The 72089-nt window shown below is 42.5% G+C and overlaps 1 protein-coding gene and 1 long non-coding RNA gene across 4 annotated transcripts in view; both read right to left on the minus strand.

The window, feature by feature from the left end:
- Nucleotides 1–15898: 15898 nt before the first annotated feature.
- LOC138744038 (uncharacterized) lies at nt 15899–39335 on the minus strand. Of its 2 annotated transcripts, XR_011345221.1 has the most exons (4): nt 39280–39335; nt 39084–39196; nt 22483–22600; nt 15899–19786 (listed from the first exon to the last, which is right to left on the minus strand). It is a non-coding gene; the product is annotated as an uncharacterized lncRNA (long non-coding RNA). The 2 variants fall into 2 exon arrangements; XR_011345220.1 differs by having other exon boundaries at nt 39084–39328.
- A 6663-nt stretch (nt 39336–45998) lies between these two features.
- emc8 (ER membrane protein complex subunit 8) overlaps nt 45999–72089 on the minus strand; it is a 30091-nt gene continuing 4000 nt past the window's right edge. Inside the window, exons 2-5 of one of the 2 annotated variants that reach the window (XM_069902135.1) lie at nt 69354–69430; nt 64424–64493; nt 63960–64054; nt 45999–47560 (exon numbers count right to left, since the gene is read on the minus strand). In XM_069902135.1, coding sequence (XP_069758236.1) covers nt 47503–47560; nt 63960–64054; nt 64424–64493; nt 69354–69430 — 300 coding nt within the window. In that variant the 3' untranslated portion in view covers nt 45999–47502. Of the gene's footprint in view, nt 47561–48695; nt 51382–63959; nt 64055–64423; nt 64494–69353; nt 69431–72089 lie in introns of those variants that run through there. The other variant, XM_069902136.1, reaches the window with a different exon arrangement.

Genomic DNA, 72089 nt, shown 5'->3' on the forward strand with positions numbered 1-72089 from the left:
AGGGGAGATCAGTGGAATGCTCATAAAACCAGTGGTGGGGGGAGGGGGTGCTGTTACCAACATCAACCCCTTTCCGATGTGGACCCCGAGAATGATGAATGACGCCAGACAGTTTGGGGACAGGACTGACAGCGGGCAATGGCCACGTCTGTATTGGGGGAGCAGCACCTCCCTTGGGGGTTGGGGGGAATGCCCCTCTTTGGCACCAACCCTGCCCTGATTGAGTTTGTGGTTGAGGAGTCTGATGGAGGAGGGGTAGCAGCTGTCCCTGAACCTGGTGGTGCGAGCCTTGTGGCACCTATACCTCGATGATCCTGGTGCAGCTTGTGTGGACACATTACCATGTCTCCAAGATATTCCAAACCTCCAAGGTATTACTTCATTTCTAGTCCTTTGAAGCAATGTGACCGAGTCTGCATCCAGTATAACGTATTCCATTGGTAATTATGAATTTCGGTAGATATGCACATTATAGAATGCCTATCCACAATAAACTCATCACATCAAATTATAAGAAATTTTCTTTCCATTGAAGGTTCTGAGGAAATGGAATTTACTATTCCATGGAACAGTTGAAAGAACAGTATGTGCATTTATCGGGAAACTGCATAAATATGTTGAGGAAAAGGAATTTGTAGATCTCGCTGATTGGATTAGATGAATTTCAGCTGTATCTTGATTAGGGTCCTTGTCTCTGAGACCAGCAATTTAATTTTAAAGATAAGAAACAATTTCTTGCGTAACAGGTCACTGCGATTCTGAGTGGCTACAGCAGTATGGGAGGGTTTTAAACTGAAGCCCAGATTCACTCTCAGAAATCTGCAAAGGCGAGCGGGTGATTATTCCCTGGATTAGATAGAACCAGGTGCCAAGCTGAGAACTAGGGGCACAACACCCCAACTATAATCATGGTCACACGTCATAGAGTCATGGAGCTATGCAACATGGAAACAACCCTTTCCACTCAGCTCGTCCATGTCAACCAAGTTGTTTACCTGAGCTAGACGCATTTGCTTTCATTTGGCCCATAGCCCTCTAAACCAAAGGTGGCCAAACTGTGGCTCATGAACCCAATGCAGCTCATGGAAATATATTAGATGGAGGAGATACCTACACTCCCGAAGCCGCCCTGGGGACCCTCCAAATCCCCACAGCCAGACCAGGGGGGTCTCGGGATGGTCACAGCGTGGGCTACGTGACAAGGAGAGGGATAAGGGAGTGGGCACTGGAGGAATGGCCCCTGCAGAGGAGCAGAGTGAGCAGTTCATACTGGAGTCGGGTTCTCCTCGCTCGGGCTGGGCCCCACTGCAGCAGAGCATGGGATATGCGGTAGGAGGTTCAGGCAAATTTGAGGGTCCTCTGCAGTGTGCAATCTCAGAGTGTTCAAGAAGTGGGCTAGGCCAGGAGAGCTCCAACGAGGCATAGCCTGCCCCAGAAGCAGGTATCTGTCCAGGTAGTCTGGCAAAGGGGAAGCAAGATGAGGGAGATGGGGAGGAGAGGCTGGAGGGAGTCTCCAATGAGGACCTCATCCAGGCACCAAGCCAGGACACAGCTGGAGCTGGCAGCAGCAGGGAAGATCCTGTCAGTGGCCACATGCAAGCACTGGCCCCACCAAACGGAGATCAGCACCAGGCAGAGCAGAGGTTAGACAGCTCCTTAACCCAGCCACTGCTCCCAGCAGCCGCACGCTCCATCCCACTGGCGACTGAGAAGAAGGAATCGGAGGGTTGGATGTGGGAGAGTTGTGGGCCCCCTAGCCTCGCCCTGCCGCAGAAGGCAGCTGCGCATTGGATTGCTTCCTGCGTCGTGAGCTCGGCCGTGAATGCTGCAATGGTGCAGGTATCTGCAGAGACCAGTGTCAGCAGCGTCCTTCGAAGAGAACACATCAGAAACGGGAGCAGGAGTCAACCATCCAGCCCATAGAGCTTGCTCCTGCATTCAGAGAGATCCCACTGATCTGGCCCTGCTCCCAGCTCCTCCTTTCTCCCATCACCCTCAATTCCCATCCATGGCAAATATCTACCTTACTGTATCTTAAATATATTGAAATGAGGCAGCCTCTATTGCTTCCTTGGGCAGAGATTTCCACAGAAAATCAGCCAGGATTTTGAAAATACTTGGTATGTGTAGGTGTACTTTTTGATTATTGAAACTAGTAGAAATTTTCAATTTAAAAACTATATACATGAATAAATATTATTACCTACATATATTTCTTTATTTTATATAAAATTTTGTAATAATATATGCATGCAAGAGTAAAAACATGTGTAATATTTTTTCATGTCTTGCAGCTCTCCAGCATCTGAAGTTTATGTTAAGCAAGTTTGGCCACCCCTGCTCTAAACCTTTCCTATCAATATACCTGTGTAAATGCCTCTTGAATATTGGAATTATATCCAACTCCAGCACTTCCTATAGCAGGTTGTTCCATGTAAATGCAACCCTCTACGTGAAATAGTTGCCTCTCAAGCTCCTTTTAAAAATTTTCAGCCTTGCTTTATTTAACCCTATGCCCCCCCCCCCCCCCCCAGTCTTAGATTCCCCAATCCTGGGGGAAAGACTGAGAAGTGAACAGCACTACACCCCCCAAGCCAGCAGTATGATGCAGTCGTGAGAGAGGGCTTTATCACCCTTGTCTACAGGCATGGGGGTGGGGGAGGGGAGAGAGAAGAGGTGAGAGATTGGCAAGCATCTCACTGCTTATTGTGGATTACGAATTGCTGTCCAAAGCCATCACCAGTATAGTCTTAGGACTGGTGATTCATCTGGACCACACCTGCACTTGTCAGAGGAACCTCTGACTGTCTTGTGTGTATGAGAAACGTGATCACCCATATGAAGAGCAGAAGTATTGTGGGCTTCTTTCTCGATCAGGTCTGGCCACCCGGAAAGTTTGGGGAATGTGTTTCAGAGGAACCGGGGCAAAAATTGGTTGGAGCCAATAGGTGATGTGAGGCAGAAGTTGGGAACATGGGGTACCACTCCCCTTGATGGTGGGAAAGAACATGGTCAGCAGGTAGAAAGTGCTCTCATTGTTGCTGGAGTGACCCCACACCCATCTGGGGTGATGTTCATAGGTACACGATGTACAAGCTTACAGAGAAAGAGTGTCCCCAACATAGCCCTCATCCCGATGACTACCTTTGTGTGTGGCTGTATCAACCCATGCAGAGATCCATGTGCACAGATTTCCATTATCTCTACAACAATGTGCATACATTAATAACCAATTTCTTGTGCTGTCCTGTCCTGTCCTGTGACACTCAATAGTTTGTACACCTCTGCCTTGAGGGTGATGCATCCTTCATATTAACATGCAAGGCGGATCTCACCTGCTTGTTTCCTTGCTGCAAGACCAGGTAAACTCAAGTCATCGAGCTTCCCAGAACAGAAATGCACCCTTTCACCCACTGTCTCTGTGCCAACCTTTTTGATCATTTATCTGTCACGTGGAAAGTTCAAACACTGATGTCCAGATGGATAGGGATGAAGTTGGTTGACATTTCAGAAATTGGCAAAGAGGAAATGGAAGAGGGCAGAGAGAAAAATAATTTCTTTTCTAGCCAGGGTTTAGTGACGGAGAATTTGACATCAGTTCCTGGGGAAAGGAGAATGGACATGTGAGGAAAAATAATTATTAAGCCATGGATATAGAGAGGAGGGAGGGGCTGGGATAGGGCACAAAGAGCATACACAGGATTAATGGGGAACATTATTTTAATTTTTAAATTGAAAAATTTTATTTACAGCATGGTAAAAGACGAATCCAGCCATTTCATCCCATGCCACCCAATGACCCCCAAATTAACCTGCAAACCCTTACGTTTTGAAAGGTGGGAAGAAACTGAAGCACCCTGGAAAAATCTATGCAGACACAGGGAGAAAATGTGTAAACTCCTTACAGACAGCGACAAATTTGAACCCAGATTGCTGGCGCTGTGATAACATTGTGCTAACCACTACACTAACCATGCTTCTGTCCCATAGAAAGGCTCGATTCTGGGATTTATACCTCGGGAAGTGTCAGAGCATGAAACACTGAGCAAGTTTGCATGAGAGTTTGACACTTTGGTGCAGGAAATACAATTGAATCATGGAAGATGAACAAAAGACACTACCTTACCTTTCATGCACAGCTATTTTTATTTATTTTTATATATTATTGTTGTAAGATGTGATAAATTTGAGGGGCACTGGACTCTCTGCTTTACGGTTGACAAAAGTTAAGAATTTCATGTCTGTTACATTCCAAATGTAGCATTACGTTTCAACAGTGGAACCTTGACCTTTATAACGTAAATGTTTGCACTGATACAAACTGTTTTTTTTTATACTGCCACAAAAATTTCGTGTCTTGCTCATGACAAATAATTTCTGAATTCATAGTAAAATGTGGATCATCATGGAGTTGACCAAAGAACCTTTAGATGTTAATGTCATTCTCCAGTTTTTTATTTCTTTTCTTTTTTATATATATTTTAATTGAGTTTAACATAATAAGTAGACATAATAAATGGCAATTACATAGTGGATCAATTGTACACAAGCAAATATGTAGCAAAGGGAAAAATGAATAAGTAATAAAATATGCACGTCTATATTAATAGTTGCTTGTAATAACTCCATCTAGTAATAAACTTAATGAATGCAACTATGTCAGACCCATTATTAGACTGTTATATTAAAATGATAAGGATAAATTATGGTGGATTAATAGCATGTATTTATAATAATTTACTGGACTTAAATTTGGTCCCAATGGCTGGGATCAAAATAGATTGGGAAAGAACCTTGAATATAATATTTTCAGATGAAAGATCAGTTCTCTACTCTCAGCTTGATTGACGATTCCTCACTTGGTGCAAGACATTGTAAGGTGGTGCACAGAACTCATATGTCTAAACTTAAATTATCCAGGTTTTTTTGCAGGCATTGATCCTTTTTTGTGAGAAATGTTAAAAATTTTGAAGCCTCTCTGATTCATATGTTCTGGAAATGCCCAAATTGAGAGAGATTCAGGAAAGAGATTTTTTTTTCAAACTCTATCAACAATTTTCAAGATTAATTTGGAACCCGGTCTGTTAATTGCTCAGTTTGTTTTTTCTCATGACTCAGATGAACCTCTATCAGCATCTCAAGAAAAAGTCAGATTTTACTACTTTGATTACCAGACAAGCTATTTCAATGAAAGAGAAAGAAGATTCATCCCTTACTCATTCTTTCTTCTTTGGCTTGGCTTCGCGGACGAAGATTTATGGAGGGGGTAAAAAGTCCACGTCAGCTGCAGGCTCGTTTGTGGCTGACCAGTCCGATGCGGGACAGGCAGACACGATTGCAGCGGTTGCAAGGGAAAATTGGTTGGTTGGGGTTGGGTGTTGGGTTTTTCCTCCTTTGCCTTTTGTCAGTGAGGTGGGCTCTGCGGTCTTCTTCAAAGGAGGCTGCTGCCCGCCAAACTGTGAGGCGCCAAGATGCACGGTTTGAGGCGTTATCAGCCCACTGGCGGTGGTCAATGTGGCAGGCACCAAGAGATTTCTTTAGGCAGTCCTTGTACCTTTTCTTTGGTGCACCTCTGTCACGGTGGCCAGTGGAGAGCTCGCCATATAATACGATCTTGGGAAGGCGATGGTCCTCCATTCTGGAGACGTGACCCATCCAGCGCAGCTGGATCTTCAGCAGCGTGGACTCGATGCTGTCGACCTCTGCCATCTCGAGTACCTCGACGTTAGGGGTGTGAGCGCTCCAATGGATGTTGAGGATGGAGCGGAGACAACGCTGGTGGAAGCGTTCTAGGAGCCGTAGGTGGTGCCGGTAGAGGACCCATGATTCGGAGCCGAACAGGAGTGTGGGTATGACAACGGCTCTGTATACGCTTATCTTTGTGAGGAAAGGGCTTTGGCAAATACTAGAGCGCATCGGATGTCCCCCAAAGTTCCTCAACATGATTATCCAACTGCACGAAAACCAACAAGGTCGGGTCAGATACAGCAATGAGCTCTCTGAACCCTTCTCCATTAACAATGGCGTGAAGCAAGGCTGTGTTCTCGCACCAACCCTCTTTTCAATCTTCTTCAGCATGATGCTGAACCAAGCCATGAAAGACCCCAACAATGAAGACGCTGTTTACATCCGGTACCGCACGGATGGCAGTCTCTTCAATCTGAGGCGCCTGCAAGCTCACACCAAGACACAAGAGAAACTTGTCCGTGAACTACTCTTTGCAGATGATGCCGCTTTAGTTGCCCATTCAGAGCCAGCTCTTCAGCGCTTGACGTCCTGCTTTGCGGAAACTGCCAAAATGTTTGGCCTGGAAGTCAGCCTGAAGAAAACTGAGGTCCTCCATCAGCCAGCTCCCCACCATGACTACCAGCCCCCCCACATCTCCATCGGGCACACAAAACTCAAAACGGTCAACCAGTTTACCTATCTCGGCTGCACCATTTCATCAGATGCAAGGATCGACAATGAGATAGACAACAGACTCGCCAAGGCAAATAGCGCCTTTGGAAGACTACACAAAAGAGTCTGGAAAAACAACCAACTGAAAAACCTCACAAAGATAAGCGTATCCCTTACTCATATACAGTGGTTATATGATGTAATGTCCTATTTAATTTTGGAGAAAATCAGATATAATATTAAAGATAAAAAGTTTACATTTATGAAATTATGGGGCCCATTCTGAGAATTTTTTTTTATAATCGGAAAAGTTCACTAAGTATTATACGTTCCAGTAATTCTTCGTCTGTTTTCTGGGGGTCTCCAGTAATTCCACATCATTATTGGTTTATTTTTCTTCCAAACAAAGAGGTAACTTTGATTAGAGGGAGGCGATTAGATTCGTTTAGTTCAGACCTTTATCCATTTTTTCATCTCTATTAGTTTGTCTTTAATAACTATCACTTTTCCCCACATGTTCATTCCCATCAAGATCAGATTTCACTCAGCTCACTACTAAATACAAAAAAATGAAATAAATAGTTAAGAGTCAATTATCTCAATAAATTCATCTGAATTTGTTCCGCTCCTCTCCTACCTGTCCAATTTCAACTGGCTGTATACCTGGAAAATTGACATTTCTGTCCATATATAATTTACATTATTTTGTTGAGCATGTTAATGAATTCATGAAACTCCATTTCCTCTTCAGCTGATCATTCTGGAGACAACCCCAGAGACAACAATTCATAGTGGGCTCTCAACCACACCCAAGTGCTGAACACTGTTCTGGAAACTGAAACACAAACAGATTATTCAAAAAATATTCTGCTGATCAGGGGATGATGTGAGGGGCAGCTAATTTCCCCCTCCCCCACACAGGGTGGTGTATATATGGAATGAGCTGCCAGAGGAGGTGGTAGAGGTGGGTATAGTTACCATTGTTTGGACATGTACATGGGTAGGAAAGGTTTAGAGGGATATGAACCAAATGCAAGCAAATTTAGTCAACATGGGGCAAGGAACGTTTTCCATACAGCACATTTTGCCTGGGGCGACCATAACAGATACCAGAAGACATTTGTTTAAGGTGAATGGAGGAAAGTTCAGGGAAAATATCAGAGGTTGTTTTTTTTTACACTTGAGTTAAGGGTGCCTGGAATGCGTTGCTGGGGGTAGTGGTGGAAGCTGGCACAATGGGGACATTTAAAAGGCTTTTAGATAGGCACATAGATGAAAAAAAAAATAGGGAGTTGTGGACTTTGTGAGAGGGAAAAGTTAGATTGTTATGGAGTAGGTTTAAATAGGTCAGCACAACATCATGGGCTGTGCTCTAATATTCCAAATTATGTAACTTCAAGATCAGGCAGCGTCTGTTAGAAAAGTAACAAACTATAATTTCACTACTTGATGACACTCTGGACTGAATAACCTGCACAGCAGAAGTTAGAAGTAGGAACAGGAGTTGGCCATCCGGCCCATCGAGCCTGTGCCACCATTTATAAGATCATGCTGATCTGATGATAGGCTCATCTCCACCTACCTGCATTTTCCCCATATCCCTCAATTCCCCTACTATGTAAAAATCTATCCATGTCTTAAATATATTTATTGTGGTCGCCTCCACTGCTTCAATGGGCAGAATATTCCATATATTCACCAATTTCCTGTAAAAGCAGTTCTTCCTCATCTCTGTCCTAAATCTTCCCTGTACCTGAATTTTGAGACTATGTCCCTATAATGCGCATCGAGGCCATTTTTAAGGCACTTAAGACACCTGGCTTTTCTTGCTGGGCACTGGGACCTGCTGTGCTTGTTCCTCCCGCAGAAATAACACTTTGGGGTTGCAACGGGCAGCATAGCGGCAGTAGTAGGGTAGAGGGTGGGCATTCTACTTACATCAGAGTGTGGGGTCCAGCCCCGAGAGTACATGTCCATACTTAAGACCGCAGCCTCCATCATCTCTGCGATCCAGATCACGTCCTCCAGGTTTTCTCCCCCGTGCTCTAGCAGGCGATGCCTCACCTCATTCGATTGAACTCTGGCCACATAGGCATCCCGAATCAGATCGTCTGTGGTCTCTGCAGCAGTTCTGTCTGTGCAGGCACAGTCCCTGCCCATTGCCCTTAGTGTCTGAATAAAAGCTTTACAGGACTCACCGGGCTGTTGCCTCCTTGTGACAAGTTTGTACTGAGCATAGACTCTGTTCACCGGTCGCTCGTAGAGCCCTTTCACCATTTTCATGGCTGCAGTGTAAGTGGTCGCGACCTGGACACTCTGGTAGACTCTTGGGGACACCATAGTCATCAATATTAGTAGTCGATGGTTGTCCTCTACCACGGCAGGATCAGAGAGCTGTAAGTATGTTTCAAAGCATCTCACCCAGTGCTTAAAGTCATTCGAGGCTGTAGCTGACTGTGGGTCGATGTCGAGGCGTCCCAGCCGTAGCATACGCTCCATCCCTTCAAAATTTTTAGTTAATTAAATTGTAATGCGTGTCGAAAGAACCAAAGACTTGTTGATCCAAACCAAGGCTTTTATTAACTAAAAGACTGGAGCATATCACAAGTAGGTCGACCAGTCCAGAATGACCTGGTCTGGCTAGGAGCAATCCTTGAAGACCTGCCAGTAGGTGTGGCTACACTCTCAGCCAATCACAGTCATCCTACATGACCATCTGTACATATGTACATATACACATGGGTGATAGAATCTGTACCATCACAGTCCCCTAGTTCTAGTCACACCTGTCGGTGGAAACAACTTACCCAATTCCATTTTATAATAATAATATACCTTTCTATAAGATCCCCCCTCCCCCCCATTCTCCTGAATTCTAGCGAGTCCAGACACAAATGACTCAATCCTCCTCGTAGGCCGACCCAGCTCATCTCTGGAATAAACCTGGACCAAGAAGACCAAAGTATTGCACATGCTGTAAAAATGAAACAAAAGTGCAAAAATGGCAGAGAGAAGAAATCATTTAATGTTAGAATGAATTGAGACGGGCAAATTAGTGTGTTGGTTTTTGTCCCAGCATTTTGTGTTTTTGTTTGTTTAAGCGCTTTGTTGCATGTCCTGACTGAAACACTTGTATTTTTATTTCCCAGTTTTGATGATGGTTCATCAACCTGAAACCTGTTTCTCTCAACAGGTCTGCCTGTTCTGCCAAGTGTATCAAGTGCCTTTAAGTTTTATTTCATTCACGCTCGAATTGCCTTCAACCATCCTTCTTTCAATTACCCAGATCATTGCACTTTAACTACACCCACATCTTTTAGAAATCAAAAAGCACCCTCTTCTTCAATGTCACACACCACGCATCTGAGTTTTCTGCACAGCGGACAAATTGCTGGAGCAGTGTTTCTCAACTTGTGTGTATAGGTGGTCCTTCATAACTGAAGGAATACTTAATGTGATCTGCAGGTGAATCTGAGCTGGAACATTACAGTCAAAACCAAGTGTGAGGCACAATTATTTGTGACAGATTGGCCTTCCTTAACTTAAAGTAAAAATAGCCCCTTAGGAAATATGATTAACAGGAGAAGTGAAAGATAGTACTGGAATAAAGGAAGTGAGTTATGTAAATGTCAAGGTGAGTTGTGCACCTGAGGGAAAACACAGAAAATGCTCATAATTCACATTTCAGATGTCAAGAATTTCATTTGCGATTTTCAAATATGGGAAAGTAGAATGGAGAATGAGAATTAAACAGGAAGAGACATAAAATCAGATTGCAACAGTTTCTGCTGAGATGTATAAAAGAACTATGCAAATGCTAAGTTGGTGAACTATAAGCTCACAAGTCCCTGGATCTGAACCCCTACTTTCTAAATGATGCCTTTGATTCCCTGTGTTTCAGAATGGTTCTCGTGGATTGGCAATCCTAACCCTCCATGAAGCAAGGAGAAAACAAATTGGGAAACTGTGGCCAGTGAAACATGAATGTCTGCAGGTGCTAAGATTTAGTAAAAACACATCAAAATGCTGGAGTAACTCAGCTGGTCTTTTCCATGTCCATAGGAGACAAAGACACGTGGCCGATATTTCAGGCCTTAGACTTCTTCAAGTAATAAGCAGTGTGATCCAGAATTCAGAAAATGCTGACTGGGGGAGGAAACCAGACCAACAAAAATTTCTAATTGGATATAATAAGGGACGAGTTCAGAATTTATCATATTTGTGTGAAAGGTAATAGGGAAAAAGGAGACAGAAACAGAACCTGGCCTTAGTAGTGGGGAACAGAGCAGCATCACAGAGTTGTTTACCACAAAAAACAGGCCCTTCAGCCTACTGTGCATGTGCTGGCTATTAAGTACTTATCTACATTAATATTTGGGAGTGATGACATGGCACCTGGAAATTAGCTTTATGATTAGTCTGTCAATAGTATTTTAATCTCTACCTTCTATCACCTGGACCCATCATTTCCACCTATCAGAGATGTTCTGTGGACTCTCTCCTGCTCTTCCAGTTTCATTTTCAAACCTGTTTATCACTAACTTTCCCCCATTCAGACCCTAAATGTCACCTCCCAGTGTTCTACCTGCAGGGATGCCAGGTTTTCAACGAGATGTTAAACTAAGACCGATCTGTTTGAGAACCATTGGCTCTATTGTGAAGAGCAGGAAGGCAGGAATAATTATTATCCCAGCCAGGATCCACCGCTTTCCCACTATAGGTGTTTCTCACCTATACAGAATATTTGAGCACCTGCACACTGTTGTTCATGGAATCGTACTGTGTATAGAATGTCAAATTGAGTTTCCTCCATTACAACAGTGACAGATTGTGGCCCATGGATTCACACCTGGTTAGGCATTTAGTCAGATTCAATCTTGAATCCATCGCAGAGGATTATGTGCTAGATTGAAGGACAGGACCTCCAGTGTTGTGATCTCAGGAGAATAATGCAGATTAACACATGGCTAAAGATGGTGCAGGAGGGAGGGCTTCAAGTTTCTGGATCATTGGGCTCTCTTCCAGGGAAGGTGGGACGTGTTCCAATGGTAAGGTGTGCATAGGCCATGCACTGTGCTCTTTGATTTCAGTAATGCACATTAGGGAACATGAACAAATAGTGCCTGCTGCCTTCTGTTTTTGTCAGACTGCTCATAAAAAGTGCACTGTGTGTTTTGTGATGTCAGGTATTTGAAATCAGCCACTGAGGTGAATACACAGTGAGTACTTGTGATGCCCCTGCAGACGATTGCTATGGAATATAGGGTTCTTGGATCTTAGTTTAAGTTTATTTGGCACATTATACCTAGTACAGTGAGAAGGCTTCTCCTGTGAACAGTCTGACGGTTTATCTCTAACATAGAGCAATGAAAAGAGCACAATTTACACAGTGCAGGCTCGTAAAGAGAAGGAATTTGTCCCAAGCAAAGGCATCGTAGCATTTGTTGTAGGATTCATTCAGGAGCCTGATGGACGTGGGGGAGAAATTTCTTCGAAGCCCATTAAAAATTCTGCTCACTCTTCATAAGATTAATGTGCCAGTGATTTTGTAGCTGATGACATGACATCCTCATGTTGTGAGAGATGAAGGTAAACCCAAACCAGAATGGGATAATGGGTTGTATTCATTGTTAGAAATGGCCAAAGTGCGTAAGCAATCTACCAAGTATTATTCATTCCCTGCAACATGAATAACTTGAAATCACACAGCAATTTTTCATCTATCATCCCTGGACCAGAATTAAAGCAAAATAAGTTAACTGAGGTGCATTAAAAATATGGTGGACTGGCGAGAAAATGCTCACATCAGTTATGCACGCCATTAAGTGCTCAGACTTTTGAATGTGGCTCTTGGGGTCAGTAGGATCAGACAAACTTTTATATTTACAGAGAAAAGCTGACTTACAAAACTTACAAAACCACAATAAATGTTGTGGTTGTGAAACTGGGAGATGTCAATCAATGACAACAGCGCCATCAATCGCAAGAGGATAACACTGCAATGTTTACATAGGAAGAGTGTATCATTAACTTCATTGCAGAAATTAATACTAGAAAACCCTGATGTATAAAGATACAAGACTTTAGCAAAATAGGCATAAATATTCTAGTCCATTGCTAATGCCAACCCCTGTTTGAGCAAATCCGCCACCTTAACATACTTATGATTTCTGCAGCATAGAGCAAGGGGTGGAGATATCTCAGATGGAGTTCACAGCATTCTCAGGAGGGAGAGTGGGCAGCCAGATGTCATGGTCCATATAGGGACCAATGACGTGGGAAGGAAAGGTGAGGAGGTCCTGAGAGGAGAGTTCAGGGAATTAAGTGCTAGATTGAAGGACAGGACCTCCAGGGTTGTTATCTCAGGATTGCTACCCATGCCATGTGCTAGTGAGGTTAGAAATAGGAGGATAATGGAGCTTAACATGTGGCTAAAGATGGTGCAGGAAGGAGGGCTTCAGGCTTCTGGATCATTGGGCTCTCTTCCCGGGAAGATGGGACCTGCTCCGACAGGACAGTTTGCATCTGATCTGGAGAGAGGACTAATATCCTTATGGAAAGGTTTTTTTTGTGCCGCTCTAATGGGTTTAAACCAAGAGGGCGAGAACTAGAGGGCCAGAGCAGATAGAGGAGGGAAATAGAGGATGTGAAAATTGCATGCACCATTAGATGTCAACGGGTTGTACATGGTGGAAATATTCCAAAGTGAATTTATTTCATTGCAAGGAGAATTGTAGGAAGGGCAGATGAGATAAAAGCATGGATTGGTACGTGGAATTATGACATTATGGCTATTAGTGAAACTTAGTTGCAGGAGGGGCAGGACTGGCAGCTCAGTGTTCTTGGCTTCCGTTGCTTTAGACGTGATAGAATGGGGGAGAGAGGATGAAAGGGGGAGGAGTGGCATTGCTCATCAGGGAAAATACCAATGATGTGCTGGCCTCAAAGAAAGAAGTATCGGATCACTTTTCTCGTGCTAAACATTAATTTACTTGAGACATACTAAAGTCGGGAAGAGCAGGCTAGAACTACAAGGAAATGAAAGAATTTTTATTTTACCGGGTTTCGTTTTAAGCTGTTTATATATAACGTTATGCAGACTTTAATTATTCTTCATGTTGTCTGCAAAAAGAAATACCTCAAGACAAACCAATCACATTGCAGTGTGAGCTCTGCAGGAGGTATGTGACTATTCAACTATGGGACACCAATATTAAAGATGATCAATCGTGCATTTTCATCACTGAAACCAAATAGAAAAAAAAAACTTCAGTTTCTGGAAATCAGAAATAGAACGAGATTTTTAAAAAAAGTTAAAAATACTTAGCGGGTCAGGTTTTAATGAAAAATTGTTGATATTTAAATTTGCTCCATTTATTCCTCTCCACTGAAACTGCCTGACCTGCTGAGAATTTCTTGAACCTTCTTTTTATATGCAGAGAAATACACCCTTCATGTTCCACATAAATTATTTGGTTCCCCGTTAAGATATTACAGGAAACTATTTTCTCCACTGTTGATACCAAAACAACGTTTCTGCTTGTGTTTGCAATTTTGTTATGGATAACAAAGGGCAGATATCTGTCCTTACGCCGTTACAGAATTATATTTTACCTAAGCTATAGGAAAAGCATTGTCTGTTGTACTTAACAGCAAAGCTCATAAATATGTGACATCAAATGAAATACCGGGGGAATTGGATGTAGAAAACAAATTATGCGTTTTTATATAAAGGTGCCATGCAAACTTGGCCCAACAAATGCCAAAGTTTAACTTCAAAACTATCTTAGTCACTTGTTCTGCAAATGCAACTGAGCATATGACTGACAATCAGTTCAGTTTTGCCTGTCAAGTACAGAGAATAGGAAAGAATTTCCACTCCATGCTCCACTTGGATTATTCCAAGAATTATACCAGGAAAACCTTTTTACCTGTACCACAAAACTCTTGCTGTACTTCCAGAAAACTAATGGCTGGAGCAGAATCCAAGGAAATGCTCATAGAATACTCACGAGACCTGAAAATCAGACATATTGAATGGTGCCATGGAGTCATAGGGTTATAGAATACAGAGGCAGATGCTTCAGTCCAATCCTCATTCCGACCAAGGTGCATATCTAAATCAATCCAAATTTCCTGCATTTATCACCGTTAAATCATAATACACAGGAACAGAAATAGGCTTCAAATTCCACAGATTTGCCACCCTCTGGCTGAAGAAATTCCTGCACATCCCCTTGAAGGGAACGCCAGCCTTGCATTTGCCTTCTTCACCACCGAGTCAACCTGCAAGTTTACCTTCAGGCTCTCCTGCCCGAGGACTCCCAGGTCCCTTTGCATCTGGGTATTTTCAACTTTCTCTCCATTTAAAATATAGTTTGCCTGTTTAAAAATTAAAATGTCTCTGGGACTGGCAGGCTTGAATTAGAAGCTGGATGCACTGGAAAGTTTCATCCTAGAATGTAAAAGACAGGGGTAACTTTATATAGGCATAAAATCACAAGGGGCATAGATAAAGTCATAGTCCTTTCTCAGGGTAGAGGCGTAGATTTAAGGTGGGAGGGGAAAGATTTCAAAGGGAGCCAAGAGACACCACCTTCACACAGGTGGGTCTGTGGGTATGTGGAACAGGCTGCCAGAGGAAGAGGTCAATTGCAACTTTCTAAAGACAGGTACATGGATAGGTTTCAAGGGATATGGGCCAAATATAGACAAATGGGACAAATTGCGCTGAAGGGCCATTTTCTGTGCTGGAGAACCCTATGGCTGGTGCTTGTAAGTGATTTGGGTCACTAGCCCAGTGAGTGATAGCAAAAGATGTTATTCGCACCATTTGTGGATGCTTTTCATTGCCCCTTTATGAATGTTCTTCATGAAGACTACAATTCCTAGTACTAATGCCCTTATGCATTCATTGTGAAGATATATGGTGAACTTAGCGAGAGGTTCAATCATTGAGACTATTACTTCTTGTGGATCTGGTTGATCTATAGACGCTGTCCAGCAGGAGTTATTTGCAAGAGTGGAAATGTGAAGCATCGCTGATTATTCCCACCCATTTTACCTCTCTGGAAGCCCATATTCCACACCCTCCCTGGTCAAAATGATACTGTCTTACAAGGGCCTTTATGGCCAACAATGCTTGTTGCCATTTCCATTGAGCCGATGGATGAGAAAAATCCTGTATTTAGTTACGTTTTGTTTCATTTGGTTTATCTGAATAGAGATGTATTCTGGAGCATCATTTTGGACAATTTCTCATTTCTCCATTCAGTCATCTTGGTTTGACATCCAACAAGGTGAGCACTTTTTTTATGCGGAACCAGTGTAATGGCTTTCTCCTGATTCTATGTGCTCTTATAAAGAGGGGGAATCAAGGAACCAGTGATCTATTGCAAGCTGATAGGCTGCAGTGACTGACCCTTCAAGTTAGGACAGCACCTGTTAAATCTATCTATAAACATGACCTAAAGTTAGGAAAAGGAATGCTTACAAGAAATTTTAAAAATGTAGTCATTTAATTATATAGTTTACAAATATAATTTTCAACATGGAACCCTTTTTAAAACATAAGCATTTATGGCGCTAGGGCATGAACTTGTTTTAATTAAAAAATGATCACATCCCTCTTGAAGATGGTGGCTCCATTGATTGCTCCATTGTGGGCCATCTACTCAAAGATGTCTTCCCAATAGGCTGACTCAAAATTGGAGTCTAAACCGGACATTCTCTCAACCAATGGTCTCTGCTCAAAGTTTATGGGCCCCCTTCCTTGTGAAGCAGTCATGTTTTTTTCTATAATTCTCTCCAACCGACCTCATAAAAACATTTTAAAAATTGTTATGTGAGGTGAAAAGAAAACAAGGCTTTTTCTTAAATGTCCTGTGACCCCAAGTGGGGGCTGTAAGGCCCCCGTTGAGAGTGGCTGGGATAAACTATTCACGATTGGGTCCACCCAAACTTCCAACAGAATTAATGGATAGTTTAACTTGGAAGCCGAGGAGTTTTGTTTCTTGGCCAGAGGTACTGCCCTCAGTTTTGATTATAGTAGTTTCTACTTCAAGGCTTGGGACCACAGCAATCAGTGCAGCTCACTGATCCACGAAGTACTACAGATCTCACCTGGTTACTAAAGGGACCAGTTTGTGAACTGATTTGATGTTAGCTTCTCCCAGCATCCCAGGAGTGTCCCGGCCGGAGCTGGCCAGTCCATTTGACTGCTGTTCAATAAGCAGCCCAGTTAATGTAGCAGTTCATCTAATGCTGCTACAGTGCCAGAGACCTGGGCTCGGAACCTGGCGCTGTTTGCATGTTCTTCCTGCGCCTGCGTGGGTTGCTGTAGGTTAATTTGGCGGACAAGGCTCAAGTGCCAGAAGAGCCTGTTACTTGGCTGAATGTTAAAAAATAAATATCAATGGAATACATGGAGAGAGAGTGCAACTACAGATTGTGAAGTACGACACTACTCTCTCACTGATGTGAAACCACATAAAAGCCGTGTTTTTAAAATACTGAAGTAATTCCAATTAGCCATTACTCTCTCCTGATGGAAAAACAGTTACATCGTCTGTCATTTTCTTAATTACCTAGAAATTGCTTCCAAAAGTGTGCACTCCAACAAAGAGCCAAACTACATTTATGGGGAATAAAGACTAGATAAGATACTCCTTGGCTGTGAATGGATGGCATCCATTTTATTCTCTGTGCCTCTGTGAATGATTGACCTGGAGTGCCATGAGCAATGTTCTCTTACCTCAACACTTACATTGCCCCTTGCCCACCCCGATAACCAATGGGTTTTGTTTTAACAGATGTCCGCAAGTTAATTTTGACCAGGTCAGAAAATACATAAGAATAACTTGATATGGTAATCACACCTCCAAAGTATTGCAACAAATGACATCAAAAGCACATCAGATGGATGATAAATTACTGAAATCAAAGCAAGGTAGAAAATGACTTCTGGCATTCATACGGACCTTTAAATTTAATAATCTTGCAGTAAGTGAATTGATTCATGTGTTGTGGTGTGCAAAAACTGGGTGATCATAACCCAGGGATGGCCTGTATTGCTGGAATTTACACATGGCTAGCATTATGCAATTTGACCAGATTAAGCACCAGCTCGGTCAGTGGTTTTCAAACTGCCCCCCTAAACTCACATTCCACTTTAAGTAATCCCTATGGCATAAATGCTCTGTGATTGGTAAGGGATTGCTTAAAGTGTTATGTGGGTGGAAAGAAAAAGGTTTGAAAACCAGTTTCAATTGTATCTAACGGACTCGTTATGTGCACGGTTTCAGAACTCCAAAGGAAATGGGCCAACAAGAATTTTTCTCAAGCAAAATATTTCAGTAAACATTGGGTCTAGAATAATTATTCTCAACCTTCCCTTCCCACTCACATACCACTGTAAGTAATCCCTTACTAATTAGATCACTTATGGCGTAGGGATTACTTGAAGTGCAATGTGAGTTTAGGGGGCAGCTTGAAAACCATCGAGTTAGGTGAATCCTTATCCTCTTCCAAAAGCTATTCTCTAGCGCGTCAAGTGGACACCTTCAGGTTATCGTCATCCTTTTCTGAGAGCATTGATATCAAATGTTATCTCCAAAAGGTCAGCGTTGGGGGTGGTCCTTCTCCACCACTGTGGCTCAGTGCCATTCAAGTTGATACAATGAGCATGAAGTTAAACAAGAAAATCTCCAGATGCTGTGGTCGAGTGCAATGCATTAAAGTGCTGTAAAACAAACTCAGCAGGTCACGCAGAGTCCATAGGAAGTAAAAGGCAGTAAATGTTTCGGGCCTGGACCCTTCGTTAGGAATCTGTAAAAATAGGTAGACACCTGAGTAAAAAGGTGGGGGAGGGGGGCTGAGGAAGGTTGAGGAGCACAGCCTAACAGGTGGAGGGTAGAGGGAAAGAAGCTGATGGGGGAAGAGGGCAGAGGGTAGCTCACTGATAGCAAAGAATAGGGTGGAGATTTGGAGGAAAGGAGACAGAGGGATGGGAAGAGAGAGACCGGGGAAATTTGAGAAGTTGATGTTGATGCTGTCTGGTTGGAGACACAGAATACAAGGCATTGTTCCTCCAATTTGCAGGTAAGGTACAATGAGCGATTAAAAGCTCTATATAAGGGTGAACATGAATGGATTTTTTTTTAATGTTTGCAGTCAGCATAGTTTTGAAATCCATCAGTAACACAAAAAAATGCAGTTTCCAATCATAAAAATATATGAAATATAAAAGCCAGGTTGGTAATGACATTCATTACAGTTCTGTCCTCCTATTTAAATAGTGCCACTAATTCGGGTTGAGTGAGAACAGATCTTTGTAAGTCAGCTGAAAAAATGTAGCGTCTCATTTGCCTAAAACAAATGAGATTGGATTTCAGTTACTGATGGATTGAAGAAGCAAGTTGGATTGGAAAGACTGTTTTCCGTTTGGCTTCTAACAGTTTTAAAGAAAACATCTTTGGAATCAGGCGCTTGTCGATTACACCTTTTGCCATCTGTTGCCTGTCAACGTGAATTAAAAACTTCCATCTGTCTGCCACTCCATTAAAAATTCCTTGAGGCATCAACAGTATGAAAATGAAATGGCACTCCATCTGGTCTTCCTTTGCAGTTCTGAGATAATCTTTGCCTGTTGAGAAGCTTTATTGCCTTGTAGAAATCATCTTTGGTCTTCTCACAAGTTCAAGGCAGCCACCGCTGCAGAATAATTTAGGGGCGAGCTGGAGGTTTGAATTCAACTGCTGCTCGACGCAGAGTTCTTCATTAGTTCATTGCTGTACTTCAGAAAGGGAAGCTGCTAAATACCAGTAACAACAATTTGCCCTTGTAGCTTGCAGATAATAACTTCTGAAGGTGGCTGAACACTTGGGCAGATGGACGATGGGAAGAAGAAAAGCTGAAGCCTGCCAGGAGGAGGGAGTGCAAGGCACAGATCAGACAGGCAGTCTGTGTTCCTTTGTACATGTTTAAATCCAGAATCAATTTTGCTGCTGTCATTGACATCATTTTCAAAAAGTTTAAAAAAATCCCCAAATCAATGGATAAGTCTGTGATTCATCTGTTATTCAAACACAAAGTGAAATGAGACAGATGGTGATGGTACAATCTGTTCTTAATGTATCTACAAACAAGAAGCATTTTCGATGCAATCTTGGTGCTTGGGCTTTGCAAAAATATATATCCCCTCCCTGTAGCTAACATCTGTTCGGGAGAGCGTCGTCTAGCAGAGAATCCCTGTCGGCCTGCCTCAAGGACCCGGCTGTGGAGAGAACGGTGGGTGTCGGAGGTGTAACTATGATATCAGGCACTTGGAGGCGACTCTCTGCTGGACTGTTGCCATCAGTACACTCGCCTTGTAAACACAGTCGGCAACCTGGAGAAGGAGAGAGGGGAAAAATGTGCATCTTCATTAATAACGCTCCTCTCTTAAAAGTACAAATGGACTGACAGCTGGACCAGAATGTGCCACATATTGTGTCCCAATCTTTTCCTGTCTGACAGGAAGAAGTTTGACGAACATCGGGAGTTTTTCCAACATAAACGAGTGCTGGTGAAATTTGTGAGCCGGATTCAGAGATCACCAGAAGGTAGGGAAAGGAGTTGCCTTGAGCATGGGGCAGGTGCTCCAATTCTCAAAGCTGCTGGCTGCCTAGTCCTGGGCTTGTTCCCTCCGTGACTGTCTGGGGTGGCCTCCCACCAATTGGCTGCAGCCCAGCGTAGAGTTGGGCTGGCTCAGTGCCGATGGTCAGCTGCACGCACACAACAGCTCTGAGAGCCGGCATGGCCCTGCCTCCAGGCTCACTGCCACCACCCCCTTCAGCTCAACAGCTCCACCTCATACCATTAATCAGGTAAATTGAATGAGACAATAATTGGCATCCACAAACATTTGTCAACACAGGAAATATGTAAAAAAAAGATTCGTGATACGAAAACCACGCCATACATTTAAAATAATTGAAACTTAAATAATAATCGACATCTTTCTCTCGGGAGCTAATCTCCCCCACTCATTGAAGGAGATCAGCTATGTTTAACCCAGCAGTGGCTTGGGTAAGAGATCTCGGAGTCTGTCAGGTGGGCAGCCCGAATCCAGCCATTCCCCAGACTCCAGCAGCAACAGAGAAGCACAACTGCTGGGCATTGGAAAATAAGAATGGGATCAAGGCAGCAGAGAGGAAGGACCTTGCCTCAGTCAAACATGAAGGAGATTCAGCTTGGGTGGAGCGGAGAAATACGGCGAGAGCAGAAAACATTGTGGGAGCTATCTGCAAATTGCCAAATTAGGAAACGATGGGACATGTGTAAGAAGGGAGACATATAATCGTGGCAGACCACATTAGGATGGGGAAAACCAATTTATTCATGAAAATGTGCAGCACAAAATCATGTGATTAGAATGAGCTTTCTAAACCTAAACCAACAAGAGAACAGACTGAGAAGAGATAAATTGATGATCTTAATTTTAGTGGCCTTAACAAAACCAGTGATGATAATATGAAATAGTTTTATGTTGTGCAAGTGAGCTAGCACAATCTAAATACAGGATCTTAATTCTTATTAATGCAAACTACAAAGCAAGAAACATCAGTAGACTGGAAAATACAGTAAAATAAGATGGAAAAAAGTAGTGGCTCAGAGTTAAAGAATTAACATATAGTTTATAAGGAATATATATTCCTTTGCAGTAGAAAATAAGATTTGTATTACCATGGTTATCAAGAGAAGTTAAGAAAATACATAATATTGCAACAAAAAAAAAGACCAAATGTAATCCCAGCATTTGGTAAAGGAGGAAGAAAGAAGACAGGATGACTAAGGACAGGGGAGATCCAACCTGCATTTATGAAAGAAAATCTGTTGGACAAACTGAATAGATAAGGACGAAGTAGTTAACATGGTGTATTTGGATCTTCAATATGTTTTCAGAAAAATGGATCACTAAACATAGGATTTGGGGAAATACGATGTTGTCAATAGACTGATTTATCTCACAGAGATCAGCGTGGGAGATCTGGTTGCCTACAAACTTCAACAATAATCAATAAAGTTGGGTAGCAGTCAGGTTTATACTGCAGGGAGGTTCAGGGGAGATAAACAGGTGACCTGGAAGGCTAAGGCTGGGGAAGGTGGTTTCTATATATTGAGAAAAATGTGAGCTCATCTTCTTTTGTAAAAAGGAAACCAAAGCATTTTTTCTAAATGGTGAAAAATTGAATTTCACGTTCAGAGGGACTCTGATGTCCTTGAATGCACTGAAACTGAACAAGCTGGTAGATGTATATATTGAACAAACAGGTATGTGTATATATTGAACAAGCTCATATAGACTTGGAGAAAAGTGTGTGCTGCAAAGGTTCAGAGTGTTTCATCATCTGATGGGTTTGTCATATGAGGTGAAATTAAACAGACAGGGCCTGTTACACCTGAATTTAGAAGGCAGAGAGGTGAGCTCATTAAAATATGTGGAAATGTTGTGGAGTTTGGGCTATAGTGTCCAGAGCCAGCATTTGCAGCCTCGAGATAAGAACAAGACAATTCAGAACAGAAGTGAGAAGAAATTTCTTCACCTAGGAGGGGATAAATCCTCAAGATGCTGAACGTATTGAACATAGGTGGATAAACTTTGAGATGTTAATAGTTTGGGCACAGACTAGATGGCGTGAAGGGCCTGCTTCTGTGCTGTAATATTCTATGGTTCTAAGGGAATCTTAGGATGTGGGGTTAGTGCAGAAAAATAAAAGATATTAGGAGCTGAATAGACCACCACCACAACCTCCATTTCAGGCCTTCTTACAGAAGGTATATCTGCTCTTTTAGACCCAATCCTAACCTATTGCTGGAAACTAGAGCCTCTGTTTGTATAAGGGTGAAAAATATGCTTCAATATTTAACTTGCATCCCGAAAGCTTCCATCAAAAGGAAAGCATTGGGAAAAGTTTTGCATCAGAAGGTTGTGAGCGAGATAAGCCTCTGTTAGTCCTAGATAAAAAGAAATGAGCTTTGTATAAGTGGAAGCAGATCGGCAGGTGTTTTTTTTTTTAAGTTGGAGGAATGGGATAATCTTACCGCTGAGGCACGATTGTCCCAGGCCCATCGTTTCATCCTTCGGTGCGGTGCTAAATGATGAGGACTGTCTTAATTCAGGGTTTTCCCGGCTCCTGGTCAAAACTCCGACAATGATTTCCTGTTTTAGAAAGATAATTATCAACATTTGCTATTCATGGAAATATTTGCTGGTTTTAATTAAAATCAGTTCTATTCAGCTAACTAACTACTAGACCTCATCCTTTCAACTTAAACAGGGGACAAACCGCTTCCATATTGTCTTTTGTACGCTTAAATTGGAAAATAAGTTGGATGCTCTTGCACTGTTTTAACCGTACTTTCCCTTACCCTGCAATCTGTCTTTGCAATGCTATTCCCGCACTCTCTGACTTATTAAAGCACATCCTGAACTTTTATTTTATTGTTGCCCTACCTGCAGTATGGGTTGACTTGCAGGGCCAGCATGCAAAACAAAGCTCAGTACAGGTGGCCACAAACAGAACAATCAATCAATCTATCATTAGTTATTAATGGATCAAATATATTTCTCAGATTCGAGTGGAAAGTGTGCTGACCGGCCACCTCACAGCCTGAAATGGGGACACCAAATACCTCCGAGTGGAAAGTCCTGCTAAAGGGAGTGGACACAGCACAGAACATCACAGGCAAATCTCACCCCACTATCGAGAAAATCTATAGAGAACGTTGCCGTTGGAGGGCAGCAGCAATCATTAAGCATCCACGTCACCCAGCACACACTCTGTTCTCACTGCTGCCAACAAGATAGAGGATTCGTTGCCACAAGACTCACACCACCAAGTTCAGGAACAGCTGCTCCCCCTCCACCATCAGACTCCTCAACAACAAACTCAATCAGAGAATCTTACTTTGCAAATTATCAATGACTATTTGTTTTTGTGTTGCACAGTCTGTTTACATTTATTTCATTGCTTACATTTTTCTCTTTGGAATACCTATTTTTTCTTGGGTATAGTTTTTTTGCACTACTGGTAAGTAGAAATACTTCCAGGTCCACAGGAATATGCTCTGGCAAAAAAAATCTGATCTTTGAGATTGTGTTTGAAATGTTTATCAAAATGCAAGAAATTCACGGCAGACAGGAAGATGGTTCACCTTAAAATGTGGGTGATGCAAGAATTCTGTGTGTCAAGTTTTGAACAGCTGCTTCTCTTAAGCATTTTACCCAATCATAGTCCAGTACACAGTTCTCTGTGGGTTTATGAATCAGTTAAAATTAACACATAGAGGATATCCCTAATTGACTCTGAGACGTACTGAGGTGTCTGACAACAGCTGTTTAGCTCCTGTGATTTTTATGTACTTTTTTTTACTGCAGGCTGGTTCATGTAACTTAACAACCAGTAAAGGAGACAAAACCTGCCAAGCCTTACATGTACAAAGAACATCTTAACATTGATGCTTACAAAAGACCTTTCTTCCTCTTCATCTTTTGGATCCACCAAGACTCCTTTGTCTTTTATGCCCATTTTGAAAGTATGCCCTCTGGCAGATGTATTTCTCAAACCTTGAACAGAATTAGGTGCCCGAACAAGATCATCCACCAAACTTTTTGATGCTGCACAGTGAGTTTTGCCCAATCGATGTGCATTCAGAGCAGGAGGAACAAGTTGGCTGCCATTACTGCAAAATGCTAATTGCATAACACATGAAAGAGAGAAAGTTATCAGTCCAATCGTGACCGTGCTGGTGTTGAACTCTAATTCAAACCTCATTATTGCCTCTTACAACATTTAAGGGCTATCTAGATCAGCCATTTTCAATCTTTTGTTGGCCATGGTCCCTTTAGGACTCCGATCCAAGTTTATGGGCCCCCTTCCCTGGAGGCAGTGAAGTTTAGTTGGTTTCAGGTTTCAGATGTATTGTCAGAGTGCATGACATCACATACAACCCTGAGATCCTTTTCCCTGCAGGTGAGGCAGAATTGGTAGTACAAAAAAACCCAATAAAGAACTGTAAACAGTTAATAAATGTAAGCAACTGACTGGGAAATAGAGAGAGAATTTTAAAAAAACCAATAAAATGCACATTTAAGAGATCTGAAATGAATCCCTGAATAAGTTGGCTGTTGAGGAGTCTGATGGTGGAGGGGTAGCAGCTGTTCCTGAACCTGGTGGGGCGAGTCTTGTGGCACCTACACCTCTTTCCTGATTGCAGAAGCGAGAACAGAGCATGTGTTGGGTGGTGTGGATCCTTGTTGATTGCTGCTGCTTTCTGATGGCAGTGTTCCTTGTGGATGTTATTGATGGTAGGAAGGGTTTTGCCTGTGATGTCCTGGGCTGTGTCCACTACCTATTGGAGGGCTTTACCTCAGGGGTATTGGTGTTCCCAGACCAGACCATGATGAAGCCGATCAGCACACTTTCCACCACACCTCTGCAGAAGTTTTCCAGGGTTTCTGATGTCATATCAAACCTCTGCAAACTCCTGAGGAAGTGGAGGTCCTGACGTGCTTTCTTCATGATGCCATTCGTGTGTTGGGTCCAGGAAAGATCTTCTGAGATAGTGACTCCTAAGGACTTAAATTTGCTTACCCTCTCCACCTCTGATCCCCCAATGATCACTGGGTCATCCACCTCTGGCTTTCTCTTCCTGAAATCCACAATCAGGTCCTTAGTTTTGGTGACATTGAGGGTGAGGTTGTTGTTGGTGCACCATTCAGCCAAGTTTTCAATCTCCATCCTGTATGAGACTCATCCCCTTCCTTTATACAACCCATTACTGTGGTATCGTCAGAAAATTTGTAGGTGGTGTTACTGTCGTACTGAGTAGGTCTAAAGTGAGTAGAGCAGGAGGCTATGTATGCAGCCCTGTGGTGCTCCGGTTCTGATGGGAGATTGTGGAGAAGTTCTTACCAATCTTCACTGATTGTGGTTTGGATGTTAGGAAATCCAAGATCCAATTACACAATGGGGTGTTGAGTCCCAGGTTTTGGAGTTTGATCATCAGTTTTGAGGGGATGATGGCATTAAATGCCGAATTGTAGTTGATAAAGAGCATCCTGATGTATGCATCTTTGCAGTCCAAATGTTCCAGGGCTTTGTGTAGAGCCAGTGAGTTGGCTATGATAGACAACCTGGAAAGGATCCATGTCGCCGCTCAGACAGAAGCTGATGTGCTTCAACACCAGCCTTTCAAAACACTTCATCTCTGTTGATGTGAGTGCTACTGGTATCTTCCATACTCCTCTCCTACTGACTACATAAAAAACATTTTGTAATTTCAGTCCCTTTAAGGTGCTGTGGCTGCCAGAGTGGTCGTATGGCTCCCATTGGGGATTTCTGATCTAGATGTGCACTTGAGTCTCCAAGGCATGGAAGGATGTTGATGGGAACCTAATCGACATAGTGGGCCAATATATTTCTATGCGAAAGTACTCTATGATCCTGTTTCCATTGGTCTCTTCAAATAATGGTCCCATTTTATTATCATATGGGAACCGAAATTAATGAGGGAAACCCCTTGTTGAAACATTTGATTAATAACTGGAATAAGATAAACACTGAAATTGAAATGGGGGTGACGTGGGAGGGGAGCGTATTATCTAAAATGCCTCTGACTTAAAATAGACTTATTCCATTTACAGTAGGTAATCAATTTTTAAATATTTTGTCTCATAAAGGAACTAGATATATAGGAGATTATTATGAAGGAGGGCATTTAATGTCATTCTAGCAATTCAAAATAAGTGCAGGACACAAAATAATACACTTTTCTGTCATTATCAACTAAGAGCATATTTAAGAGAGAAATTGGGTTCAATAATGTCATTACCAAAATGTAGTGACATGGAGATGTTGATACATAATAGACACATAAAGAAATTTATTTCCGCCATGTACACTTTATTGCAAAAGGGAACTCCTAACCAGGGGATCCATAGATTGAGACAGGAGGCGGATTTAAATATTAATACTGATGAACGAAACTGGTTGGAGCTATGTCGAGATAGTATGGCAAACACAATAAGTGTTAGGTATGGATTAGTTCAATATAATTTTCTACATCAATTATATCTCACGGTGCAGAAATTAAATGGATTGAAGTCAGATTTATCAGATCATTATTTTATACGTGGCCAGATCGGTACTTTCATACATTCTACTTGGTCCTGCCCTAAATTTGATAAACTTGGTAACTTTTTTAGAACAGGTTACAGGAATTAAATTTCCACAAAATCTAATGTTATTTTTACTAGGTATTATGGTAGGGATGAGACCGAAATTGAAAAGAACTATACACCACAAAGAATTTGTAAAGATTGCATTGTACAGGAGTAATATGGAAACCAGACTCTCATCTGGGTATGGGCTGATGGGGCGCAGAAATGCATTGCGGTGTTCCCCTTGAGAAGATGACTTATAATCTGAAAAATAAATATGAAGCAGTTTTGAAAATTTGGTGCCCCTATTTACAAATTGCAGGTATAAATTCATATTTTCCCTAAACTTCAAGAACCTTGTTAACCTCCTTGGAAGAATTAAAAATGTAAATGGTTAGAAACGTGATGTGGGTGGCGTCTTCTTGGCAATCAGGTCTGTTTTAGCCTTTCCTTTCTTGCTCCTTTCTTGTTTTCACCTATTTCTTTCTTTTCACGGGGATTTGGTGGTTTATATCAAAATGTACAATGGATCTGCTATTAATATTTAATTATTGTATTTTGTTATGATTATATGTATGGATAAAACTTTAAAAAATATATATTTGGATTCAGCATTGCAATTGCCCCAGCAACAAGGAGAGCACCGTAAAGCATCTTTCACACGAGCAACATTTTCTATTTCACATGAATGAAGATATTAAGACAGGAAGCCAGAAACTTGGCTAGAGGTGCAGGCTTTATGCCACATCTTTACCAGGGAATGGACAGGGAGGGCCTTGTAAATAAATGGCTGCTTAGGTTGATGATTAAAATTGGCACATACTTGAGTGTTCTGACCTTGCTGGCAGCTGCTTGGTATCGATTTCTTGACTGTGCACAAAGAATCTGCGTTAGATTAGATCTGGTGCAGCGAGATCTCCAATTATTTCAATGGCCTTTGCCGCCCCATTCCCCATAGCTCTACAAGTTGGATCTATCCATGCCCATCCAATTGCTTTTTGAAAGAAAGCCCAAATTACTTGTTTCCATTAATCTCACAGGCAGTAAATTGTATTAGAATCATCGGGACATAGAGCACGGATCAGGCCCTTCAGATCAATTTATCCATGACATTCTGGGCTAGTCCCATTTTGCCTGCATTTAGTTCATATCCTTCTAAACCCAAAAGTAAGTCACAAAGTTCTGTGGAGACCGTAGTTGGAATAAAAAGCACACAAAATGCTGGAGAATCTCAGCAAAGGTGCTACACACCCTCCATCTCCTCACTGACTTCAGATTCCCTGAACCAGACCTCCTCATCTTCACGATAAATGTCTAATCTCTTTATACCTCTATCCCCCACACAGAAGGTCTAAAAGCACTTTGCTTCTTCCTGGACCAAAGACCTGACCAATCACCCTCTACCACCACCCTCCTCTGCCTGGCAGGAATTGTCTTCACTCTAAATAACTTCTCCTTTAACTCATCCCACTTCCTCCAAGTTAAAGGAGTAGCTATGGATTCCCGGATGGGTCCTAGATATTCCTGTCTGTTTGTGGGCTTTGTGGAGCATTCTATGCTGCAAGCCTACACAGACAAGACCCCCCTCCCTCCAATTCTTCCTCCGGTATATCGACGACGACATCAGGGCTGTCTCATGCACACACAATGAGCTTGTCAACGTCGTCCACTTCGCGGACAACTTCCACCCTGACCTAAAACTCACCTGGTCCATCCCTGATAAAAGTCTCCTCTTCCTGTATCTGCCTCCATCTGGGAGACAAGCTTTCCACTGACATATAATATAAACCCTCCATCTCCCACAACTACCTGGACTACACTTCCTCACACCCTGTCTCCTGCAAGGATTCCATCCCCTTCTCTCAATTTCCTGGTCTCTGTACCTAAGATAAGATCTTTCAGTCCAGAACTTCTGAAATGTCTGCCTTCTTCCACAAATGTGGCTTCCCTTTCACTACCATCAATTTAGCCCTCACCCACATCTCCTCCATTTCCCACTCATCTGTCCTGGCCCCCTCTGCCCCAACACAAGCACTGAATACTCCTCATCCTCACCTGCCACCCCACCAGCCTCCACATCCAACACATAATCCACCGGAATTTCTGGCACTTAGTACATGATCCCACCACCAGAACCATTTTTCCTTCTCTTCCTCTCTCTGCCTTCTGCAGAGACCACTCCCTCCATGATTCCCTCATGCATTCATCCCTCCCCTCCCATCGCATCCCCCAGCACCTTCCCCTGTACCCGCAGGAGGTGCAACATTTGCGCCCACACCTCCTTCCTCACCACGGTCCGGGGCCCCAGACAGGCCTTTCAAGTGAAGTAATACTTAACTTGTACATCCAGAGTACTCTGGTTCTCCCTTTATGGGCTTCTCTACATCGGAGGGACTGGTTGCAGACTGGGCAATCATTTTGCTCAGCATCTCCTCTCTGTTTGCAACCACGGCAACTTCCCAGTTGCCAACCACTTCAATTCTGGGTTACACTCCCACACCCACATGGCCTTATGTATTATCCCACCCCAACCACTCGCAGATTGGAGGAATAACACCTTATATTCCATCTATGCACTCTCCAGCCACATGGCATGAACATTGACTTTACTGCCTTCCACTTTTCTTTCCCCTCCTCCCTTTTCCCATCTTTCCAGTTCTCCTCCCCACCCACTCATCCCTCCACTCCCTCGTAGCTGCTGTCCCCTCCCTCCTTTCTCCACCTATCATCTCCTGCCTCTGTCACCCCCCCCCCCCCCCAACTCTTGTTCAGACACTTGCCAGCATTTTCTCACACTTTGTTGAAAGGCTCAAGCCCAAAACAAAATGCCGGTGATGCATCTTTACGTAAAGGACACGGTTTGACCTGCTGAGCTTCTCCAGTATTTTGCGTGATTTTTATATCTATCCAAATGTCTTTTGAATGTCACAATTATGCCTACTTCCACAGTTTTCTCTGACAGCTCGTTCCAGATACTGACTGTTACCTCAAAGAAAAAATTGTCCCTCAGGACTCTCTTAAACCTATCCCCTCTCATCTTAAAGTCTAAAACTTTTTACTTCCATCTGCCATGACCATTTGACCTTCTTATTTAATTCTCATCTGCTAATGACCTTAGGTTCCCCAAGGAGTTTGTATATTCTCCGTGTCTGCTTGGGTTTCCCCTGGGGGCTCCAGTTTCCTCCCACATTCAAAATGTACCAGGGGTTTAAATTAATAGGGTATAAATTAGGTGACACTGATTCATGGGGAAAAAGGCCTGCAATTGTGCTTTATGTCTAAATTTAAATTTAAAAATCTCATTGCTGTAGAAAACCACAATTTCTTTAGTTGAACCTTGAGAGGATGACCTCATACCTGGAACCATTGAAATTTGTCTCGCTTTTTAAAAAAAAAGTAAAAATGATTTTTTTTTGGTTTGTGAAAAGAGGGATGGTTGTTGAAGAAGAGAATTGCAAAGAATAAGAAGTTTCCATTCACAAGGGGTGGAACACGGACAAGAACAAGATCTCTCTATTGTACAAAAGCTTTAAATAGCTTCAACTCTGGAATGATTGAACCAAGGCATGAGGGATGTTTAAACAGGAATACTGTTGACAGGACTGAAGGTTGCAATCCAATGTTTTCAGGAAAAATACTTGGGATGAGAAATTGGTTCCATTGCTGTGCTAGCCAAATGCAATAATAAATTCAATGTCCTTGTGACCTAATAAGGTAAAATATACTTGTACAGCAATTTTACAATCCGACTAGTCTAAACAGACATAAGTCATGACCAAGTTGCACATTTAAACAACATGGAGCAAGTTTACTAATCTGGGTAGCAATCTACTTTGATTCATTGACATCAAAGGTGGAGGTTGCTGGAATTTTTATTTAAACAGAGCTGGTTTGCCTCGCTAGTGGTCTCGACATGTAATTTCACTGGCTGCTGCAGTACTGATTTATACAAGGCCAGTACTACTTCGCCCTGGTTTGATCCAGTTTGATGGTCTTTGGGAGAACTTGTGGTTGATCAGAGTCCATTTAGTAAAAGCCAGGACCACTTCTATTTACCACTTTCTGATGGACATACATTTCAGTAAAGGTTGGATTCTGAACTCCATAATGGTGTGAAGACCTGTCAGCACTCCCTCACCTCTATTCACAGATGAAGAATAGGGCTTTTGAACAATGCAAGGTTCAACATTTGTGTATATGAATGAATAAACTAAACAAATCATTCATGAGTCAATAGTCTGAAAAGAAGAGATTGTAAGGGGAAAATTAAAGGAAGAAATTGATTTTTAATTCTGTTAAAGTTCATAACCTTAGCTTGGCTATGCATTTTTAAAGACTTTCTCAATTAGCTAACCATAATTGAAGCAGGATTGTTCAACTCCAGGCAACATTCACTTGGATGTCAATTATAATAAACAATCCATTCATTCTGAGAGACAGAATCAGCTTCCTCTGTCTGCACACACAAACCAGACTTTTCTATTTGTACAAAGAAAGAGCATTTAACATGCTAAAAGCTGCTTTCATGTTTCAAACGGCTGTTCTTTGTTAATTATCAGCTATACACATAAGTGACATTGAACACTTACATCTATGGGAAAAGACTTTGAGGTGGAAATCTTTCTACAATATCTATACCAACTTTACTAGATAATAACAAACCACTGTGGTCCGTTCCCCTTGGAGGTACAGAACACCACTTACAATGACATCACTTGCTGTTGCCTTAACGCATTTTTTTTCCGTTGTCGACATTATTTTGGCTCACTATCACAAGGGGACTCTCACACGTCGCCTGTTGTAGAAGTCTTCAGGAAACTCAAACTGTGCACTTCCCTTTTTCCTGTGCCTTTTCTATGTTGACATCCACACAGCATACTTTAATGGGTATCTTGCCCATGACTAGCTATGACCATGGCTAGTTACCGGCAATGCCATAAAAAAATGACAATAAGTATTTTGTATCTTCACGAACTTTGCAACAAATCTTTGGCTAATAAGTTTATGTACTCATTTATAATAGAAAACATAACAATGAAATTACTTTCACAGAAGAATATACCACAAACAGAGACAGATTAGAATTGGACTGAGGCAAGTTTCCACAGATGGTTTGCATTGTAAATGTAAGCAAAAAGATTTATATTGTTAATACACAAGTATGGTTTAAATATGGGAAAGGTATTCACCGGTCCAGTGGTCTTCCAACCCCTTACCCTGAATACTATAGCTGTATATGGCAAGGAGTCCAAACCAAAGCCTGCGCAAAAAAAGTCTTTAATTTGTGCAGAGTTTGTATGTTAGATCCATTTCTGCCCAGCATTAAATGTGATGCAGATTCACCTGTGAAACAAGCTCTGGAATTTCACTTTAATTTTCTGATTAAAAGTTGCCTGTAGTTAATTATTTCTTTGAGCAATCTTCACCTCAGAGTTTCTGAGTCATTACTTATTTTGTAGTAGATTGTGAAAGAGCCCAATAACTTAGCAATCTGTCACTACATGCCATCAGCAGCTGTGTTCTGGAATAAAGGTTATGGCTGCATAAAACATACAAGAAGATGGGACTGAAATTAGCTCAGAAAAGCACCATTTCCCACCCCCAGTTTATAAATGGTAATATAATGGTGTCACTAGGTGATACTGGTCCTATTGATTCAGTCAATACCATCACTAGAAATAACACAAGATGAGGCAATATGAACGTGCATACATCCACAAAAGCAAAATACTGCCCAGGCTGAAATTTGAACCATAGAACACTGCAGCTCAGCAACAGACCCTTCAGCCCATCTATTCCATTCCAAACAGTTATTTCACTTTGTCCCATTGACCTGCATCCAGACTAAAATCCTACATACCCCATCCCATCCATGTCCCTGTCAAAACTTATACTGTATATCAAAATTACCCCTTCATCTGGCAGCTGGCTCCACTTCCTCACTATTACCTGAGTAAAGAAGTTCAAGTCAAGTTTATTGTCGTCTAATTGTGCAAGTACAACCTGACAAAACAATGTTCCCTGCTCCTTGGTGCAAAACATGCAGACACAACCAGGCAAACAATACATATGCAGGACGTATTTAATCTTAATAAATAGATAAATATTGTTTTGTACATCTGAGAGAATCAGATGGTTAGTGTGAGCTTTTCCTTTGGTCGTTCAGCATTCTCATTGCTTGTGGGAAGAAGTTGTCCCGCTAATGTTTCCTTTCAACATTTCCCTTTCACTCTTAACCCTCTTTTGTCTCACTTAACCTCTACTTGCATTTACTCTGTCTATAACCCTCATAATTTTATATACCACGATCAAATCTTCCCTCGTACTTCAATACTCCAGGGGATAAAACCCTAAATTTCCCCTGTAACTCATTTCCTCAAGTCCTGGCAACATCCTTGTAAAAATAAGAAATTAGAACACAAAGCCCTTGAAATGTTCAGCAGGTCAGACAGTATCTCCGAAAGAGTTAATGTTTCAGGTCAATGATAAAATGGAAATGCTACACTCTAATTGCAGAGGTAAATCAACAAAAGTACAACCCCATCAGGCAGGAGATACAAGAGCAGCAGAGCCAAATCCACCAGGCTGAGAAAGAGTTTCTTTACACAAGCAGTGAGACTGTTGAAGGATTGACAAACTGCTCATACAAATCCTCCGAGATGCCACTACTTAGTAAATAATATATAGTTCTATATATGTATATTTGTCCTGCATATGTATGGTTTGTCTCTATGTGTGTTATGTATGTTTGCTTGCTTTTGTACCGAAGACTGGAGAAAGCTGTATTTTTTTTGGGGGGGGGGGGGGTTGTCCTTATACAATTGGATGCTAATAAACTTGAACTTGAAATTATAGCTTTTGTACACACAGGTTTTTCCAGGTTTTATTTAGTTCTATTTATGACAGTATTACTTAACAATTATATCGCACAGATGGTTTGAATAGCAGGTGGTTCGTGGATGATAGGGCATAGATTCAAGGTGATACTGAAAAACATGTGAAGATAAACTATTTTTATGCAGTGAACAGTTATGATCTTAACTTTGCTTCCTTAACAGAATGAGCATAAAAATCGGTGGGAATGAAAGCAATCAAGATTTTCACAATGAAACTAGATAAGCATTTCTTGAAAAATAATTTGTAGGGCTATTGGAAAATCGCTTATGATCGGCAATGAAGGCCTGATTCTACAGGGAGCCAACATGGATTCCTTGGGCCTTATAGCCTCCTTTTGAACTAGTAAGATTGTATTTTATGTTAATTTGCACTCGATTACAGATGAGCCAACTGCACTGATTTACTTCTACAACACAACCATATTCTTGGAAAGGATGCTGGAATGAAAATAAAATGCAACGCTGGAGAAACACACCAGGACAAACAGCATCCTTTATATAGCAAAGATAAGGAAACATACATAAGGGGTGACACGGTTGGCGTAGCGGCTAGCACAACTCGATTTACAGCCCCAGTGATCAGGTCCGGGGTTCGATTCCTGCACCGTCTGTAAAGAGTTTGGATGTTCTCCCTGTATCGGTGCGAGTTTTCCCACGGGGGCTCTGGTTTCCTCCCACCATTCAAAACGTATGGGGATGTAGGATAATTGAGTGTAAATTGGGTGGCATGGGCTTGTGGATCAAAATAACCTGTTACTGTGGTGCATGTCTAAATCTTTCTTAAAAATTAGTTTAACTGACGGTTCGGGTTTGAGCCATTCATCAAGGTATTCTTTCATGTTTTATTTCTGATGCTGCAGACTTCCATCTGGACGCTGGAAGAAACTGACAGTGGTATTGGAACAGAACATGTTCAATTAAAGTTAATATTTCAGAAAGTCAGACCATACCTGTCAGAACTAATGAAAGGTCATCAAAATAAAACATTAGCTCAATTTCTCTCTCCACATATGCCATCCAACTTGTTGAGCATTTTCTGTGTGTATTATTACTTAATTCTGACATGTGACTCTGAACAATAAATGAATTATTTATAGGCTTATCCCCTTAAAAATTTAACTCCATGATCTACGCATGTTATTTAATGAAATACCTTTGGTGCAGTATTCTGAATTTAGTGGCCCATTCCAAGAAGCCTACTTGGAACGTATTTTCTGAGCTGATCAGAATGATTAATGAGAATGAAACATTTTCCTTTTTAAAAAACAATTAGTTTTCCATCAAAATCTCACAGGTCAGGGGCAGCAATGAGCTTTACCCTGACTTAATGGGCTGTAACCTTAAACCAAATAAGGTGACTGTTCGAAGGTAGCATTCCCAAAGTCCCTGTCATCCTTGTAGGTGTTCTGAAGCCTTGTGGAAAGAAAATTAAAATGAGTTGAATGACCAAACAATAAAATGGTGTTTGTTTGACTGTGAAACTGTATCCAACACTAAAAGTTTTCACAACCTTTTTTTCCAACACTAAGTTTTAGTTATTTCTATTTGGTAAGTTTGTACCTACTAACTGTATTTACAACTATGAGCTCAACCATTCAGTTCAAGTTTTTTTTTGGATTTAAATTGAATTGCCTCATATGCCAGGGAACTGTGAGAAAGTTTATTTTGAAAGCAATCCAGCTAATCAACCCTTGCATCTTTCTTCTTTCTTTTCTTCTTTGGCTTGGCTTCGCGGATGAAAATTTATGGAGGGGTAATGTCCACATCAGCTGCAGGCTCGTTTGTGGCTGACAAGTTCGATGCGGGACAGGCAGACACGGTTGCAGCGGTTGCAAGGGAAAATTGGTGGGTTGGGTGTTGGGTTTTTCCTCCTTTGTCTTTTGTCAGTGAGGTGGGCTCTGCTGTCTTCTTCAAAGGAGGTTGCTGCCCGCCGAACTGTGAGGCGCCAAGATGCACGGTTTGAGGCGATATCAGCCCACTGGCGATGGTCAATGTGGTAGGCACCAAGAGCTTTCTTTAGGCAGTCCTTGTACCTCTTCTTTGGTGCACCTCTGTCTCGGTGGCCAGTGGAGAGCTCGCCATATAACACGATCTTGGGAAGGCGATGGTCCTCCATTCTGGAGACGTGACCTACCCAGCGCAGTTGGATCTTCAGCAGCATGGATTCGATGCTGTCGGCCTCTGCCATCTCGAGTACTTCAATGTTGGAGATGAAGTCGCTCCAATGAATGTTGAGGATGGAGCGGAGACAACGCTGGTGGAAGCGTTCTAGGAGCCGTAGGTGATGCCAGTAAAGGACTCATGATTCGGAGCCGAACAGGAGTGTGGGTATGACAACGGCTCTCAGTAAAACACAATACAGAGTGCAGAATTATAGTCACTGAGAGAGATCAATTAGAACACAGCAAAGCCAACATTATTTAACTAGTGTGAGATTCAATTGAAATTGTAGGCACTTCATGTATTCAGAAGTGAATTATTTAGATTTATTTTATAGTCATTCAGGGTTGAAGAAATAATTGAAGCCCCAGAATTTTTCTCCATCTTTAATTTATCTTAAATTGAGGAGGTGGATGGGAGGCAACCACATTAGTCTGGAGCCTGGAGTTACACCAGAGGTCAGACCAGGCAAGTACGGTCTGAAAAATGTGAGTGATCCAGGTGGGTTTTTAAATGACAATTCACAAGCATGATTGTCCCCACATAATTAACATTCTTATTCAACTGCCATGGTGAGATGGAACTCCTGTCTGTTACATGCAGACACCAGGTTTCCCAAGAGATAGTTCACTTTGGGAAAAGTAATACATTACTTAATTTTAACAATTTTGTTTGGAAGAATGATAACAGAAATCATGTATAATTAAAATCCTGTTCTAAACAGGATTGTTACAGGGCATAAGCTGGATAATAATCACACTTTCTTTCCACCTACCTTCTATCAACCTCATTGGAGAAAATGTCTGTGCAAGGATGATACCAATAAGTGTTAGGGTCTTATTGTTAGCTTAAGTAACCCTGGGCCAATGAGAGAAAACAATATTTAGATCCATCTCTTTAATTCTGGCTATAAGATGTGACAAGTGGTCTGAGAACACTGGGTGGCAGTGAGACGAGGCACTGCTCTGATGCTTGTCAGGGCTGACACTTGCTGTCTAGTTTCAGAGACAAATAAAAGCAATTTGTATAACTACATCTCAGCAAGAGATCAGAAGGATGGGGGAAGAAATAAAAAAAATTCTGGTAAACAATGCTTTACCAACTTCCAAGCAAGGAAGAATGAGGTCCCCAGTTAGATTTGAAGAATGGTTTTATCTGTGTGGCTGAACCTTGGCAAGGAGTAAGCTGCATACGCTTCAAAAATATATGCCGAAGGTGCCTTCAGCTTTATTGCCTGTAAAACGTTCACACCATGCATGAAGCAGTTAGATTGCATTCCAATTCATAGAAAGTATTGGGTAATTAAATTATTTATTTAAAAGCAAAATAAATTTTAGTTGGTTAAATCCCAACAAGTATATGAAATATTTATATTTGTATAACACGTTCAATTTATGAAATACCCCTTGATGTTGCTCATATTGGAATGTTATGTATTCCCTTTCCATTCCCCTGCTCCATCTCTTAATTTCTCAGCATCTTGACAGCTTGTCCTTCACACTGAAACTTTTCTCCAATTCTTCACCTGCAAGTTAACCTCTTGCTCTGTATTACTTTCCCAGGCCCCTCGCCCATTTAACACCCACTCCTTTCCTGTAAAGATCGTTGGCATGTTATAGAAAAGCCCCAAAATAAAGGCAAGGTGTCTTCACACTTTTCTTCATTGCCCTGATCCTGACTTGGGTCACATCCAGTTCATCCATCAGCTCTTTGCTTGCTAACCCACATTGACACCCAGACCTTGACTAAAAAGGATCCATCTTTTTAAAGCTTTCATTAGTCCCTCTCTTTCTCCACTTAGGCAACTCTTGCCGTGTCATCTGCAGTGTAAACGTAGAAGTTCAGGAACCTCCTTCTTCCAACCCATCCTCTCTATCTGTGCCGCACCTACATACAGTACATTTTTTGACCCAGGTTTTGGCATCGCTAATGTGTCTCGCTGCCAAATTTAAACAGTAGTCCTGTCAAACGCTTTTGACACTAGTTTTATAAATGCCAGTCATTGTTTTTATTTTAGCAGAAAAGGCTTGATCAACAGGGTTAAGTTGAGGTTTCAGAAAATTTGCCTGAAAGTGTATTACGACATGCAAATTTGTGGAAGTAAGTATTTTGCAAAGTGCTACACACACTCTGGTTCATAACGACCAGAGTTGGGGCTTAGGGTAGTAGTAGAATTTATATCGTACATCATTACTCTCAGCTCACATCACGACTTATTAAGCACCTTTGGGTTCTGCACAGCCAACCTTACAAAATCCTCAACTCCACCCCAGCATCTGTAGACCTTCTTGTTTAACCCCAAAGTCCTACTGACAATTGGATGTAGCTGGAGTGATGTCCTGTGCTCTGTGGCTTGCCAGTAGGTCTGAGCAAGGGGGAACTGAGCCCTCACTGTTCTCGGGTCACTGCATGTAGCAATACATGGCACACATTTTCACTTCAACCACCCTCCTCCACACCAGTCTCAACCCACAAGTTCCATTTGAGAAAGGCTGTCTCTCTCTCTCTCACACACTCCCCCACCCATTCCACACACACATACCCATTCCACACACACACCCATTCCACACACACACACCCATTCCACACACACACACCCATTCCACACACACATACCCATTCCACACACACACTGCCCCATTCCACACCGACACACCCATTCCACACCCACACCCCCACCCATTCCACACCCACACCCCCATTCCACACACACCCACACCCCCATTCCACACACACACTGCCCCATTTCACACCCACACCCCCATTCCACACCCCCACCTCTTCCACACACATCCCCATTCCACACACACACTGCCCCATTTCACACCCACACCCCCATTCCACACCCCCACCCCCATTCCACACCCCCACCTCTTCCACACACACCCCCATTCCACACACACACCCATTCCACACACACCCCCATTCCACACACACCCCCATTCCACACACACCCCCATTCCACACACACCCCCATTCCACACACACCCCCATTCCACACACACCCCCATTCCACGCACACACTGCCCCATTCCACATCCACACACACCCTCTTTAATAGACTTATTTATAAAGGAAGAATTCAAAACTGCAAATGTGCTGTCAGCCAAGACCCAGAGTGGGACTAGGGTGCAGGACAGAACTTCCATTCGTTTTCAATGCCCGCCTGACAAGTATTAAAGCGGCGGGCCGATGCTTTTGGGGTTGAAACAAGTTTCGTTTTGGTCTTCAGAAAAAACCGTGGCAATTTTGTAAGTGGAGGCAGGGAGCGTTGGATCAGACACTTTATTCAGGGCTCGCTCACTCCCGCAACAGCCAAGAGCCCACATTAAACTGAATGGGTCGCTTAGGGTGGAGGGAGCCGGCCCGGGGTGGGGGGGGGGGGGGGGGGGGGGGGGGCTGCCGGAGCCCCTCTTCTACTTTACCTCTGCATGGGTGCGCGGTCTCCAAGTGCTCGCTCTCCCCGTGCCAGGGCACCTTCTTCCCGGCCGGTCCAACGATCGTCCCCGGCTGCTCCCCGCATCAGAACTCGCTTCTCCTTCGTGAGGAATAAATCACAAGTCATGCACATGGGCTGTATGATTTGCTGAACGTTGCCATGCAGCTTCTGGTTATGTTTACCCGGGTTCTGATGAAGGTGCGGTTGCCTGCAGCCGTCTCCTCCCCTCTCTCCAAGTTGTCTGGGCTGGAAACTTGCTCGCCCCTCCCTCCCCTTTCCCCCCTCCCTCCCCTTTCCCCCTCCCACTTCCCCCCCTTTCCCCCCTCCCCCCCTTTCCCCTTCTCCTCCCCTTTCCCCTTCCCCCTTCTCCTTCCCCTCCCCCTTTCCCCTTCCCTCCCCTTTCCCCCCCTTCCCCTCGCCTCCCCGGTCTGTGACCGGACTCTTGCCGACGGATTACAGCGTTGTCGCTGCGCTGACCCGGCGAGTGAGGGCTTCAGTGCTTACACGTTGCAGGGAGCGGCTCGCAGAGTCTGGCTGTAAACTGGCCCCTCCACGGCGCTCCCCGGACTCCTGGCCACAAACCAAGGTGGGCTGCCCTCTGCCCTTCTCGGGGTGGACCTTCCCCCGGGGCTGTGGCCCCGAATGTGGAATCACACAACCCTTAACCCCAACCAAGATCTTGTTTCAAATGATGTAAAGTCGTAGACTTTTTCCCAAAGCCCCCACTGAGCCTGGAAAATAGGCATTTCATTTTGGCATTAATCCAAACGATGCTTTAGCTTTGAATGTTCCATCAGTCCGGGAACTGGAAACGAACACTTGTGAGGAATTTTAAACAGTAATCGAAACTTGAACTGGGAAATAGAATTTTAAAGGGGAATCGTTTCTGTGCCCACCCTCTTCGGAACATCTCTCAAGAGAATGCAGGCAAATGATGACAAGGTCCAGTGGTTCTCAACCACCTTCTTCCCCCTCACATCCCACTTTCGGTCATCCCTCTGCCATCGGGGCTCTGTGATGAGTAAGGGATGGCTTAAGGTGGACTGTGAGGGGGAAGGGAAGGTTGAGAATCACTCCTCTGGACCCAATTGTTACTGAAATACTTTGCTGGAGAAAAATTGTCCTTGGCCCATTTCCTTTGGAGTTCTGAAACCGTGCACATAACGAGTCCATGAGGTACCTTTAAAACAGTGGTTTTCAAACTTTTGCTTTCCACCCAAGAGTGAATACGAATGGCATAGAACACTACAGCGCAGGGCAGGCCTTTTGGCCCTCAATGTTGGGCTGACCCATATATACCTACCCCAAAAAACCTAAACCTTCCCTACCTCGTAAAACTATATTTTTCATCCATGTGCCTGTCCAAGAGTCTCTAAAATGCCCCTATTCTTCCAGCCTCCACCATCACCTTTGGCAAAGCATTCCAAGTATCCACTACTCTGCGTGGAAAAAAAACTGACCTGAACTTTCCTCCCTTCACTTTGTACATGTGTCTTGCCGTTGCTACTCCCACCTTGGGGAAAAAGACACTGGTTGTCTACCTTAACGAGCCCTCTCATAATCTCGACCTGAGGAAAAAAAAGCGAAGAGGCCATGGGAGAAACACAAGCTGGAGATGCTGAAACCTTGAGCAAAGAATGAGTCTGTTGTCAGCAAAAGAAGCCACCAGTCTTGATGAAGGGTTCCGGCCTGGAAACGCTGGCCATTCTTTTTTCTGCCACAGATGCTGCTGGAAATGATGAATTCTCCCAGCAGATTGTGTTTTGCTCCAAATTCCAGCAACTGCAGTTTCCTGATAAGCAGCAACTTCACACCCTTTCCTGGACTCAGGTCAAACTCCTTGACATTCAGTGAAATACTTTTCCAAGTGTAGTTGCTGTGGAGAGGACCGTTTGCACATTGCAAACAAATAAAAAGACTTACTGAAACTTTTATAATGAACTAGTGCAGATATTTGAGAGATTAATATGCCTGAGACTGTTGGTGAACATAACTAATCTTTGAACACTGGTATCAAATAAAAGAAATTCACCTATGATTCAGAAATAATTGATAACCATACCTTCCGATGTGAAAAGTTGAGAGATCACTCTGGTGTAACAGGGTGTGTCCTTCTACATTGCCACAAATTAAAGTTATGTCTGCATTTGCTGTATGCCCTCCGGCATGCTGACTAGATGACCAAGGTCCCTCCTTCTTTAAACACAGACCTCATGCGTGCAATGCAAAGTGAATGCAACCAAGAGACTTTGCTTTATCTAAATGGAGTTGAATCTTATATGGTTTGATAAGAAATTGGAGTCAAGTTCTATTAAATAAGTTATATTTTAATAGGAAAGTTTAAAGCATTACAAAATATCTAAAGAAAAACTAGAGCTCCATTTTGTTGCTTTGTTTCAAAAGCAAAATGCTACAGTTGCTAAAAATCATAAATAAAAACTGAAAACACAGATTGAAAATGGAGAGAGAAACAGAAACGGTATTTTGGCTGGTGACCTTTTACACTGAAATTGTAAGTTGCTGGGCTATAAATTAATCTGAAATCACAATATCCTCTGTTTCACCAATCAAGCCATTACTCACTCCATGCCTCAGACTAAAGGGATCTTAGAAAGTGCTAGATGCTAGACACTAAACTCTTTGCAGTTCACCACAAACATACTAGTACTCAGACTGTACAGCAAAACATAGAATTTTTATGTCACAGAAGTCCATGCCTGCCAATTCCAGGCTATTACATTACACTTATCTTTCACTCTAAGCTCACAGGCCGCATGAATCAGATTAGAACTTCATACCTTATCCCTCATATCTTCCTGCATGTTTGGCCCATCATATGCCTGGTTGTTCTTGAGAGGAATGGCAGGAATAATATCCCTCCTGTTTACTTTGTATAAATATATCAAGTTATTATATATTTTATCAAATCTTCATTTTCCTGATTTTCCAGTTTAACCTGAGAGGGAAATGAACCATTTCAGGAAACATTTAGTGCACCCTCATCAGGATCTTCATATTTTTCAAAACATTAGATAACTGAAAATGAAATAAATTTTTTGAGCACAGTTAGAACAACGCTGTTGCAGCGCCAGCGACTAGAGGTCCGATCCATCACTCCCATCCTTCCATCCCATCCTTCAAAATGTACCAGTGTTGAAGGTCAATTGGGCAGCAGGCCCTGTTACTGTGCTGTATGTCTAAAATTTAAATTTAAAAAAAATTTAACTATCTCGTTTTTATGCGCAAGTTGTGGGATCAGAAAGGTATTAAATTGGAGAAGATTGTACAAAGCGGGATATTTTATTTCATTTCAAAGAATGAAAGAGAAATATGAAATATCTTCAAATACTCTTTTTTTCTTATCATCAAATTAAAGCTTTATTGTTGGACTATTTTGGGCATATGTTATGGTTACCTAGACGGTCTAAATTTGAAATGTTACTTACTGAAGGTAGCAAGAAAGGATTCATATCTGAGATGTTTGATTTATTACAGAATAAAATGCTTAAGTTCATAAATCTAGATCAAAATGGGAAAAAGATTTGTCTATATCTATTTTTCAGGATGATTGGATGAGTCTATGCAAGGACAGTATGACTAAAATTGCAAATGTAAGATACGGATTGGCTCATGATAATTTTCTTCATCAATTATATTTAATTCCAGAGAAATTTAAGGAAATATAAGTTATGTTTTAGATGTCATAAGGAAGACGGCTCCTTCTTACATTCTACTTGGTTATGTGAGATGGTGAAACCTTTTTAGGAATAGATTTAAGGAACTCTTAGAAGCTATTTTTAAATTGAAAGTTCCACTTGATCCTTTAGTATTTTTGTTGAGTTATATTAAGAGATGGAGTTTGGAGTTAAAACTAAATAAATGTCAAATAGCTTTTTTGAGATTGGCCTTAGCTAAGGCTAGAAAATGTTTGGCAATTACCTGGAAAAATGAGACTAATTTGAGTATTCAGCAATGGCATTTGGAAATGAGATCTTGTATTCCGTTGGACAAGGTAACATATAATTTATGTAAAAAATATTCCTTTTTTGTTAAAACTTGGAGCCCGTATTTGGAATATATCTTTTTCCCACACATTGATGGTGTTGCTCCAAACCATGGCAAATAATTGATAGAAAAGTTTTATGTTATGTGGTCTCCTCTTCCTTCTTTTCTTTCTTTTGGGGTAGTTTAGAGGTGTGGTGGGGAGGGTTGGGGAGGTTAGGGTAGGGGTGGGGGGGTTGAAGAGGGTATTATTTACAAAAAATATCACGTATGTATTCTGTTTTTTCTTTAGTTGTATTTTTTATTGTATGATTTACAATTATTAATAAATAAAGTTTTCAAATTAAAGATAAGAAATGTTGATTAATTAGGTAATTTATCACTGATAAAAATTCTGTCTTTTTTTGGCCAAACAGCTTCTTTCCTGGTTGTGGGTTTAGATTTTCCTTTTTTTCTTTAAATAATAAAATATCAACGCAATATAATCAGTTTGATTAAATTGTGGGGTACCTTGGATGAAATTATATGATTTAAATGTAATCTATCTCTTTGAATTTTAATGTACTCTATTTTTGGATATGAAATTTCAATGTTAATAAAAATATTGAAAGAGGAAAAAATTAAAAACTTTTGCTTGTTTCAAGGCTTACATTTTCTCCAGCATAAGGAACGCATGCTCAATTGGCTTTAGATCAGGTGACTGACTTGGCCATTCAATAAATTTTCCAGTTTTTTTAGCTTTGAAAAACTCTTTTGTTGCTTTAGCAATAGTTTGGGATCATTGTCTTGCTGTAGGATGAAGCATCGTCCATTGAGTTTGGAGGTATTTGCTTGAACTTGAGCAGATGTTTCTATTCACCTCCGAATTAATTTTGCTCCTGCCATCAGCAGTTACATCATCGCCAGTACCTGTGGCAGCCACTCATGCCCAGGCCATAACACCCCCACGTTTCACAGATGAGGTGGTCTGCTTTGGATCTTTGGCAGTTCCTTTATGGCTCCACACTTTGCTCCTGCCATCACTCTGATACTGATTAATCTTGGTCTCATCTGCCTATTAGACCTTTTTCCAGAATTCTGCAGACTCTTTTAAATACTTCTTAGCAAACTGTAATCTGGCCACCTATTTCTGTGGCCAACTCGTGGTTTGCATCTTGCCTCTGTATTTCTGTTCATGAAGTCTTCCGCAGTGGTCATTGGCGCATCCACTCCTGCCTCCTGAAGAGTGTTTCTGATCTGTCGGACGTGCTTTTGGGGATTTTTCTTCCTTATGATGAGGATTCATCGCAGTTGGAGGCTTTCCTTGGAATTCCAGACCCTTTGCAATTACTAAGCTTACCATACACTATTTCTTCTGAATGACGTTCCAAACAGTTGATGTTGGTAATCCTAACGTTTGTGTGACGTCTCTTACTTATTCTCGTCTTTCAGCCTCTTTGGCACAACTCTGGTCCTCATGTTGAAAAATGGCAAAACAGACTCTAAAGGTGATCAAAAGCTTAAAAGCAAGCTGAGCTCTCTGTTACCTGGACCAATGAAACAATTAAACACACCTGAGCACTCACAAATGCCTGTGAAGCCAAATGTCCCAAACATTATGGTGCCCTGAAATGGGGGGACTATGTATAAAAAGTGCTGTCAGTTCTACATGGTCAAACTGAAATGTATACTAATAACCTTGAATAACGTCTAGAATGTGCACTGTAATTATGTGTGAATTGTTTGGAGCACAGGGGCAAATAAAGGGGAAAAATATACACCTTTGTCCCAAACACTGAGGGCTTTGTAGTTAACAACTTGGAAGCAACGTAACAGGTAGAGCTGCTACTTGATGGGTCCAGTGACCTGGGTTCCATTTTCACATTCCCCTATAACAGGGTGTGTTTCCTGGAATCCTCAGATTTCCTCCCAATTTGAACAGGAATATTGAGGCTAAGATTGCCTCCACATCTCCAGTTACAATGATTCAAGAAATTCAAATCACAAGTAGGGTGCCTATTCATTCAGAATGAATTCCCAGTTGGAAAATGTAGGAATTCAGAATAGCTGGAATCTCACGAGATAATTAACACAGATGTCTGGTCTATTCTCATACCACCCCACACACATCTTTCAGCTACTCCCGTTGAGTTAGAGATTCAGGAGTAGCAGAGCCTGAACAGCTTTTTCCCACTGGCAGGGAGACTGATGAATGACTGAAATGAACCACTCATAATAACCCTCAGAGACTCTACTATTTATTAGACCATATTTTTATATGTTTACATACAGCTTCGACTTTAGGGATGAAAGCGCTCCCACGCTGCTGAAGATCCAGCTGCGCTGGGTGGGTCACGTCTCCAGAATGGAGGACCATCGCCTTCCCAAGATCGTGTTATATGGCGAGCTCTCCACTGGCCACCGTGACAGAGGTGCACCAAAGAAAAGGTACAAGGACTGCCTAAAGAAATCTCTTGGTGCCTGCCACATTGACCACTGCCAGTGGGCTGATATCGCCTCAAACCGTGCATCTTGGCGCCTCAGTTTGGGGGGCAGCAACCTCCTTTGAAAAAGACCGCAGAGCCCACCTCACTGACAAAAGGCAAAGGAGGAAAAACCCAACCCCAACCAACCAATTTTCCCCTGCAGCCGCTGCAACCGTGTCTGCCTGTCCCGCATCGGACTTGTCAGCCACAAACGAGCCTGCAGCCGACGTGGACTTTTACCCCCTCCATAAATCTTCGTCCGCGAAGCCAAGCCAAAGAGAAAAAAGAGACACATACAGCATGTGTATCATTTGCCTTTATGTGTGTTATGTACAGATGTGTATTTGCATGTTTTTGCAGAGGACCAGAGATCCCTGTTTCGCTGGGGTTGTGGTTGCACAACCCAATAATGAACTTGACCATCACCGCAAAAGTGACATTTTTCATGTGACATTAGTTTTATTGAAAGAATATATTTTGGAAGCCGTTAATAATATTTCCATTACACACCTTAATAGGTCATGTGCTTGCAACTGACAGTGGATGGCCCATCAAGATACCCAGCAGGTTTGGATATAGAATATGCGAGTTAATTGGGATATTCTTAGCTATAAATCACTCAATTCAAAAGGAGTGTAGAGACCCAAATGTCAATTTTACTGCTGTGTTGCCTGATCAGAGATTGAAACAGCTGGTAATTTAAATATGGAGGCTGAAAGTAGATTTGAGCAAAAACCCCTTAAATTAATTAATTAATCTAATAACTAGGTCTTTAAATAGAGGAGGGGCAAATGTTGTTGGATTAGTGCTTAACCTAAGCATTCCATGCATATAAACATCTCTTTTCTGCTGCTAGGATATTTTAATATTTTCTATACTAATTCTTAAATGTGATGCAATTAATGTGAAAACAAATAAAAGGAAAATTCCAGAATTGGAGATGAACAGCATTGAAACAGACCCTCTGACCCAAATTTGATTATCCCAACTCTTCAACCAGCCAAAAACATTGACTATCTATTGCAGTGGTTCTCAACCTTTTCCTTTCCACTCATATTTCACTTTTGAGTCATCCCTTTGCCATTGGGGTTCTGTGATGAGTAAGGGATTGCTAAAGGTGGGATGTGAGTGGGAAGGGAAGGTTGAGAACCACTACTCTAGACCCATTGTTACTGAAATATTTTGCTGGAGAAAAATGGTCACTGGTCCATTTCCTTTTGAGTTCTGAAACTGTACACATAATGAGTCAATGAGGTACAATTAAAACAGTGGTTTTCAAACTTTTTCTTTTCACCCACGTACCACCTTAAGCAACCCCTTGCTAATCACAGAGCACCTATGGCATAGGGAACACTTAAAGTGGTATGAGAGTGGAAAGAAAAAGGTTGATGACCACTGGTATAGAACATTCACTGAATGGAAGGAGCCATCTCTGCCCTCATTAACTTTCTTGGTCACATCTTTGAAAACATACAGATTTGTATATCATGACCACCCACTTACAATACCATGCCAACTATCCCCAGTCAGCTCTTGTCCAAGTGCATGTATGTCATTCCCTTCTGAATACTTTCAGTACTTTCCAACATATATTAGGCTCACTGGCCCGAGTTCAGAATTTCCCTGCTATCTTGATTGAAGGCTCAACGTTTGCCACTCTCCAGATTTCTGCCACCTCACCTGATGACTCAAATCTCAACCAGCGTACCTGCAATTTATTTTCTAGCTTCCTAGTATCTTTGAATGTATCTGATCAGGTCCAAGAGTCTATCATCATATAAATCAGGACCTTCACAAATGTGAAACTGGTTGTTCTCAAGACATTACAATCAATTGCCCCAAGTCCCCCAGTCCTAATGTCTTCCGTTACAGTAAAAAAAATACTCATTGTGCACCTTGCCAATCTTCTGTGGCTCCATAGTTGATCACTGATGCCAATCATTTCCAGTTTTTCCCTCTGGTAACTTGTTTTCCTTTTGAGCCATCTCTGGCAAATCTTGAAAGGAATAAAAAATATTTACCAAGAAGAGTTTTGGGAATTGAGGAACAAGCTGAAACCAAGTTACAAATGTATATAGAATTGTAAATTTTGCACTTAAAAAAACAATTGTAGTTTCAAAAACTTGGGCAGTCACATAATTAAAGTTGAGAAATATATAGATTTAGTTTCTCAAGTTTCCGTTAGGCCTCTCCTGTCTCCTTTTCTCCAGCACTCCACCTTCTTCCCTCTCCATTCAGAGATATCCCTCCCCCATCCTCAGCCTTCCTACCCATATCCAACCATAAACTCTTGCCCGTGGGGATTGCGCTCCTCCCCCACCCTTTTATTCAGACACCTGCCTGCTTTTTGCACATACCTTGAAGGGCTGAGGCCTGAAGCATTGGTTATCCAAATTTGCTTCCTCTGAATGATGCGCGACTGGCTGAGTTTCTCCAGCAATTGTTTATTAAACTACTCAGATTTAGTTACTCAATAAAGAGAGCCATTGAATTTATTAAAAAGAGATCTTCAAAACTGTGGTGATCTACAGAACAAGGTTTTACAGATGTTGAGTAAACATTAGCAAAAAAAAAGTCACACCTGGCAATCGTGGAAGAGGATTCCTCGCATGTGTTTTAGAGCAGCATAGACAGGGACTCTGGCAATGAAACCACTAACAATGCACTATTTTCTCTATTAAGTGGCCTATGTGAATAGGGCACCATTAGTGCTTTTGTACAAACTTTCCATTCAATCCTGCCCTGGGGTGCTGACCTTGGAGTTTTACACATTCTCCCATGTCTGTAGGGTCCTTCTCATTGGTTACTTGCTAGTTACAGCAAGTGGTAGGAGACTCGGGTCAGAATTAAGGGCACAGAAGTTTACAGAAAAGGTGAGGTAGAATAACACCTATAGGAATGCTGAGACCTGACAATAGGCTAAATGGCAATTTAAACAGAGGGGAAAAAAGTAAACAATGAGCTAACAATGTTTGAATGCACAGATGATTCTGAGCTCCCTATTCTGTTGGGAGTTGACAAAGATGTGACTTTTCCATTGCAAAGTGGGATTTGCCTTGGTGGTTCTTAGCAAAGCATCAAAACAACTTAATTCCTGTGCTGCACCAATCAAACATTCATTTAGAAAAAAAGACACTGAAAATAATGTCATTTTTATTGGAGATGAAAATCAATGACTGGAAATGTGAAATAAGTACAATGCAAGAAATGGAAAGAGCACTCAGGATCTGAGAATAAATGCTTTGAGTCAACTATCAAAATATTCTAACTACATTTCAGATTTTACTTAAGCTATTAACAATTTCTCCTCACCACTTGCAACCCACAAATTGTCCATTACGCCACCAGTTCTTGGTGCACTCTTGCCATTTGACACAACGGGTTTTGCTTTAACAGACAGTAACTGCTGTACTCAAAGGATGGAAATAATTTCCAAACAGATATAGCAGTTTTACTTCCACCATCACCCTATCAAATTTCAAGGCCCTTTTTATTAAAATATTCCTTCAAGTTTGAAATGTTTATATTTAAATAACCTTTTAAAAAGTAGATTTCAAGTGGCTTGTTAGAACAAAGTCCAAAGTATGAAACCTTCAAAAGGAATAGTCACTGGCTATTTACTCCCTCAAACATTATCCCAATGAGATCACAGCTGATCTGTGAACAACTTTAAACAAACTTTTCTGGCAAATGCTTTCAGACCAAAGAGGATTCAGTGGGGTGGGGGTTGGGGTTAGGGAAGAGGAAGAATGACAATTGCTTCTTCAACAGGACTCATGTCTCTGGCTTGCATTCTGTAAACATGTATGAATGTCTCCATTGTTGAACCAAAACATTTTTTTTGCTGTTCCAAAAAGCTTCCATGTTGAAGACCCAGAAAAACTGCAGTTCCACTTTGAACATTCGTCAGGAATGGACCAATAATTTTTTCAAATTTGATTTGCCAGAAAATTGGTAGTATAGATGATTACAAATAGATTCCCATCCCCCTCAGTCCAAAAAGCTCAAGTCTGTCTTGTTGCCTTACGGGTTAGCGCAAAATACCAGCAAGTCTTTTTTCAGTTAACTGGCTTGAAAAAAACATGCAATTGAAAATCTTTAATATTAAAAACATCATCCACAAAACATTAACATCACAAGCTAAAGAACTTCATGAAGGAAGGTTATCAACCAAAATATGTTAACTGTTTCTCCTTCTACAGATTGCTGTCTAACATGCCGAGTGTTTCCAGCATTCTTTAATCCATGGCTTAGTTACAAAATATACATTCAATTCAATGAAAACTCAGGTGACACAGCATCCTAAGGAAGAAAAGAGCTATAGTTTCAGCCCCGAGCCCTTCTTCAACAACTTCTCACATTCCCCATGTACTCAGGCCCAAAACGCTGGTTACTTTTTATTTCCTGTGGTTGTTAAATGGCTCGGTGATTTTCTCCAGCACTTCTTTGTATTGCACTAGACCACAGCATCTGCAGATTTTTTTTGTTTAACTCAATAAAATTGACATTTTTTTGATTAATCAAAAAGTTTTGCACTTGTAGTACAACTTAAACCATATGACATTAACTTCTGAACTGAAATAGTAAAAAAGTCAGATTACACAAGGATGTTAACCAGGGGAAAACAAATAATTTAATTTTCTTTCAATGCAATAACGCAGCTTTGAATTGTTTTGTGGGATAATAGTTGAATGAAACAATTCATGCACAATAGCCAAAAACTTGGCAACTTATTTGCAGATGTCAGATCCCAAGTAAATTCTTCAAATCAAAAGAGAAACAAGACTAGTGTATAAAAAAGTTTAGACACTAGATTGCTCACAGATTTAATTTGAAGATCAGTGGTGCACTAAGAAAGCTTGCATGTAACAAAAACAAATCCAAGTTGGATGAAACCTTTACAATTATTAATCCTGAAACAGATGAACACATGACAAATTATTCTGCACTCTCAAAATACCTGAATACAAAACAAGGGTCAGGAGCTCAAGGAGAAAGTCAGGGTCCTATGTAGTGCTAGAATGACATTTGCAGTTGAACAGAACAATTTCAAATGAATAATACCACAAAATATTAATAAATGACTTGTGCAGTATTTTCACAAACTCAGGCAGCCAAAATGATTTAGAGCCAATTAAATACTTTGGAAATGTAATTAAGTTGGTTGTCCAAAGTCTCAAACCTCAAAATAACCATTTTCTTAAGTGAATATTTGCTCACTAACTCATTTGTAAATTCATTCAAATCCAATTGCCCCAAAGTGAACTTTATTTGCAACTGGAGTAAAAATAGATCAACAATAGTTATACAGACAAGTTAATTAAACCAAATTCAATAGTTTTAAACAAGTTATAAGTGTAATGATTGAATACTTCAAAAGCACACAATTCACATCATTAGAAATATCTGAAATCTGACTGAACTAAAAAAAGGGCAATCTAATTTGAAATCCCATTTTCCTGAGGAAAACCAAATAAACCCTTGGCTCAATTATCAGATGGAAACACTTCCCAACCCTTGGCAGTGAATTGGAGTGCTCAATGATTTCACTTTCATTTTACTGCCGATTTCACATTCAAAAGGGCATCTCCTGAAAGCTAAAGACAGTTGTTGGCTTCCATTTATGAAGAAAATGTCCCAGCAAATTCAGAGGTGAATCAGCAGAAATGGAGGACGGCTTTGTTGATCTCTGGGTTTGTCCAGTCATTCCTGAGATCATCCATGTGGTTATCAAAATCCACCAAGGAATCATAGGATTTACTATCCAGGAGACACGTTGCAATTCTCTGCACCTCCGACCAATCTTCACAAAAATCTCTATAGACAAAAAAAATCATGCAAATGAACAAAATAAAGGGTTTGTTCCAAGAAGGAATCAACACAAAATGTTGGAATGTACAAAATATCTAACCATTATTCTCTTCGAGGAAGCACAACTCTTATTCAGCTTTTTGCATGTTTCTTGTTAAATCCCCTCCTTGCATATTGGAGCCAAAATTCTTTTAATTTTGAATTTAAATTGGTAAAAAAGTAAAATTCAACTGTGATCAAGGATGCGAGAGAAGATGAACAAAAGATTCACATGGATGCTGCTGGGACTGGAGTTACAAGGAGAGACTGGATACAGTTGGAGAATTTTTCCTGGATCAAAGGAGGCCGAGGGAATTCCTCAGAGATTTAGAGAAATGAGGGACATCGATAAAAGCAGACTGTCTTTATACCAAGGATAGGGGAGTCCAAAACTAGAGGGCTCAGGTTTAAGGTGAGAGGAGAAAGACTAACATATTTTCTAAGTGTTGGTTGGGTCTGCCAGAGGAAGTGGTTGAGGCAGGTACAATTTCAACAGTTTGCAATAAGAAATATGAACAGGTTCATGGATAGCAAAGGGTTAGAGGGGCCAATTAAAGCAAACTAGACTAGGTCAGGAAGATACCTTTGTCAGGGTGGAAGAGTTGTGCAGAAGGTCCCATTTCCACACTGTAAACTCTATTACCAACTTCCAACTGAAACAAAAGGAACCTTGGGAATATTCAACACCTAAAACAGCTGGAAGGATAAACTTATCAATTCTCAGGGGACAATAACCAACATTTACTGTACTTTCAGGTGTATTTCCAGCATTTTCTTTGAAATTACTGATCCCACTCTGATCAGTCAACTTTTAAGTTATAAAATGCAGAGAGTGTAACATTGGTTTCCCTTCACCACTTGGCTTGTCTGCTTCTAGCTTGAGGCAGACAATAAGAAGCCTTGCTTTTGAAAGTAAGACTATCTTTTTCTGCCTCTTTTGTTGGAAACAGACAAAGCCGAATCATGAAGGGAAATGCATTTTACATCATCTTTTTAAGATCACAGGATTGTTTAATGCAGAAACCATAAAAAGACTTGTCAGAACGAGAACCAAAGACCGAGGGATAAGAGAAACATCTTGAGCACTTCCATAATTACACTCTCTCCAGAGAATGAGAAAAAGATGCTCATTTTTAAACTAAGCAAGCTAGGTTTCTTCACACACATTAACTGCTTCAATGAAATTGCTCTAAAGCATAATTTAGTGATAAATTGAGGAATAAAACTTCAAATTGGCAATGGTGTATGGAATGCATCACTCAGTTTTGACAATTGTTGCCACCAAAGTTAAGATGCAGCAATTTATTCATTCTGGTTAAGTCACGAGTGGAAAAACTCAGTATCTGAATCAAGTTCAAATTTATTAACACTTGATTACAAAGTACAACTGGAAAAAATGGCAATCTTAGGACCTCGGTGTAAAAAACATGCAAACACAGACAAAGCAAACATTTACAAGCAGTTTACAGTATATGCAGTACATGTATAAAAATAAATAGTTAAATAATGGCAGAGTCTCAGTGCCTGTGGGAAGAAGCTGTTTCTCAGCCTGGTGGTTCTGGCTCTGATACTTCTGTACCTTTTTTCTGGATGGGAGTAGCTGGAAGATGCTGTGTGCAGGGTAGTAGGGGTCCTTCACGATTTTGAGCCCTCTTTCGACAATAATCCCAGTAGATCACGTCAATGGAGGGGAGGTAGACCCAATGACCTCTGCTGCATTTATGGTCCTCTGCATTGACCTCCAATCCAATACTTTACAGCAACTGAACCACACTGTGATGTAGCCAGCCACTACACTCTTTATAGAGCTCTCGTGGAAAGTTGATAGGATGGTGGCTGATAGCCTTGCCTGCTAAAGTCTTCTCGGGAAATGCAGTCGTTGTTGTGCCTTCCTGACAAGCGAGGAGACGATACATATCCAATCACTACTAAAGTGGACTCCAAGGAACTTGGTACTCTCTACAACAGAGTTATTGCTATATAGTGAAGGGTGGTTGTCCCTATTCCTCCTGATATCCACAATCATCTCCTTCGTCTTATTCACATTGAGACTCGGGTTGTTATTCTCGCATCACAACATGATATTTTCCATCACTTCTCTGTAGTGTGACTCATTGTTCTTGCTGATGAGGCCAATCACCAATGTGTCATCTGCAAACTCTATAGGAGCTGGATTTGGTGTTGAAGTTGGAGGCCAGTAGCTAAGCACACAACCCTGAGGTGCACCAGTGCTTGGCATGACGGTGCTCAACATTCTGCTACCTTAGGCAAGTAACATTTTTTTAAAAATTTGTAACTTGTGGTGGGAGGGTATAAAAATGTGGCCATTGTTAATTTTCAATTAATTGTGCAATTAAAAGAACGCACATGGCATAGGCATTCATATAGTATCCTCCATAATTTCAGGGCACCCCAAAGCATTTCACACCCTCTGCAGGTTACATTATGAAAAGCAGTTAGTCAATGCAGTAAACAGTGGCAAAAAGTAAGGTTCCGCAGAGTAACATAATACATTCAGAATGAATCTACTAAAAGGGCAAGGCAGGGCAGTTATGGATGCATATGTCTGTCTCATGCAAGAATTCAAGGAGACACCCTATATTCTTTGCAGCCGTCAGCATGACAAATTAAGATCCTCAGCTCCAAGCATGAGCAACACCATCATCTTTGAAGCAGTTTCTTGGATGCAGGACTATTTTGGTCTCTAGGCAAGGCCAACTACATGCACCACCCCCAAACAAATAGCCAACTTTGATTTTCAAAAATAGATGTTTTGTAGAAAAATGAAAAGCACAAAACCTGAAACTGTTAAGTTTATTTTAGATTGCTAGAATAAGAAATACACCAATACTGGAATCCTTCATCAGGATTGAGAGCATGAGCTGAGTAAGGGTCTGCGAGAGCAGTGAAGGTCCAGGGCCTAGTACTGGCACGGACTGGTGAGGATGCATCTGCCAGAACCTCGCCTCGTGTCATCTCACCTAGCATCAGCTTCACTCGATTCCTTCCAATTATTCCTTGGTGTGGGATGGCAGACATCTGATTATCTGTCTTGGCTGGACATGGAGAGTGGGACTTGGGGAAGACCCTCTCAACCTGCCTGACACACCCAGCTCTATTGGGTGGTCAAAGCAGAGTGGACATAATGCCAGGGCAAAGCTCTACCCTGACCCATGACATCTGTCACTGGCACCATGTTTGACCTGCTCCTGCCATACTCACCCAACACCCACAGATTAGACCACCCTCCCCTGAGCTTTACTCCTGCAGAATAAGTATCAAAGACACGAAAGAGAAAGGCACAGAGTGGAATTGTGATGGAAAAATCAAAAGGTTGGAACCATTCAGCAAATCAGGCAGCATATTGAAGAGAGGACCCAAGATCATTAGCTGAAACACACTACTCTTTCTGCAGAGGTCGCCTGCCCTGCTGAGTGTTCCCAGGATTTCCTAATGGTAGAATTTAGGAGATGAACAACATCTTTTATCACTGCCAATGTGAACAAAGGCTCCATCCGACACCATGACAAGAATCACATTCCCTCTCTCTCTGTGATGCTTGGGCTCCCTGGCACAGGAATTTCTCAGGGTTGGGCTGGGCAGTAGTGGGATGGGGACCCACCACCAGTACTCTCTCTCTCTCCCCTGCGCCCAAATTCTGCCCAGTTAGAGCCCACCCAAGACCTCACAATCTGAGATGACCTGGGCTGAATGAGTATGATCAATCCCGCTGATAACGGAGTTATTTATGGCACTAGATAACGCCAGGGTGCTGCACAATGATATTAGTGCTATTAAATTTAATTATTTAGTATCTTTTCAGTCTGCCTGGTTCTCTGAACCAGGAGATGAAGTGGACGATGGAGGAGATGAAGTGGACGATGGAGGAGATGAAGTGGACGATGGAGGAGATGAAGTGGACGATGGAGGAGATGAAGTGGACGATGGAGGAGATGAAGTGGACGATGGAGGAGATGAAGTGGACGATGGAGGAGATGAAGTGGACGATGGAGGAGATGAAGTGGACGATGGAGGAGATGAAGTGGACGATGGAGGAGATGAAGTGGACGATGGAGGAGATGAAGTGGACGATGGAGGAGATGAAGTGGACGATGGAGGAGATGAAGTGGACGATGGAGGAGATGAAGTGGACGATGGAGGAGATGAAGTGGACGATGGAGGAGATGAAGTGGACGATGGAGGAGATGAAGTGGACGATGGAGGAGATGAAGTGGACGATGGAGGAGATGAAGTGGACGATGGAGGAGATGAAGTGGACGATGGAGGAGATGAAGTGGACGATGGAGGAGATGAAGTGGACGATGGAGGAGATGAAGTGGACGATGGAGGAGATGAAGTGGACGATGGAGGAGATGAAGTGGACGATGGAGGAGATGAAGTGGACGATGGAGGAGATGAAGTGGACGATGGAGGAGATGAAGTGGACGATGGAGGAGATGAAGTGGACGATGGAGGAGATGAAGTGGACGATGGAGGAGATGAAGTGGACGATGGAGGAGATGAAGTGGACGATGGAGGAGATGAAGTGGACGATGGAGGAGATGAAGTGGACGATGGAGGAGATGAAGTGGACGATGGAGGAGATGAAGTGGACGATGGAGGAGATGAAGTGGACGATGGAGGAGATGAAGTGGACGATGGAGGAGATGAAGTGGACGATGGAGGAGATGAAGTGGACGATGGAGGAGATGAAGTGGACGATGGAGGAGATGAAGTGGACGATGGAGGAGATGAAGTGGACGATGGAGGAGATGAAGTGGACGATGGAGGAGATGAAGTGGACGATGGAGGAGATGAAGTGGACGATGGAGGAGATGAAGTGGACGATGGAGGAGATGAAGTGGACGATGGAGGAGATGAAGTGGACGATGGAGGAGATGAAGTGGACGATGGAGGAGATGAAGTGGACGATGGAGGAGATGAAGTGGACGATGGAGGAGATGAAGTGGACGATGGAGGAGATGAAGTGGACGATGGAGGAGATGAAGTGGACGATGGAGGAGATGAAGTGGACGATGGAGGAGATGAAGTGGACGATGGAGGAGATGAAGTGGACGATGGAGGAGATGAAGTGGACGATGGAGGAGATGAAGTGGACGATGGAGGAGATGAAGTGGACGATGGAGGAGATGAAGTGGACGATGGAGGAGATGAAGTGGACGATGGAGGAGATGAAGTGGACGATGGAGGAGATGAAGTGGACGATGGAGGAGATGAAGTGGACGATGGAGGAGATGAAGTGGACGATGGAGGAGATGAAGTGGACGATGGAGGAGATGAAGTGGACGATGGAGGAGATGAAGTGGACGATGGAGGAGATGAAGTGGACGATGGAGGAGATGAAGTGGACGATGGAGGAGATGAAGTGGACGATGGAGGAGATGAAGTGGACGATGGAGGAGATGAAGTGGACGATGGAGGAGATGAAGTGGACGATGGAGGAGATGAAGTGGACGATGGAGGAGATGAAGTGGACGATGGAGGAGATGAAGTGGACGATGGAGGAGATGAAGTGGACGATGGAGGAGATGAAGTGGACGATGGAGGAGATGAAGTGGACGATGGAGGAGATGAAGTGGACGATGGAGGAGATGAAGTGGACGATGGAGGAGATGAAGTGGACGATGGAGGAGATGAAGTGGACGATGGAGGAGATGAAGTGGACGATGGAGGAGATGAAGTGGACGATGGAGGAGATGAAGTGGACGATGGAGGAGATGAAGTGGACGATGGAGGAGATGAAGTGGACGATGGAGGAGATGAAGTGGACGATGGAGGAGATGAAGTGGACGATGGAGGAGATGAAGTGGACGATGGAGGAGATGAAGTGGACGATGGAGGAGATGAAGTGGACGATGGAGGAGATGAAGTGGACGATGGAGGAGATGAAGTGGACGATGGAGGAGATGAAGTGGACGATGGAGGAGATGAAGTGGACGATGGAGGAGATGAAGTGGACGATGGAGGAGATGAAGTGGACGATGGAGGAGATGAAGTGGACGATGGAGGAGATGAAGTGGACGATGGAGGAGATGAAGTGGACGATGGAGGAGATGAAGTGGACGATGGAGGAGATGAAGTGGACGATGGAGGAGATGAAGTGGACGATGGAGGAGATGAAGTGGACGATGGAGGAGATGAAGTGGACGATGGAGGAGATGAAGTGGACGATGGAGGAGATGAAGTGGACGATGGAGGAGATGAAGTGGACGATGGAGGAGATGAAGTGGACGATGGAGGAGATGAAGTGGACGATGGAGGAGATGAAGTGGACGATGGAGGAGATGAAGTGGACGATGGAGGAGATGAAGTGGACGATGGAGGAGATGAAGTGGACGATGGAGGAGATGAAGTGGACGATGGAGGAGATGAAGTGGACGATGGAGGAGATGAAGTGGACGATGGAGGGGATGAAGTGGACGATGGAGGGGATGAAGTGGACGATGGAGGAGATGAAGTGGACGATGGAGGAGATGAAGTGGACGATGGAGGAGATGAAGTGGACGATGGAGGAGATGAAGTGGACGATGGAGGAGATGAAGTGGACGATGGAGGAGATGAAGTGGACGATGGAGGAGATGAAGTGGACGATGGAGGAGATGAAGTGGACGATGGAGGAGATGAAGTGGACGATGGAGGAGATGAAGTGGACGATGGAGGAGATGAAGTGGACGATGGAGGAGATGAAGTGGACGATGGAGGAGATGAAGTGGACGATGGAGGAGATGAAGTGGACGATGGAGGAGATGAAGTGGACGATGGAGGAGATGGTGGACGATGGAGGAGATGAAGTGGACGATGGAGGAGATGAAGTGGACGATGGAGGAGATGAAGTGGACGATGGAGGAGATGAAGTGGACGATGGAGGAGATGAAGTGGACGATGGAGGAGATGAAGTGGACGATGGAGGAGATGAAGTGGACGATGGAGGAGATGAAGTGGACGATGGAGGAGATGAAGTGGACGATGGAGGAGATGAAGTGGACGATGGAGGAGATGAAGTGGACGATGGAGGAGATGAAGTGGACGAAGGAGGAGATGAAGTGGACGAAGGAGGAGATGAAGTGGACGATGGAGGAGATGAAGTGGACGATGGAGGAGATGAAGTGGACGATGGAGGAGATGAAGTGGACGATGGAGGAGATGAAGTGGACGATGGAGGAGATGAAGTGGACGATGGAGGAGATGAAGTGGACGATGGAGGAGATGAAGTGGACGATGGAGGAGATGAAGTGGACGATGGAGGAGATGAAGTGGACGATGGAGGAGATGAAGTGGACGATGGAGGAGATGAAGTGGACGATGGAGGAGATGAAGTGGACGATGGAGGAGATGAAGTGGACGATGGAGGAGATGAAGTGGACGATGGAGAAGATGAAGTGGACGATGGAGAAGATGAAGTGGACGATGGATAAGATGAAGTGGACGATGGAGAAGATGAAGTGGACGATGGAGAAGATGAAGTGGACGATGGAGAAGATGAAGTGGACGATGGAGAAGATGAAGTGGACGATGGAGAAGATGAAGTGGACGATGGAGAAGATGAAGTGGACGATGGAGAAGATGAAGTGGACGATGGAGAAGATGAAGTGGACGATGGAGAAGATGAAGTGGACGATGGAGAAGATGAAGTGGACGATGGAGGAGATGAAGTGGACGATGGAGAAGATGAAGTGGACGATGCAGAAGATGAAGTGGACGATGGAGAAGATGAAGTGGACGATGGAGAAGATGAAGTGGACGATGGAGAAGATGAAGTGGACGATGGAGAAGATGAAGTGGACGATGGAGAATCTGACCTGCTCTCCCACCATCCACTCGTAGAGAATGGGGCAGCAGAAAAGAATGACGGCATTCGTGACAGCAGGCTCGGCTCCACAGCAGCCGGGGAAGTGGTCATCTCGCCCCTCAAAGAGGAGAGGGAAAATCTGGTGGCAAAGGAGGTGCTCACATGCAGCTTTGGCCTGCTTGGTGCAGAGCTGCAGGAGTGGGTAGTTGGGGTGGTAAAGCTGGCCACTGGAGGCTTTGAGGTGCTCCACCAGATCATTGGGCTGTCCCTCAGACACAGCCCGGCAGTGCAGCTGGATGTGGAAGAGGGCGCTGATGCTAGCCATCACTGAGGCCCTCACCCTTGGCGTTGGGCCCAGTAACACACTGGACATCTGGTCCCCCTGTCTGCGCCCCTCGGAGATCCGCACCCTAGTAGTGCCGACCCTGCTTGGATGGCATGGTTCAGGTTGTTGTCACACCCAGGGAGGTTGAAATCAATTTGACATGACCAAAGTAGCATAAAAGCTAGAAGTATTAGGTGGGAGGGAAACATCATAAATGGGATGGTTTTAGGCAGAATCAGATAAGAAAACCCAAGTTACATATGTGCACATGATTTGTTAACCTGGAACATAATGAATATGGCTGGCACATTACAAACAATAACCAGGTACACAGCAATAACTGGGATTTGGATTGAAGAGTAGAATCAGTTTTAAATATTCCCATATTCAGGTGCTAAGGGAAGGCGGCATAAGGAAGAGGTGCTAAGCGAAGGCGGCATAAGGAAGAGGTGCTAAGGGAAGGCGGCATAAGGAAGAGGTGCTAAGGGAAGGCGGCATAAGGAAGAGGTGCTAAGGGAAGGCGGCATAAGGAAGAGGTGCTAAGGGAAGGCGGCATAAGGAAGAGGTGCTAAGGGAAGGCGGCATAAGGAAGAGGTGCTAAGGGAAGGCGGCATAAGGAAGAGGTGCTAAGGGAAGGCGGCATAAGGAAGAGGTGCTAAGGGAAGGCGGCATAAGGAAGAGGTGCTAAGGGAAGGCGGCATAAGGAAGAGGTGCTAAGGGAAGGCGGCATAAGGAAGAGGTGCTAAGGGAAGGCGGCATAAGGAAGAGGTGCTAAGGGAAGGCGGCATAAGGAAGAGGTGCTAAGGGAAGGCGGCATAAGGAAGAGGTGCTAAGGGAAGGCGGCATAAGGAAGAGGTGCTAAGGGAAGGCGGCATAAGGAAGAGGTGCTAAGGGAAGGCGGCATAAGGAAGAGGTGCTAAGGGAAGGCGGCATAAGGAAGAGGTGCTAAGGGAAGGCGGCATAAGGAAGAGGTGCTAAGCGAAGGCGGCATAAGGAAGAGGTGCTAAGGGAAGGCGGCATAAGGAAGAGGTGCTAAGGGAAGGCGGCATAAGGAAGAGGTGCTAAGGGAAGGCGGCATAAGGAAGAGGTGCTAAGGGAAGGCGGCATAAGGAAGAGGTGCTAAGGGAAGGCGGCATAAGGAAGAGGTGCTAAGGGAAGGCGGCATAAGGAAGAGGTGCTAAGGGAAGGCGGCATAAGGAAGAGGTGCTAAGGGAAGGCGGCATAAGGAAGAGGTGCTAAGGGAAGGCGGCATAAGGAAGAGGTGCTAAGGGAAGGCGGCATAAGGAAGAGGTGCTAAGGGAAGGCGGCATAAGGAAGAGGTGCTAAGGGAAGGCGGCATAAGGAAGAGGTGCTAAGGGAAGGCGGCATAAGGAAGAGGTGCTAAGGGAAGGCGGCATAAGGAAGAGGTGCTAAGGGAAGGCGGCATAAGGAAGAGGTGCTAAGGGAAGGCGGCATAAGGAAGAGGTGCTAAGGGAAGGCGGCATAAGGAAGAGGTGCTAAGGGAAGGCGGTATAAGGAAGAAGTGGCACGGATTGAGAATGTTACAGTGCTGGTGAGTAAGGATGTTTGATAATTCCAGGATAATTTCTGGATAACAGGCTCAATTATCCTCCTTGGACTATTCTGCAGGTTACCAACTAATGAGTAAATTTGCAGAGAAATTATAGATTGGGAAAGCCACAAGAGTAATAAGATATGAAAAAGATAGGAAGCATAGAGGAATGGAGAAAACTTTGATCAGCAAGACGATGATCACTGGGGAAAACCTCAAAACCATCAAAAGGATTAGAAAGCTAATGGAAAACTATTCAAACCACAAATGCAAAAACAGTCAATGGGATCATAGCTAATTTGAATAGAATAACAAATCTAGCCCAAATTGGAAAATCTTAGTCAACAATCAAATAAACACAAAAGGCCTTCTTAAAAGTAGATGCACTTGGAGAGGTTTCAGGTATAGCTTACAATTCAAGGAAGATGTGTAAGGAAATTAAAGCCAATCCTTTGGATGTTCAAGTGTAAAAGATGATATTTAAAACCCAAGTTGCTAGATTGTTAATGTGACACAAACTAAGCCAATTACAGAACATAAAAAAAGCAGTAAAAGGAATAAGAGAACGTGGAATAAAAACCAAGAATGAAGTTGGGGCAGATCAGAAGCAAATGGAAATTTATTCATGAAGGCACCCAGAACAGCTTACTTAGGCCAAAGCTGCTGAAGTCTCAATAATATTCACTACTGACATTGTGGATGGGCAGAAAATTATCCAGGTAAAAAGAAAAGGCACACTTCAGGTGTATAAATCACCTGGTCCACACAGGAAAAATCTGAGACTGCTAAGTGAAAGTATAGCATACACTTGCAAACATCTGTAAGTTCACAGGTGATGACAGAGTGGAACATTTCAGATTTCAGTTATTCAGTTTCTGGAAACCAGGTGATTAACCTTTGATCAGGAAAGTTTGAGAAACAGTAAGGGACAGAATTAGAAATCACATGAAAAAAAGTAGAATCATTAAAAACCCAGCAAGGATTTAGAGGTCTTGACCAACTCCAATTTCTTCTTTGAAGTACAGATGATTAAATAGGAAACTGATGCAATTAGACAGACTTTCAGCAAGCCATTTAATAAAATGATCTTCATTATGAAGATCAAAGCCATTGAAATGGAAGTCATAGAAATGATTGTGTAAGGATTGACAAGTAATTCATATTTTTCCTTGACAAGTAGACAGCAAATTCTGATGCTCAATAGGATCACTTCTTGTCTGCATACATTGCCTTGGATGAGCAATTGGAAGTTTTGATATCTGCACATTTAGGAAGCACAAAGAAACCAAAAGGCTCAAGATAAAGTCTGCCTGAAAATGGGCAGATGAGAATGCAGACAGATATAAAGCATTATATGACAAGAAAATGAGGCAAACAAGATTCTAAAAACAGGGTGTGTTTAGTTTCTTTATGGTTGTTGGGAAACCAAAGAAATCATGCAAAATGTTGGGTTTTATCAACAGGCCCAATACCTAAAAGGAGGTCGAGATGTATTTTATAAAAAAGACTGTTTCAAGCACAAGAGTAGTCTCCACCCAACCCACCCCCCCCCCCCCCACTCATTTCTGAATCACGCAGCTTTACAGTGTGCAGGTGGGATTTGCAGTCAATGAGTCCTTTGTTGAGGATCTTTTGTCAAGTCAATAACCTGGGGAAGCTCAGGTTGCCCCCTCTTTGCAAGAGAAGGGTTTCATAATAAGCAGTATTAAAAATCATGAGTCTATGCATTGTTAATAGCCAGGAAATGTATAGCAGTAACACAGAAATCCAATTCCCTACTTCACATTGATCATTGGAGCTGTATTCCCTTTGAGAAGATTACTTATAGTATGTTTGTCAAAATTTGGCAACCTATTGAGATTACTGAAATGCCTAGATTGTATAATTTATCTTGATATTTGCCAATGAGTAGACTCCTTATTAGAAATTGAATACTTTTAAAATGATGTGACTCAGATGTCAAACCTTGATCCTGTTGTTTTTTTTCCTTTTCCATTTTCTTTCTTTTTCTCTCCCTCTACTCCCTGCTGTCTGTCCCCTTTCCTTTTGAATCTGGGGACGGGGAGCTGGGAGAAGAGGGACGCTCCTTTCCTTTTTATTTCTTTACCCTAGACCTTATGAATGTTTTTCTATGATTCTACATATAATGTATTATTGTTATTATATTAATTGAGTCCTATATTCTGCATTTTCTTAAAACTTAAAATATTCAAAAAACCCATGAGTCGAAACCAGCCACTCTCAACCTTTTTCCAGCTATACCTCCCCACCCCCGGACTCTGCTCGGTTTATGAGCCTTTTCCTGTGAAGAAATTTTGGTTTCTTCTGTACTTCTCTCCTACAGACTACATAAAAAACAAAAAAATGTTACACGAGGTGAAAAGAAAACAAGGCTCTTACTTAAATGTGGTGTGGCCCCAAGGGGGAGCCATAAGGCACCCAGGGAGAATGGCTGGTCTATCTAGACTGATGAACAGATTGTTCCTTGGGGTAGTAGTGGTGAAAATCTTGTTTAAAAGGAAGCTGGAAAAAAATGAAGGGCTCAAAGAGAAGGGGACCAGCTGGGTTACTCTTAGAATAGGCACCGACCCCACAGGGTTCTGCTCAGATCCTTCAAAGTGGCCAAGATAATAGGCTAAAAAGACAAACAATCTCTTGCTCTTCAAAGAATTAAGGAATCTTCATCCAATTGTCCTGAATCACATTCTCCTCAATTAGAATATTATCAACGAAGCCATTGCAGACATCTACAAATATACAAGATACACACTTTCTACATGTTTTTTTTAATCTGTGGAAAAACAGTTAGTGCTCAAGTTTGTTCCATATAACCAAAGCACATTGACATCTTCACTCACATGTTTGGGTCTTTGCACCGCCATTTGTTTTCACGGTGTTCGTACACTACAATTGATTGTTCTTCGCACTCCATGGTAAATTTAGGATTATCCACCTTAAGAGACAATTATTGGAGTCAAAAGTATTACAAGCAGTATATGACAAGTACAACTAGATCCAGTTTAGCTCTATTTCCCTCTACTACCAGCTTCTACCCTCTTATCAAAGATGTCCCGATTCAAAGTATTGCCACTTGTGGCTATCTTGTCTGGTGATTACAACGGCAAATCTGCCCACTGCAGAAGGGAAATGAAAGTTCGAACTATTAAAATACTGAAATTAAAATTCTAATTTAATTCAATTTTCAGAGATTGCGTCTAATAGGGCAGATTGGCTTCCAATGGCATAAATAATTAATTGTAATGCTAAAAAGATCTATTCTATTACTTAATCTGTAAGACACTCATTGGTAACAATACTATACCATAATAAGGGCCGCATCACTGAAGCTTTCAGCAATTCGAGAAGCAACCTTCTCAGCAACCTGATTTGGGCTGCAAAACAAACCCACAATATAGCAAGTGTTATAACCAAAAGGAATAAGATCACTCATGCATAATTACAAATAATGCAAAAGTACATCAGAAGCAATTTGTTTTTCAACTATTTAATAAGAATGACCTGTCTAAAATGAAGAATTAGCATCTACTTTGCAACAGGCCCCTAAGCAAAGAATGAATCGGGGCAAAGAATGGAGAGAGTTGACAAAACACTAGTCCAACTTCAATACTACTTTAAAACTAGTGGGATTCAAATTTTCATTTTCTTACTATTTTAATTTTCCATTCCCATTATTTTTATATAAGACCCATTTCTCAGAATCAGTAAATAAATCCTTTAACCCCTGAATGATTCAGGCCTATGACAACTTGTGTAAAGGCTTAAGCATTGAATATTCATGTACTAAGTTGTGGTTTGGTGCCAGAAATCCTGCTGAGATAAAAACAAATAAATCAATCAGAACCTCAGTTAGTTTTGCACTCACTCCACTTTATGGCAAGCAAGTGGTTCTCACACAAAAAAACAATCAGCTGGCCTGACGGAATACGCTTAACATCACTTGCACAAGGATCAGTAACAATCCAACCTCAGCCAGCAGAGTAAAGTATCACAAAAATAGCATCAACCCATATCTGAAATGGCAAGGTGATGGGGCCCCTACTTGAATGACCACAATCCTTCTGGAGGTTTTCACACAATAGGCTTCTTCAGGTGGATTCTCCGCTAAGAATGCGCCTGAAGAAGAGAAAGCAGCCCTTTGATTTGCTGTTCAGGTGGCAGCGCTAAAAGCGCAGCGCTGGCCACCTGAAGGCACAGCTGCTCCGGGATGCGCATTTGAGCGCACTCCAGCTCCTGTCCCTTGAGCTGTCAAGTTAGGATGGCTGGCTGTTAGCTGAGACAGCCAGCGCAGGCTATCAGCGCGGAGACAGGTACAGCATTCGAGCCAGGTACTGGCATTGTTTCAGCCAGCCCCCTTCTCCCCCGCCGGCCGCTCCAGCCCCCCTTCTCCCCCCGCCGGCCGCTCCAGCTCCCCTTCTCCCCCGCCGGCCGCTCCAGCCCCCCCTTCTCCCCCGCCGGCCGCTCCAGCCCCCCCTTCTCCCCCGCCGGCCGCTCCAGCCCCCCCTTCTCCCCCGCCGGCCGCTCCAGCCCCCCCTTCTCCCCCGCCGGCCGCTCCACCCCCCCTTCTCCCCCGCCGGCTGCTCCAGCCCCCCCTTCTCCCCCGCCGGCCGCTCCAGCCCCCCTTCTCCCCCGCCGGCCGCTCCAGCCCCGTTCTCCCCCACCAGCCGCTCTAGCCCTGCAGTCCCCGCGCTGACAGCCCAGCCAGCTGCCCCGATGTCCTGCGCAGGGGGAAGGGGCAGCTGGGAGAGGAGCTGTCAGGCACTCGCCAGCTGACTGTCATCCCGAAGGCGGCTGCATTCAGATGGCTGGGGAGGCCACTGTGCTGCGGCGATCATCCCTCTCGGAGGAGGGTTATAAAGTTCGCCTTGCAAGCTATATAACCATATAAGCGCCTCCTGCACATTCACTTGGCCTCAACAGCCACATATTGCCAAAATATGCGGCTTTACAAGCGGGGAAATTGGCCACCTGAAAGTGGCTAATGTTGGATAGGAAGATCCATCAGCTGGAGGGAAAGCTGTCGCTGGTGACATGCTGATCCTTCCAAGATGATCATCATGTGAACCCTTGGGGAGGAGCTACAGAAATACTGTACATGTCAGCATAGCAAGCGGGTATATAAGACGACTCCAGAATTTCCACTTAAAATGTAGCTTTTGCACTATAGTCTCTCTGTAAGATTACCCCAAGTCTGACACTTACTGTTGAGAGCTTACTGTTCCAATGGTCCTTTACCAGGTTGGCACTCTCAGTTAAGCAATACAGTATTGGTTATTTAAAATTTAGGTAATTCATGTGAAATAATGGCAAAATACTTTCAGTTACATACCATAATATGCATTAAACGTTCCCATCTGGTGTAATGTAAACATTAGTGACGTTACTTGGGCATCAGTTCTTTTACAGGAACAAAAATGGTGGAGTATAATTTTAGCATGTACAGTAGCTGGAGATTAATGTTCACCCTGAGAGAGTGCTGCTGTTTATGAAGGAGTGAAAACTTGAGCCTTTCCAAGAAACCCCGTCAGCTGTTGCAAATGGCGACTGTTACCTTAAAATAACAGCACAGCAAACGAAGCTATGTAGACAGAATTATATTACTATTAATCTAGCTTCCTATACACAAGTTTTATTAGAAAATTTTTTTAATGGTAGGACTGTACGAGTTGGTGCACAAGACCTTGGTTTTGCAGTGACATTTTTAAGGCTCAAATTCTGTCTTGTACACCAACATAAATGGTAGGTAATGTGAATATGTAGAAGCAGACTATAATTAAGGTGCAGCCATAGTGGCTTAGAATATCTATTGATGCTGTTTTGTCCTGAATGGCCTTGAACAGATTGCTATTGGACATCCACTAATTCAGGCAAGTGAACTTTTCTCCCTACCATGTTCCTTCATGACATGGGGGATTTTTTTTTTTAAGCTCATCAATTCAATGTCAGATTCCAGAGCAGAGCAATTAAATTCCCCCACCATTTCCCTGTAACCAGTGTCACATACCCACAGCAGCTTGATTTAAAAATTTAATTTGAACATGCAGCACGGCAACAGGTTTCAGCGCACAAACCCATGCATCCAACTACACCCAAATGACTTACAATCTGGTATGTTTTCAAGGCTAAGGGGAAACTGGAGGACTCAGAGAAAACCCACACTTGTATGGGGAGAATGTACACACTCCTTACAGACAGTGCTAGATTCAAACCCCAGTCATTGGCGTTGTAACTGTGTTGTGCTAACTGCCAAGCTAATGGTGCCACCCACATTTTTACCTACATTCAGGTTAATTTACTGTATTAGTTGATTTAAAATAAATGTTTGGGTTGTGGGCAAAATCAGAGCACCTAGGGGAACATAGAACATGCAAAGTCCCCACAGACAAGATTTCAGGATTCATAGGCTGCTGCAGGCAGCAGCAATTGACCTGTGACACCAGCATCATGAAGATGGCAAAAAGAATTTGGGAAATCAGACACTCCTTTGAGAATACCCAGTCTTTGACCTGCATTACAGCTATGTGATTGGTCCAGCTATGTTCTCAAGCATGCTGATGTAGTTCTTGGAGGGGGAAATTCAACAGTGGCCATGAAGATGGAGATAGATGGGTTCAGATGGTCATTCCCTGCCACTTGTGATCCAAATGTTGCATGATGCTTAACCTACATCAGTGAACTGCAGTGACAAACATACAGCTTATTAAACAAAGAAATCCTTTTATTCAGACTGTTATCAAACAGTCACATCTCACAATCAAGACCAAACAGAAACACTGGCAGATCTGTTGCCCATTTTGTACTGTCAGAAGATATTGAAAGCTGCTCAAAACTGAATTAGCTTTCAAAATTGGGATGGCAAAACAATAACATTTGTGTTCACTGTATGAACCAACAGAAAACACTTTTTATAATACTGATCTTCGTTCAGGAATACATGCCCACTGCTCACACAAAAAGGAAGACAAGTTGTATAAAGGTTATATAAAGGAAGGGGATGAATCAGCAGACAGGATGGAGATTGAAAATTTGGCTGAATGGCATAACAACCACCACCTTGCACTCAATGTCACCAAAACCAAAGAGTTGATTGTTGATTTCAGGAAAGGAAAGCCAGAGGTGTTCAATCCAGTGATCACTGGGGGAAATCAGCGGTAGAGGGTGAGCAAATTTAAGTTCTTGGGAGTCACTATCTTGGAGGATCTTTCCTGGACCCAACACACCAATGGCATCACGAAGAAAGCCACTATTTCCTCAGCAGTTTGTGTAGGTTTGATATGTCAGTCTTCCTTTCGGTTAGCCTTGCCTCAACAACAAACTCAATCAGGGGCTCATTGGCCGTGTATTATCTCTACCATTAATGACACTCCCCTTGGGTATAACCGTGTATGCACCCATTGTCTTTCATTATTGTACCATTCATTTCTGCTAATAAAAGCCATGATTATTGTTTGACTATATCATCTTTGTCTACTTCATTAACTGGCACTTCAGTATGACATCAGAAACCGAGGCAAATTTCTAGAGGTGCAGTGGAAAGTGTGTTTATCGACTACATCAAGGTCAAGTATGGAAACACCAATACCCCTATGTGTAAAGCCCTCCAAAAGGTAGTGGACAGAGCCCAGGACATCACCGAAAAACTCTCCCCATTATTGAATACATTTACAGAGAATGCTGCTGTCAGGTAGCAGCAGTAATCATCACCCAGCACACGCTCTGTTCTCACTGCTGCCATCAGGAAAGAGGTGTAGGTGCCACAAGACGCGCATCACCAGGTTCAGGAACAGCTGCTCCCCCTCCACCATCAGACTCCTCAACAACAAACTCAATCAGGGGCTCATTTAAAGATTCTTACTTGAGTACTTTGGTTTTCTTATTCCTCTCTCTGTATTCCAGTTTGTTTACATTTGTTATGTTTATAGTTCTTTACTTGTTTATGTGTTTACACTGTGTATAGTTTATTTTTTGCACTATCAATTAATGGAGATTCTGCCGCACACGCAGGAAAGGGAATCTCAGAGTTGAATGTACTCGGACAATAAATTTGAAATCTTAAGTATGCAGTTTTGTATACAACAATGGAGTTGTGCATCACATTAGAATTAGCCATCATCCCATCAATTTGGAGAGCAGGTTACAATAAGGGGGAACCTCAGAAGGTTAGGAAATACTAACTTAGTTAAAGTTTTTTATTTAGAATGAAACCCATCTTATAATTAAGATAACTTACATACCTGGTGTCCTTCATGCGTTCATTTGCCTGGTAGTACCCAGCTATTATATAGTTATTTTCTTTACACCAGGAGTCCACCTGAGGAAAAAGTTTTTTTTAATTGAGAAAATTTACAATGCGGAACTAATAGCACAGCAGTTAGCGCGACATTTATGCTGCCAGTGGTTCGAATCTGGCCCTGGCTGTAGTTCTTCCCATACAAGTTTCCTCCTTGCCCTCAAAAACGTATGGGGGAAATCGTAGGTTAATTTGTGTAATTAGGGGGCACAGGAAAGTGGGCCAGAAAAGCTTGTTACCGTCCTGTATGTCTGCATGACAGGAAAACTTGCCATGTTGCATGAAGCTCATAGTAGACTAAATTCATGACTAAGATAAGGCGGCAGGGAAGTTGTGGAAATGCTATTTTGGGCAAGATGATAGCTGGTGACAAGGATACCATGGGCAAGATGATAGCTGGTGACAAGGGTACCATGGGCAAGATGATAGCTGGTGACAAGGGTACCATGGGCAAGATGATAGCTGGTGACTAGGGTACCATGGGCAAGATGATAGCTGGTGACAAGGGTACCATGGACAAGATGTTAGCTAGTGGTAAGGGTCAGGACAAAGAGGCAAAGACAAAGGCAACAGTAACAAGCAAGAGCGTAAAACACGAGCACAAGGGCAAGCTACAGAAAAAAACAATTTTATTGTCTTTTTAAGGGCGGGGTGGGGTTCATCTCCAAATGTCTTTGTTGCATGATCCTGGATCATTTCTGTTTTAAGCACATAGTCTTTGAACCTCACCTTTAGGCCACTAAACAGATACCAAGGAACCAGATGGACTTTAGAAACCACGAGATTTGTGTCACTAATTCTGAGATATTTTGCTGTTATTTTGAGACACTAATTTTAAAAAGAAATCCCCACTAACACATTCTGGGCTTACTATGACAAGACCTGATACATCATAATGCTATTTATCTGATGGTGGTGAGGAAATGGTGGTATAGAACAGAAGTCAATGCTGCTTTGGGACAACCACAGGACATTACAACAAAGAAAACAGGCTTCTACTGTGCCAAACGATTATTCTGCCTAGTCCACTGGCCTGAATCCAATCCATAGCCCTCCATACCTCTCCCATCTATGTACCCATCCAAAAATTTCTTAAATATGAAAATTGAGCCCACATTCACCACTATAGTGGCAGTTCGTTCCACACTCACACTACTCTGTCTGAAGCTATTCCACCTAATGTTCTCCCTAAACTTCTCCCTTTTCACACTTAACCCACGTCCTCTGGTTTGAATATCATCTAACCTCAGCGGAAAAAGCCTACTTGCATTTACAGCCAAAACCCCTCATAATTTTGTATCAAAAACCTTTATTAAATTTTCCATGCTCGTGGGAAATAAAGTCCAAACCTGCTTAATCTTTCCCTGTAACTCAGTTCCTGAAATCCCCACAGTAAATCTTCAACAAAGCAAACTTTTATACAAATACTGTAAACTCAAGGTGAAATGTTTCTGAAATCGAAAACTACAATGGAGGAATAGAGCAATACCTGAGATTATGCAGAGGATAACATGTTCATCATTTGTCACAGGGTAGATATTTTAAACTATGTCAGAAAGCAGTCTGCTGAAGTTTCACACAGACCAACTTGGGTTAAGGTTACATACATGAGTGTAGTGTCCTCAATTTTGTCAACATTGAACTCGTACAGTAAAACCCCTATTATCCGGAATTCAAGCAACTGGCAAAATAAGCAGAAATAAACAGGTTAAAAAAAAGTTTAAAATTTGCACGCTTTGCCATTAGTTCACCAATCACCTCAAGCAACTGGAAAATTCAGTTATTTGGCATCTACCAATCTTCTGGATACCAGGTGTTTTTACTGTATATAGTTTGATCATTTTATTTTTAATGTCATTACCAGTTGCAAGTGGTTTAGGAAAGAATCAGTTTAGCAGTGAAAGTACAACGGTTACTGCTGAAGTGTGAGATTAAGAAACTAAAATTGGAAAACAAAAAAAAACAGGAATAGGTGATCACAAGGTCATGGAAGGGTTGAAAACAGGGAGTATTTTTTAAAGAATCACTGCTTAACCAAGAACCAATGTAGGCGAGCAAATAGGGGTGATGGGTGAACCGGGTTATGATCAAATTGTGGGCAAAGTTTTCAATAAATTAGCTTATGGAAAAATGAGGCAAGATGGACAGGAATATTTTTCCAAAAGAAAAGCAAAAACTCAGTTCTCTTCCTCTTTATTTCATAAATACATGCTCTGGTTCTTATCCTTTCCAAAACACTTACAGCCATCCATTCTCTGCAGATTCTTCATTTCATAAAAGAATATCAAACCTCTCAGCCTTTGAGCAGCTCTATTCTCTTATCTATCCTCGTAACTGGTTTAGGAGATGAGGGCCAATCTTGTTCACCCTTTTTAATGACAAATATTCCATAACTGGTTTTAATTTTAGAATTTGTGCTGGATAATCTAATTTTGCATCAACATGCCTAATTCTTCAGAATATGTTCTTTAGCCCTGTTTCCAACAAACTGATGAACCTCTAATCGTGGCTCCTTATATTTTAAAAGCCTCATTGCAGTCGTCCAGTTTCTTTTAATCAGTTCTAAAAATCACCTAATTTTTTGAACACTCATCCTTGTATTCAACTGATGTGCTTCTCAAAGAAACAGGTTTCAAATGAAGTCAGTCCATCATTTTGCCCATTTTGCTTTAGATATTTC

This window comes from Narcine bancroftii, chromosome 10 (assembly GCF_036971445.1).
Source record: "Narcine bancroftii isolate sNarBan1 chromosome 10, sNarBan1.hap1, whole genome shotgun sequence".
NCBI classification, from domain to species: domain Eukaryota; kingdom Metazoa; phylum Chordata; class Chondrichthyes; order Torpediniformes; family Narcinidae; genus Narcine; species Narcine bancroftii.